Here is a 72,089-nt window from a genome sequence, read left to right on the forward strand (position 1 = left end):
CATATAACCCCTTACGTGTCGTTAGGGTTCACATTATGTCCTAAGGGGTCATATGACCCCTTAGGACACCATATGGTGTCATTATGGGTCGTATGGTGTCCTAAGTGGTCATTAGGTTCTTATGATCCCATAGGACACCATATGACCCCTTCAGACACCATATGATCCATAATGACAACATAAGGTGTTATAAGGGGTCATATTGTGTCTTAAGGGGTCATAACACACTATATGATCCATTAAGACACTATATGATCCCTAACAACACCTAAGGGGTCATATGGTGTCCTAAGGGTTCATAGGACACTATATGACCCCTTAAGGCACCATACAACCCATAACAAAACCATATTATGTTCTAAAGGGTCATATGGTGTCCTAAGGAGTCATAGCACACAATATGACCCCTGATGACACTATAACCCTTAACAACCCCATATTGTGTCCTAAGGGGTCATAGGACACCAGATGACCCCTTCAGACACCATGTGACCCCTTAGAACACCATATAGTGTCTTTATGGGTCATATGGTATCCTAAGGGGTCATATGGTGTCCTAATGGGTCATATAGTGTCCTATGACCCCTCAGGACACCATATAACCCCTTACATGTCATTAGGGTTCACATTGTATCCTAAGGGATCATATAGTGTCCTATGACCCCTTAGGACACTATATGACCCCTTAGGACACCATATGGTGTCATTATGGGTCGTATGGTTTCCTAAGGGGTCATATGGTGTCTTAAGGTGTAATAACACACCATATGACCTGTTAAGACACAATATGATCCCCAACGACACCTAAGGGGTCATATGGTCTCATATGACACACCATATGACCCCTTAGGATACCATACGATCCATAACGACACCATATTGTGTCCTAAGGGGTCATAGGACACCATATGACCCCTTACAACACCGTGTGACCCCTTAGAACACCATATAGTATCGTTATGGGTCATATGGTGTCCTAAGGGGTCCTATGGTGTCCTAACAGGTCATATAGTGTCCTATGACCCCTTAGGATACCATATAACCCCTTACATGTTGTGAGGGTTCACATTGTGTCCTAAGGGGTCATATAGTGTCCCATGAACCCTTAGGACACTATATGACCCCTTAGGACACCATATGGTGTCATTATGGGTCGTATGGTGTTCTAAGGGGCCATATGGTGTCTTAAGGGGTCATAACACATCATATGACCCATTAAGACAAAATATGATCCCTAATGACACCTAAAGGGTCATATGGTGTCCTATGACCCCATAGGACACCATATGACTCCTTAGGACACAATATGACCCATAACAACACCATATTGTGTCCTAAGGGGTCATATGGTGTCCTAAGGGGTCATAGGACACCATATGACCCCTTACAACACCATACAACCCATAACGACATCATATTATCTCCTAAGGGGTCATATGGTTTCCTAAGGGCTCAGAGGACACAATATGACCCCTTAGGACACCATGTGACCCCTTAGAACACCATATAGTGTCATTATGGATCATATGGTGTCCTAAGGGGTCATATGGTGTCCTAACAGGTCATATAGTGTCATATGACCCCTTAGGACACCATATAACCCCTTACATTTCTTTAGGGTTCACATTGTGTCCTAAGGGGTCATATGATGTCCTATATCCCCTTAGGACACTATATAACCCCTTAAGACACCATATGGTGTCCTAAGCGGTCATTCGGTGTCTTATGATCCCATAGGACACCATATGACCCCTTAGGACACCATATGACCCATAATGACAATATAAGGTGTCATAAGGGGTCATATTGTGTCTTCGGGGGTCATAACACACCATATGACCCATTAAGACACAATATGATCCCTAACGACACCTAAGGGGTCATATGGTGTCCTATGACCCCATACGACACCATATGACCCCTTAGGACACCATAAAACCTCTAACAAAACCATATTGTGTTCTAAGGGGTCATATGGTGTCCTAAGGGGTCATAGGACACAAGATGACCCCTGACGACACTATGAGCCTTAACAACTCCATATTGTGTCCTAAGGGGTCATATGGTGTCCTAAGGGGTCATAGGACACCAGATGACCCCTTAGGATACCATGTGACCCCTTAGAACACTATATAGTGTCATTATGGGTCATATGGTGTCCTAACAGGTCATATGGTGTCCTAATGGGTCATATAATGTCCTATGACCCCTTAGGACACCATATAACCTATTACATGTCGTTAGGGTTTACATTGTGTCCTAAGGGGTCATATGGTGTCCTATGACCCCTTAGGATACTATATGAGCCCTTAGGACACCATATGGTGTCGTAAGGGGTCATATGGTGTCGTAAGGGGTCATATGGTGTCTTAAGGGGTCATAACACACCATATGACCCATTAAGACACAATATGATCCCTAACGACACGTAAGGGGTCATATGGTGTCCTATGACCACATAGGACACCATATGACCCCTTAGGACACCATATGACCCATAACGACACCATATTGTGTCCTAAGGGGTCATATGGTGTCCTAAGGGGTCATAGGACACCATATGACCCCTTACAACACCATACAACCCATAACAACACCATATTGTGTCCTAAGGGGTCATATGACACAATATGAACCCTTACGACACCATGTGACCCCTTAGAACATGATATAGTGTCGTTATGGGTCATATGGTGTCCTAAGGGGTCATATGGTTGTTGGTATTTTGATGATGTTTAGTTATGATTGTCATTGATGGACACACACTTATTTTATGTATGAATTATTCTCAACCAGTATTTGTTCTAACCATTATTGCATGTATAATCTTTGTTTGTTGAAGACTATCGGTATTGTGTAGAAAATGCTTACTGGTCTTCGTATGACCGAAGACCCTAAGTGGTATGAAGATCTCAAGCTAAACAAAGACCCCAAGCGATAGTTAATCTTTTGATTGGAACATTATGTTCTAGTTTTCCAGTCTTCACTTGTTAATAGGTGATCGATATATTTAGTTAGCCGGTATACATGTAATGTGTGATGAGTTATCATCCACCGACACTATGGTGGTGTTTATGTGTCATGTTACCAAATGTGTCTAGATGCACTATACCTAGGAAATTGTAGTCTAATCTTATTGGACCGACATGAAATGAAGTTCCTATATAATGACATCATGTCTAGTTATTTTGATATAGAAGAGAAGTTGATATGTGCGAGTCTTTGAGAGAAGATTAGGTCTGATCGAGAAAAGGTATCTCATGACTGAGATTGAGAGTGCAAAACATAGAAGACTGAAGTAATTATTGAATGCATTAACAAGGAGTTGTAAAGGATCTAATCAAGCATTCTGTGCTACTATCTAGATCATTCACTTGTTGATTACTAATATCTTTGACAAGTCTGAAACCCTTAATCGGGTTGGCCCAACCAAGCCTATTGTAAATCCTCTAAGAAGGTGGTTCACAGTTGTGAATCTGAAATCCTTTAACAGGGTAGTCTCTAACAAGACTTATCTCCTAACAGAGATCTAGATTCCTAACAGGATCTATTCTGGTGAAGAACACTGTAAGACCTTAACCGGTCTAGTTACTATTCTACAAATAATTGACTTGTGAGGTTTACTCACCGTGGTTTTTCCCATTTGGGTTTCCACATCAAAACATCTTGTGTTATGGTGATTTTACTTCTATGGGTGAATGCTTTATTTTCTATTTGGCTTGTTTATGTTCTAATCAGTTTATTATTTAACCTGCTACACCGGTTTGCAATTAAACTGCTTAAGTGTTTGTTTAAGTTATTGGGTATACTAATTCACCCCCCCTCTTAGTATTCATCAATTGGTATCAGATCCAACCTTTCTATAAGTCTAACCACTTGGAAGGAGATATGGGGGAATATAGCATGAGGGAACTCACTCACCATTGGCTGAATCTGAGAGAGCCTATGATGAACTCAAGATCAATTTTAAAGCCTCTTTAGCCAAGAGAAGAGAGCTTGCTGAGCAGTTGATGGAACTTACTGAAAACAACTCTTCTGATGAAGCAGACATGGATGCCCTAGTTGGAGAAGTGGAGAAATTAAATGAATCCAAAACTAACCTGAGGAGGTAGTTGTAAGGATTGACTATCAGGATGAGTCAGGAACTAGAAAACAAAAGAAAACCTAAAGATTTGGTAAAGGACAAGGAGCATGAGATCTCTAAATTGAAGCAAGAAGTCGGTACCATTACTGCCTATCTGCAGGAGGGTAAAGAAGAGAAAGAAGAAATGCAAGCTGAACTGAATGTAGCTATCTCTCAAAATGAAACCTTGATGGAGACCAATGATGCTCTTTCCAAGGAATTTGATGAGACAAAAGAGATACTTGCTAAGTTCAACCAAAGTGCTGCTAAGTTAGAACAAAAGCTGGAATCGGCAAAGCCATCAAAGGATACCACTGGACTTGGTTTCTCTGGATACGAGGAAGGTGAGACCTCTGGAACCAAGAGTGATGCACTAAAGAAAAAATCAGTACCTAAGAACAACAATAGAAGTAAAGGTAAGGAAAATTTTAAACCTATTTGCTTTAACTGTCTTAAGGAAGGACATACTACCAATGTATGTAGGAACAAGCCTTACAATAACTTTCCTTATTTTCAAAACAATGTGGCTAGACCTAGTAGATTTAATGGTCATTGTTATGCATGCAACAAGTCTGGGCATAGAGATTTTCAATGCAGGTCAGTTATGAACAACTATAGGAGTTATCCACCAAGATCCAATGGAGTTGTCCCAGAACCTCCTATGACCCGGAACCCAAACTGGTACAGAACCCATGACCACCGGTCAAATGGTTATGAAGCGAAAACTAGTTAGAGAGCAACCTGTCTAATTTATCATTGTAGAGGTCACACTGCTACAACATACAAAAGGAAGAATGGAAATGTGAACACCGGACCATGGAGAACACCTGGAATGGTATGCTATCACTGCAAAAAACTGGGACACAGTGCCAGAGCATGTAGACTGAGAAAGAATCCATTGGGAGAAATACTGATCAACACTGAAGGGAAGATTGATGTTGAAACTGTTCAGGTGGATATGGACAAAATCTGAAAAAATAAATCTGAAGAGAAGCCACATGATGTACCAGTTTCCGCACCAAGTGTGGAAATCCTTGAACTAGCAAATTGGGATTCAAAAAGATTAGGGGGAACATATCGGTATAAACATTTTGAAACCCTTGGAGTATATCAGTAAAGCACCTTTATCGGTATTTGTTACCTTTCAACTGACAAAATAATTGAAGTAGTAAAAAGGTAAAATTAGGGTTTGAACCCTAATAGTGATGCATTTATTATGGTAGGTGGGAGCATGATTAAAAGTGACTTTTGTCATCATTTCTACTTACCTATTTTCAGAGAAGGTTTTTTTTAGCCTGAGAAGCGCAACCAGAGTGATTCATCTTGCACTCGAAAGAATACAGAAAGGAATCTTGCACAAGATCTTGCAGCCACTTCGTGCTATCAGTGTGAAAGTCAAAGTGGTAATCAAGCGTCTAGAAAAGTGTGTTTTTCTCGACATCGGAAAACCCTAAGTTCGGAGAGTAAAGGTATTTATCATTGAAACATTCTTATCAATTGGAATCCATTTGATATGGAATCTGCATCTAATATCCCCTCTAGTTCTACTGAACCTGAGAATACACCTGAGCTTCTTAAGATGAGATATAATGCCCTATCTCAAATTCCCATTGGATTCATTGTCAAAGGCGATGTTTCAAGATATATTGATTGCAAACTAGAAGACCTAGGGTCCCTAGTAATTCACTCCCAATTGAGTCTGTTCTATGGAGACGATAAAAAGATTAAACCTGAATATAACATAATAGAGAAGAATAAATTGCATAATTCAGTATACTTTCTCAAAGAATTTATAGAGGAACACATCAAGATCATCCTTAGTAGGGTTCACAATGACAAGATGTACCTTGAATGAACCCATGACATTACACCACAGGCAATTCATGCCGTGACCGGATTTTGCAATGTTGGGGAAGTCCCCGTTCTTTGAAAGACCCCCAAAACCAAAGTAATAGAGCCCACCGGTTCTATGAGTGACCAACGAGCAATGACGATCAACACCATTAGAGATGATTTGGTGAAATATGCATGTATGGTAATTGGGTATAGAATATTCTATGCTAGTAGAATAAATTCTGTTCCTTCAGCTGCAGTGCATGCTGCTTACAGGATGATAAAGGAAAATGCAGAATGTGACTTATGTACCTATATGCATAAACAACTCATAGAGAACCCGAAGTCGATCAAATTGGACAAAACTGAGAGGTTTAAGTTTGGTCAACTACTTGCTGGTTTATTTTTCTATTTTCAAGGATATTTTTCTAGAGTTGGTGATGTTCAATGGTCAACTGACCTACCGGTTTCCAGAAAAATAAAGGAGAGTCTGCAAGTAGTAGGAACTATATATCTAGAGACTCTAAACAAGTATTTTGATGAATTCAAACTAAAGATGAACCAGAGAATGAGAATATCTGGTGATTTAGTTAAGAAATATGAAGATGACATATGTTTCACCATCAAAATAGATCACTGCATAATGGAAGTGGTCGAACCCAAAAATGATGTAGTTGGGCCTATGGGCTATGAAGTAGTAAATGATATATTGACAAGGTATGCCTCTACCCTACTAGCTTCACCATTGGAACCCAAGAAGAAGAGGACCGATACTTATTTAGAGAGGATCAAACCTACTGAGGTACCAAAGCAGATAAAGGGTAAAGCGGTGCCATCAACATCAGCACCAATTACATCTGTTGCTAGTCCTAAAGTGACCACAAGGTCACCTGCTAAAAAGAAACCAGAGGCTATTCTGGCAAAGGTATTCAAACGGAAGAGGAAAACCAGGAGTAACTCACCAGATCCAGAAGACTCTGAACCGGAGGTAGAAGTAAAGAAGACAAGGCAATCTACCAAGAAGAAGAAGTCAACCGATAATGTACCAGCAACCTTTGTACTGGTAAATATAGATATTTCTTCTTACAAACCTATGACACATTGTCAAAGGACCATAAAGAATATTGGAAGAAAAGTTCTTGATGATTTAAAAGACTATTTTGATGATTTCAATGATAGTGAAAAGGAGGATGTTGAACAAGAACTTATTAAGTATCTATGTATTAATGATCGGTCACCTTCTGAAATTAAATCAGTTACTTCTAAATCTTTGTATGATTCTTTGGACAAAAAATGGCACATTGCCATTGAAAAAGAGTAAGAGATAAGGGAGAAAGGTTTTGCTCAATACTTTCCAGATGCCTCTAATTCATAATTGTTTGAAATCATTGACAAGAACAAAGGCATTTCTTCATGCGAAGAAGGAGACTTTAGCTACTCGAAAGGAAATATTCTGAAGTGGAAAAAGACAACCATTTGAAGGTTAAAACTATTTTCAACATGCAAAAAGTACACGAAGCTAATTGGTTGGTTGAGCAAGAGCCAAACCTGTCCACAGCCAAACTGGATGTAGTCTTTGACAGTATGGGTGAAAGAATAGCAGAACAAAATGACCCCATTAATGTTGATGCACTAGATATGGATGATACCACTCCAGATAAGGAGGAAGCTAAAAAAGAAAGAGTAGAGAAAGAAAAGGAAGAGAAAGCAGAAAAAGAGAAACTTGAAAAAGAGAAAGCGGAGAAAGAAAAACAAGAGAAAGAGCAAGTGGAGAAAGCATGACAAGAGAAGAAGAAGGAAGCAGAAGAGAAGAAGAAGAAAGAAGAAAAGAAGAAGAAGGAAGAAGAAGAGAAGAAGAAAAAAGAAGAAGAGAAGAAGAGGAAGAAAGAAGAGGAAAAGAAGAAGAAGGAAGAAGAGAAGAAGAGGAAGGAAGAAGAGGAAAAGAAGAAGAAGGAAGAAGAGGAGAAGAGGAAAGAAACAATGAAGAAAAAGGAAGAGGAGAAAAAGAGAGAGGAAGAGAGGAAGAAACAAGAGGAGAAAGTGAATGCTGCCAAGGTAGCCCAAGAAAAAGAAGAAGAGGAGAAGAGAAGAGAAGCAAAGGTCAAGGCCAAAGAAGGAGAATAGATTCCTAAGGCAACCGGAGATCAAGCCAAGCAGGTTGATTCCACCAGTTCCACTGATTTGACTCTTGCCTGTCTGACCCAATCGGTTGATGAGACTGAGCTACTGCGAAGCATTCAATTAGTGCAGAAGAGATTGGAAGAATTGAGGAAAAAGAAAGAGCAGGATGTCATCCAGTTTGCTGTTGACACCCTCTCCAATCTAATCCTCGGTACTAACCTCCCTAGTACTGATTCCTCGTTGGCTAAGCTCAAATTTCTTTGCACAGTAGTCGATTACCAAGTAAAATGTTTGGAAGATGTTGCCCAGGCCACAACAAAGAAAAGCCCTGACAAGGCACTCGCAATTGCCTTAGTAGAGCACATGAATGAAGACTGGGCAAAATTGCTTAAACAAAAAGGTGATATAAGTTCAGCTATGGGTGAAGGTCACCTACTCTTGAGTAAAATCTACCAACCTCATCTATTTTGTGAAGATGCTTGAAACAAAAGACACTATTACAAACGGAGTTACAGAAGTACATCGGCAACTTCAAACTACCTTATGATCTGCTCACAACTTATGGACACACTGTTCATCATTATCAACATCAGATTGCAAAGCTTGACTCATAGATCTGCAATCAAACTCAAGATCTGTAGGAGCTTCAGTTGCTCCTATTGCCAAAATTGTAGGTTCTTCAGAAGTGCTTCCTGAACTTAGAGGCTATCACTGTGGCACAGATGCTAAGCACCATAGATGCGATGGAAGAATTAGCCTTCTAGATGAAGACCAAGAGTTAAATTGCTGCCTCGCTTCTTGAGTCATGGTCTTTAGACATGAAGAATTTCATGCAAAACTTTAAATCTCTTTTTGAGTAGTTTTATTCTTTATTGTCATGAACACATACTCTGTTTTTATATTATGCCAATGGCAATATTTTGCATTACTTTTTCATTGTTGGCAAAGGGGGAGTAGTGTATCTTAAAATTTTGGCGAGTATTCAAATTCCTACACATACTTGTAAGTTTTTGCAAAGGGAGTAGTGTATATGCTTAGGGGGAGTAATTTTGCTTATGGCATCTATTTTTGTTTTTGCAAAAGGACTTGGATGTCAAAATTTTTCCTAAGTGTTGCCATCAATGCCAAAGGGGGAGATTCTTGGTATTTTGATGATGTTTAGTTGTGATTGTCATTGATGGACACACACTTATTTGATGTATGAATTAGTCTCAACTAGTAGCTATTCTAACTGTTATTGTATGTATAGTCTTTGTTTGTTGAAGACTATCAGTATTATGTAGAAAATGCTTACCGGTCTTAGTATGATCAAAGACCCCAAGTGGTATGAAGATCTCAAGCTGAACGAAGACCCCGAGTGACAGTTAATCTTTTGATCAGAACACTATGTTCTAGTTTTCCAGTCTTCACTTGTTAACCAGTGATTGGTATATTTAGTTAACCAGTATACATGTAATGTGTGATGAGTTATCATCCACCGACACTATGGCGGTGTTTCTGTGCCATGTTACCAAATGTGTCTAGATGCACTGTACCTTGGAAATTGTAGTCTAATCTTATTGGACTGACATGAAATCAAGTTCCTATATAAGGACATCATGTCTAGGGTTTTTGATATAGAAAATAAGTTGATATGTGCGAGCCTTTGAGAGAAGATTAGGTCTGATCAAGAAAAGGTATCTCGTGACTGAGATTGAGAGTGCAAAACATAGAAGACTGAAGTAATGCTTGAATGCATTAACAAGGAGTTGTCAAGGATCTAATCAAGCATTCTGTGCTACTATCTAGATCATTCAATTGTTGATTACTAATATCTTTGACAATTCTGAAACCCTTAACCGGGTAGGCCCAGCCAAGCCTATTGTAAATCCTCTAACAAGGTAGTTCACAGTTGTGAATCTGAAATCCTTTAATAGGGTAGTCTCTAACAAGACTTATCTCCTAACAGAGATTTGGATTCCTAACCAGATCTGTTCTAGTGAAGAACATTGTAAGACCTTACCAGTCCGACCTTAACCGGTCTGGTTACTATTCTATAGATAGTTGACTTGTGAGTTTTACTCACCATGGTTTTTCCCATTTGGGTTTCCATGTCAAAACATCTTGTTTTATAGTGATTGTACTTCTGTGGGTGAATGCTTTATTTTCTATTTGGCTTGTTTATGTTCTAATCAATTTATTGTTTAACTTGCTACACTGGTCTACAGTTAAACTGCTTAAGTGTTTGTTTAAGTTATTGGGTATACTAATTCAGCCCCCCTCTTAGTATTCATCAATGGTGTCCTAATGGGTCATATAATGTCCTATGACCCCTTAAGATACCATATAACCCCTTATGTGTCCTTAGGGTTCACATTGTGTCCTAAGGGGTCATATGGTGTCCTATTACCCCTTAGGACACTATATGACTACTTAGGACACCATGTAGTGTCATTATGGGTCGTATGGTGTCCTAAGCAGTCATTAGGTGTCTTATGATCCCTTAGGACACCATATGACCCATAATCAGAACATAAGGTGTCTTAAGGGGTCATATTGTGTCTTAAGGGGTCATAACATACCATATGACCCGTTAAGACACAATATGATCCCTAACAACACCTAAGGGGTCATATGGTGTCCTAAGGGGTCATAGGACACAATATGACCCCTTACGAAACCATGTGACCCCTTAGATCACCATATAGTGTCATTATGGGTCATATGGTATCCTAAGGGGTCATATGGTGTCCTAGCGAGTCATATAGTGTCATATGATCCCTTAGGACACCATATAACCCCTTACATGTTGTTAGGGTTCACATTGTGTCCTAAGGGGTCATATGGTGTCCTATGACCCCTTAGGACACTATATGACTGCTTAGACACCATATGGTGTTATATGGGGTTGTATGGTGTCCTAAGTGGTCACTAGGTGTCTTATGATCCCATAGGACACCATATCACCCCTTAGGACACCATATGACCCATAATCACAACATAAGGTGTCCTAAGGGGTCATATTGTGTCTTAAGGGGTCATAACACACCATATGATTCGTTAAGACACAATATGATCCCTAACAACACCTAAGGGGTCATATGGTGTCCTATGACCCTATAGGACACCATATGACCCCTTACGACACCATACGACACATAACGACACCATATTATGCTATAAGGGGTCATATGGTGTCCTAAGGGGTCATAGGACACAATATGACCCCTTAGGACACCATGTGACCCCTTAGAACACCATATAGTGTCCTTATGGGTCATATGGCGTCCTAAGGGTTCATATGGTGTCTGAACGGGTCATATATTGTCCTATGACCCCTTAGGATACCATATAACCCCTTACGTGTCATTAGGGTTCACATTGTGTCCTAATGAGTCATATGGTATCCTAAGGGGTCATATTGTGTCCTATGACCCCTTATAGGAAGAGGATATGAAGATATTGAGGGAGTATCATTTTTACATCAGTGATGATCTCTCACACTCTATAGAGTTTGTGCAAGGTTGTTTTCAGATATTCTACAATGATTTGGCTTGTCGAGGCATATCATTCCCTCAACATATCGTATGGTCAGATAATTGTGCATGGCAATTTAAGAACTCTTAGATGTTTTATTGGTTGAGTAGGATGCATAAGTTGGCTACTATTCAACATATGTGGAATTTCTCTAAGGCTGGGCATGGAAAAGGGGAGGATGATGGTGCAAGAGCATGTATTAAAAGAGCTTTAGCATGAGAAGAGTTAAAGTACAAAGGGAATGCAAACTTAAAAGATGAAAAATCAATTGTTTAGTGGTGCAATGGTACAATTGATCCAAGTTATCAAGGTAAGTCTCCAGTTCGTAGATTTTTTTGGTTGGTAGATCATACTAACATTACAAAATTAGAATATTGTTGTACATTGAGAGGATCGAGTGAGCTACACTCTTTCAAAATCTCTAATGTGGGTTCATGGAATATCCATACATGACAAATGGAATGTTATTATTCTTCATGTAGATATGGTGCCTATAATGAGTGTGAGTCAAAGGAGTGGGTGGATGAATGGTGTATGAGGCCTCTAATCCCACTTGAGACATATCGACCTCTAAGTGCACTAAAACTAACACAAATGGAAGCATCAGTTGAATTTGACCATGTGTCAGATTTAGTCCAACTAGGTAAATTATCCACATGCACTTTTTTGTACTTTAATATTTTACTCTACTTGTTTGCTAAATTCTTCTCACTTTATCATTGCAGGGCATGTTTATGCAGTTATTGCAGCTGAAGACAATGAAGAAGGAACAAATTATTACCTGTGTCATTGTGTGGACGCAAAAAATAAATTGGATGGCCCTATGGTAGATGGAGAAAATATTGAGTACCCCATAGGATTAGTAGTTGTTACTGGTACATGGCTTAGAAGGTACCCAGTGAAGAAGTCTAACTTGTGGTTGTTCGAGGACTTCGAGACACATAGGAAGATTCTTCATTATTCTAACCTTGTAGCTTCAAATGTTCATTTGATTAGATATGGGGGTAGACCACTAAACAAGAACCTATGGAAGGTTCGTGAGTCTGACCATGAGGCCATACTAGACACGATAAAGAGTAGAGCAGATCCAGATGGTTCATTGGATTACATGTAAATGTAAGAAATTGTAATATCAATCTTATTTGAAAATATGTACATGACTTGTATTTTTGACCACTCGAGGCATTGTAATATAAAAAATTATGTTTTTGTCTTGTTTTGTGTGATTTTATTTAAATAATGTAATTTTGGACCATTAGAGATCACATGGGATCATTTCGTGAAGTTTTAGGCTAATATGGTAAAAGATGTAAAAATTGCTCATTTGTTGTCACTCAGAATGTGAAAAATTGTCAAAATTCGGCAAGTGACATGCAAGAATCATTCATCTAATCCTATAGGATTGTGTTATAGGACTATAAAAAATCCTCTCTCAGTTTAGGTAGACTAGGATCCAATTGCTCATGGCGACACTTTCTCAGTTGCAACAAAAAGCGTCAGATGGGTTCAATGAAAAGTTGCAGAATGCCCCATCTTTCAATCTTCTTGTCGCGGCACCGAACCGTCAATTTGTATGCATCGAGGTGGCTATTTTTATGATAATAATGCCTTCTTTTTGCTCTCCAACTTGTCCAATCGTTGCAGGCCACACCCTAGCAGCGAAATCACCTAAGTGCTCAAGTTGCTCAAAGTTGTCAATATTCGGCATCGCGTTTCTCGGTGCCCATTGATCATAAGATTGAGCCATCTAATCCTACGAGGTCATGTTATGGCACTCTAAAAATGCCTCTCTCAGTTTTAGTAGACTCGGATCCAGTTCCTCATGATGACACTTTCTCGGTTGCGACAAAAAGCGTCAAATGAGTTCAATGAAAAGTTACACAATGCCCCATCTTTCAATCTGCTCATTGCGACACCAAACCATTAGCTTGTACATGTCGGGGTGGCTATTTTTATGTTAGTAATGCCTTCTTTTTTCTCTCCAACTTGCTCGATCGTTGCGGGCCACACCTTATCAGTGAAATCGCCTAAGTGCTCAAGTTGCTCAAAGTAGTCAATATTTGGCATCGCATTTCTCAGCGCCTATTAATCATAAGAACAAGAAATTTGATCCTATGGGGTCATGTTATGGCACTCTAAAAAATCCTCTCTCGGTTTTGGTATACTCGTATCCAGTTGCACATGGTGACACTTTCTCAGTTGCGACAAAAAGTGTCAGATGAGTTCAATGAAAAGTTGCACAATGCCCCATCTTTCAGTCCGCTCATCGTGGCACCAAACCATCAACTTGTATGCATCAGGGTGGTTGGGTTTACGCTAGGAATTCCTTCTTTTTTCTCTCCAACTCGCCCGATCGTTGCAGACCACACCCTAATAGTGAAATCGCCTAAGTGCTCAAGCTGCTCAAAGTTGTCAATATTCGACATCGCATTTCTCAGTGCCTGTTAATCATAAGAATGAGTCATCTGATCCTACGGGGTCATGCTATGGCACTCTAAAAAATACTCTCTCAGTTTCAGTAGAATCGGATCCAGTTGCTCGTGGCGACGCTTTCTCGGTTGCAACAAAAAGCATCAAATGAGTTCAATGTAAAGTTGCACAATGCCCCATCTTTCAATCCGCTCGTCATAGAATCATACCGTCAGCTCATACACATTGGGGTGCCTACGTTTATGCTAGGAATGCCTTCTTTTTTCTCTCCAACTCACCTGATTGTTTTGGGCCACACCGTGGCAGTGAAATTGCCTAAGTGCTCAAGTTGCTCAAAGTTGTCAATATTTGGCATCGTGTTTCTTAGCGCTTGTTAATCATAAAAATGAGCCATCTGATCCTACAGGCTCATGTTATGGCACTCTAAAAAAGCCTCTCTCAGTTTCAGTGGACTCAGATCCAGTTGCTCGTGGCAACTCTTTCTCGGTTGCAACAAAAAGCGTCAGATGAGTTCAATGAAAAGTTGCACAATGCCCCATCTTTCAATCCGCTCGTCGAGGCACCAAACCATTAGCTTGTACATGTCAGGGTGGCTAGGTTTATGCTAGGAATGCCTTCTTTTTTCTCTCCAACTCTCCTAATCGTTGCAGGCCACACCCTGGCAATGAAATCACCTAAGTGCTTAAGTTGCTCAAAGTTGTCAATATTCGTCAATGCGTTTCTTGGCACCCATTAATGAAAAGAATGAGCCTTCTGATCCTATGGGGTTGTGTTATGGCACTCTAAAAAATCCTCTCTTAGTTTCAGTAGACTTGGATCCAGTTGCTCATGGCGACACTTTCTCGGTTGTGACAAAAAGCATCAGATGAGTTCAATGAAAAGTTACACAATGCCCCATCTTTCAATCCGCTCATCGCGACACCAAACCGTCAGCTTGTACGAGTCAATTTTGTTGGGTTTATTCTAGGAATGCCTTATTTTTTCTCTCCAACATGCCCGATCGTTGTGGGCTACACCTTGGTAGCGAAATCCCCTAAGTGCTCAAGTTGCACAAAGTTGTCAATATTCGACATCATGTTTCTTAGTGCCCATTAATCATAAGAACGAGCTGTCTAATCCTATAGGGTCGTGTTATGGCACTCTAAAAAATCCTCTCTTGGTTTTGGTAGACTTGGATCTAGTTGCTTGTGGCGATGCTTGCTCGGTTGCGACAAAAAGCATCAGATGAGTTCAATCAGAAGTTGCACAATGCCCCATATTTCAATCCACTCATCATGACACTAAACCATTGGCTCATAAGCATTAGGGTGCCCAGGTTTATGCTAGGAATGCCTTCTTTTTTCTCTCCAACATGCCCGATCATTGCGGGCCACACCCTGGCAGCGAAATCACCTAAGTGCTCAAGTTTCTCAAAGTTGTCAATATTCGACATCGCATTTCTTGGTGCCCATTCATGATAAGAATGAGCCATCTGATCCTACAGGGTTGTTTTATGGCACTCTAAAAAAGCCTCTCTCAGTTTCCACAAACTCAGATCTAGTTGCTCGTGGCGATGCTTTCTCAGTTGCGACAAAAAGTGTTAGATGAGTTCAATGAAAAGTTCCACAATGCCCTATCTTTCAATCCACTTGTACGCGTCAGGTTTCTCAGGTTTATGCTTGGAATGCCTTCTTTTTTCTCTCCAACTCGCTTGATCGTTGCAGGCCACACCGTGGCAACGAAATCGCCTAAGTGCTCAAGTTGCTCAAAGTTGTCAATACTCAACATCATGTTTCTTAGCGCCCGTTAATCATAAGAATGAGCCGTCTGATTGTATGGGGTTGTGTTATGGCACTCTAAAAAAGCCTCTCTCGATTTTGGTAGACTCATATCAAGTTTCTTGTGGTGACACTTTCTCGGTTGCGACAAAAAACATTAGATGAGTTCAATGAAAAGTTGCACAATGCCACATCTTTCAATCCGCTCGTCATGACACCAAACCATCATCTCGTATGGGTCGAGGTGGCCAGGTTTATGTGAGGAATTCCTTATTTTTTCTCTCCAACTCCCCCGATCATTGCAGACCACACCACAGTAGAAAAATCACTTAAGTGCATGCATTAGATGAATAGAAGTTTATGGGCTATGTAATTTTTTTAGAATGGGTATTGGTACAATGGTGTCTTACATTGTCTAATTTTGGTTCTTTCCATGTTTCCTTTATATAGTCTTATTTCAACTATAACTATTGAATTTGTGTTGATCTCCATAAGCTTGTGTCTTGGACTACAAACACGTATTTAGGTTCAAAGCTTAAGTAACAATAAACTTTGTGCAATTATTCATTTAATCATTTGTACTGCAATTATGGATAATCATGATAAATGATTTGCATTAACAAAAATGCTACAAATCCATGCAATATTGTATATCATTAAAACTATCAAATATATCCAATACAGATAAATAGGCTTGCCAAAAGCCATATGGACATAGAATTTCATGTATTCATAAAACAAAACATATGTTAAAAATTGCTATAAAGGCATACAACATGATATCCAATAAAGTCAAACAGGGGCTTGCCAAAAGCCATATGGACATAGAATGTCACATATTCGTAATGCAAAACATATGTTCAAAATTGTCATATAGGCATACAACATGGTATCCAATAAAGTCAAATAGGAGCTTGCCAAAAGCCATATGGACATAGAATGTCACATATTCATAAAACAAAACATATGTCCAAAATTTCCATATAGGCACACAACATAGGACCCTATTCTATTCATTTCCCTCTAGGGTAAGGAAACAGATCACGAGATATCTTTGCCTGTCGAGGGGATGGAGATGTATATGATGCAGGTGTCTTTTGAGTATGTCCACTCGACCTCCTCTCTAGACTTTTTTGTAACTCCACCTGATATGATGAAAAGAATGATGTTAGCATATACAAAAATTGAATTTTAGAATGACATATAATAGAATAGTCACTTACCGCATACAAATAATCATGATGTTTATCCACAACAGGTGCATGTTCATGATCTAGAGTGACAAGCCCCTCCTGTAAGCATCACAATATAAATTAAACTAAATACAAGTGTCATTAAAATTTTCAATAACATATTATTAAGATAACAAATATAATGCTAAATTTACTAAATTTACAAATATGTCTCATACTTTTGTTAAAGTAGTTGAACTTGCTACTATTGTAGCAACACCGTGCTCCATTGACGTGTGGACAACAGGAGGAGTCTCTGATGTCAACATCTGAAAATTAAACAAAGTATATTGATTAATCACCAAAACTATCTATATTATTTAATAACAACATTAAAGATAAATTGTTTACATGGGTGAAAGATTGTCGATGAAATACACTGTGAGGTGTTGATGTTGAAGCTCTAGCATCAAACTATTTGACATCCAAAATGAGTAATTAGAAAATCATTCACATATGGTTCAACTATCTACATATAATAATTATATTTCTTCACTCGCTGTATACTTGTGGAGTCGACAAAGTCATGAAAAAGGGTGTTGTAGGAATGTTGCTAGTATTGTGAACACTTTGAACCTAATTTTTTATCATAATAATTTACTAATTTAGATATATTCTCAAATTTACATATAAGATTTAATAAAAAGAATGAAATTAACTTGTAATGAAATTCACTTGGGTATCAATGCCAAATGTTTCGTTCAACAAGGATTCTGTCATGACAATGTTCTCTGTAGCAAACTCTGCTCATGCATGTGCATTCTCAGAAGTATTAGGATCATAAGTGCAAAGAGAACCACAAGATTGAAAAAAATGAGTTGGAACTTGATGCCTAGAATAATCACCATCATCAATCGCATCACCCTCTACTAGAGGCCTAGCATACTATATAAGGGTCTGAGTGAGTGAGCTAATGGAGTCTAGAGTTTCGACCTCAATACTCTCCATCACAATGGAAGGAAAAATAACATGCTCCACCATAGGTCTGGCCAAGGGTCTTGGTGGGAGATTTGGGTCATGCTATGCACCCTCTCTATCATGTGAGGAACCCCCACCTCTACCTTGGAAATCTAGAAAATCAAAATAGTTTGGGATCTCATTAAGGACAAACTCACAACATAGTTTTCTCAAAAAGTATTTGGGTACCTCATGATTATTGCATGGGGGCTGATCAAATACCATCCACCACCTATCCTAAAAATTGTTCTTAATCCCTTCATGATGACACCAATGAATAGGGAATCTCCTACATCCAGGGTGTAAAGATTGATTCGTTTGGGGGTCCATAAAAAGAGTACACAAGTCAAATTTATTAATTTTCTTTTTGTTCACTGCCACATATGATAAATTGTTAGCATAAAATTGCTTTTGTTCTTCCTTCTTACTGGACCAAAAATTTATTTGCCTACTCACAGATTGTATGTGAGATACAATAGATTGCAAAGAACTGGCAAGGCTTGTCCTATGGGAGTTTGTTCTAGTGGGATCTTTTAGCCTTGTGATTAAACCTTCAAGTTCTTTTTGGCTATTTTCTGTTTGACCTAATAGGTTTTCTTGTGTACCTATGGGATGTCTAGGGATCGTAGGAGGTTCTTGATGTGCTTCTTCTTCAATATGGCCTTCATGAGGAGGTGATTGAGTGTTTTCAACATTTTCTTATCTAATCTCATTTCCTAATAATGAAAATAAATTTAAATCAATAAACCTAGTTTAATCTTCAAATTAATAAAAAAGTGACAATAAGAAAACAAAAATACACACCTCTTTGAGCTCTTCGATGGCGTGGAGGCATTTTGATGAGAGATGGACAACTTAGTGCCCAATATCAAGCTTTTACAAAGGGCGAGCGCAAGAAAATGGCACCCCAAATCACCAAAACATGGGTTTGGGAATGCAGAATGAATCCAAAGTGCAGACATGAGTTTTTTTAAAGTTTGAAATGCTCATAAGGCATGCGCCTTATGAGCATTTTTCATTTTTTTTGAAGTGTGGCACCTTTTTCGTACCACAAATTTGTGCATATAACCTCTATGATAGGTGAGATGAAATTATTTCTAGGATTGTAAATTACACAGATTAACAAAGGCATTTCATCTCTCAATCTAAGTATGTGAAGGAATTGTTGAAGTAGTTTGGGTTAAAGATGATTCCAAACCTATTGGAACTCCTATGGTGACATGATGCAAGATGAAAAAATGTAATGAATCTTCGAAGGCTAACTAGACCTTGTACAGATCTATGATTGGTGGATTTGTATATTTGACTCAGGCTAGACTTGACATTATGAATGTTGTATGTCTTGTTGCAATATTTCAAGTTGTTCCTAAGGAAAGTCATGTTACTGTTGTAAAGATGATATTCAGATATTTGAAAGGGACAATTAATTATGGTCTGTGGTATCCACAGGATGATGATTTCACTTTAAATGCTTATACTAATGCTTATTGGGTAGGTGTTGTTGATGACCAGAAGAGAACTACTGGTGGAGCATTATTTCTAGGAAAGAAGTTGGTTGCTTGGACAAGTAAGAAACAAGATGCTATTTCTTTATCTACTGCAGAAGCTAAATACATTGTTGCTGATAGCAACTGTACTTAGGTTGTTTGGATGAAACAAATGCTGAAGGATATTAGAGTTGTTTATGATGAGCCTACTGTTATTTATTGTGATAATTCTAGTGCTATCAATATTTTTAAGAATCTGATGTTGCATTCTAAGACAAAGCATATATCAATTAAGTTTCATTGTCTAAGAGAGAAAGTCAGTGATAAGGAAGTGAGATTGGAGTATGTACCTACAAAGGAACAAATTACAGATATCTTTACTAAGCCTTTGCATGTAGAGGCATTTGTATATCTGAGAGAGAAGTTAGGGGTAGTTTCCCCTCCTGCTATGATCTAGATGCATTGACTTGCATTGATCCGATGGACTTAATTGCCTTATTATATTATCCGAATTGATGAGTTGATGCTACTGCTTTGGGTGAGTAGTTAGTGTGTGATTCAATTGTTTAGATGTGTGATTTTTCTCTTAGGGGGAGAGATTGTCCTTCTAAAGGGGGAGAGACTAATGATTGATATGTCTTTGGCATTGTTGTCAAAGGGGGAGTTAATCCTTAGGATCTTAGCGGGAGATTGTTGGTTGTTGATTTATTTATTTGCAATGATTTTTTTTCACATTCATATGTTGCCATCAATGCCAAAGGGGGAGATTGTTGGATATTAGAGTTGTTGGAATGTGTTGTTGTCATTGATGTCAACATATTCCTATGTTGTAGAGAACTAGTTTGCTGCAGAGAGTTGTTTTAGTGATCTGTTGCAGATGCGTTGATGCAGTTTAATGGGTTTTGAGATACTTATCTCTAGTTAATTCAGTATGAGTTTCATGATGCTATGTGATGATTTTATTGAGTTATGTGATCCAGTGTGATGGCTAGTTTTTTGGTACTCTATGTTACAAAAATACCACAACTCTTACTGGTATTTGATCCATATTTCTCTGGAATGATTATATCTTGAGTTGCAGATTTTGGAGAGTGTTTGGGATGTTGATGTGTGTCCTTTGATCAAATGGTTCATGATTTGGAACTTCACAAGCATATCTTTCAATTTGTCAGTTGGTGTTCTTGAGCTCCAGTGATATAGTAATGATGAATCTTGTTATTTGAGTTATTGCGTTGATTGCGGTAGAATTCACATTTCTTGTTGATGTTCTCTGATCATGTGTTATGCGTTTTGGTGGTCTACATTGATCATGGTGTGCATTATCAAATATTTTATTGATCTGGTGGTATTCTTCATGTTATGCGACATATTCGGTGGTGTAGCATTTTGCGGATGATCTTGGTGAATTATTTGATGGTGTAGCATGTTCAAGGATTTGATTTGGGTCCATGCTATGTCCTTTCCAACATTGTATTGGTCCAGTTATGGATTTATGTATCATGTGATGTAATTTTGTAATTAGGTCTTATGTGTTGAGCCGAACTTAAGGTTAAGGTTGATGATCTACATAAATAAGTATTGTAAACATGTTAGTTGTATGTCTGCAAGTGTCTACAATTTGTATGAGAGTATTGCATGTGCAAAAAAGTGAATCTATCATTCAGAAGTGTGGAGAAGAGAAGAGAAGAGTTGTTGTGCAGACAGTGTGCTTAATGAGAACTATAATTAGGTATTTGGAGATGCTATTCTTGTAGTTCATGTAATCTAGATTCTTGTCTGATCTTTGTAAGGTAACGAGCCTTCCTCTGGGTTGTAGCCCTTCTTTTTTTGACCAGTGAGCTCTAGGCAATGTACCTGAATGCATGTGCATTTCCCATTGTAATATTTACATATACTATTACAAAGTATCATCATATTGTGGGTAGGTTCCAACCGTGGTTTTTCCCTTAACCAAGTTTTCCACATAGAAAATCTACATGTTATGTGTGTTGTTGATGTAGTGTTTATCTTTCCTATTGATGTTCCTAATCAGATCTAGAGGTGTTGTTAATTTGGTTGAGCTTGGTGAAAATTGATTCACCCCCCCTCTCCATTTTCCTACATTATTGGTGCCCTACTATAAACAAGTAGTCCTTTTACTGTCACAGCCCAAGACCAATAATAAGAGTATATGTCAACCATCCCAAGGAAATAAAGAAAGTTGTAGGTCAAGATCTTGTTGCAGTCCTCCACAACAGTCATAGGTAGATGCAATTTAGAAAAGTATATTGATATTATTCACTATGAAAAGAATAGCATTATATTGGATCCTAGCCATAAACAAATGAAAGGGAATAGTGAGATAATCATAAATATTACTAAGTTTAGTTGGTAAGGTTTAAAGAAACTAATCTAGTTTGTATGATCACAATCTTGGCACAGATAATGATGTAGATTATTGATAAGGATATCACACCTCAAGATTACAATGTTGTAGTTACAGAGATATTGAGAATAATGAGAATCATTGTAAAGTCCTCAAATCTTCATTTCCATGAACCAATAGCCGTCCGATTAGTGTGGAAATTCAAGATTAGAGATCATAGGTATCTTTACATGAAGAGAATTATCTGACAAAATTCACTATCTTGAGGAGGATTAGAAGAGTAGTCACAAGAATTAGTGACAGGAAAAGCATTATTAGAAGCCTTCTTTGGCATTAGCCCTAGATCACAATCAAGGAAGACATCAAGTCGATGCCAAGATTATTCCAAATAAAACCTGTTATAGTCATTATATGCAGTCATTAGGAAAAATAGTAGTCATAAAGCTTCAAGAGCTAAGAGACAAGGTGTCAAGACTGGAAAACACAATCCATAGAGAGAAGACATCACAAAGATGCATCCAAAACAATCAAGAAGATGCCCTAATACAAGTTTTTCACAAGTGGGCATCACGGGATTCAAGTTACAAAACAATGAGCTCATAAACTTATTGAGGGTAATCATAAATATGACAAAGCACAGTTTGGATAGGGCGTGAAACCAAAGTAATCAAAGAGAGTCAATTACCTATGACAAAGATAAGATCATTGTCAAGGGTCTTATTCATCCAAAGCAAAAGGGTTATGAAAAGGTAGAATAATGATAGTCTTGAAGCATCAAAAGCCCAACCTCTCTTTGCTGTCAAAAGGTCCGAGATAGTCCATGGATAAGACAACCATTACAAAATAAAGAATGAAGATAGATATTTCAAAATGATAGAGTGTTCAAACAATGCCCTTAAAGTAGTCCTCCAAAGAAATCATAGTAGAGAAGGGCATCAAAGATATAACAATGAAGATTGATCAGTCATAGAAAACCACCAAATACATAAAAGGAAAGATCACATGACTGTCAACATATAGAGAGAATCATAGAACATTTAATGAAAACATACCAATGAAGAGCCAAGTTGCAGAGATGGAAGGCATATGGACAATCAAAAATTAGTTTGAGTGTAACCCAAATGAAGGATGAACAATGACAACTTGTGGTGTTGAAAGGGATAAAAACAACCATAGTTGTAACATGACTCAAAATCAAGACATACTGTAAGTAAATATTAAGAACAATGACAATATTTTGTCTTGTCATGAAGTCCAAAGACTACTACAATTATCTCTTCAATGAGAAATGCACAATTTATCAATCAAGCAAAAGAGTTTTTTTTGACAGCCAAGATAATGATTAAGAGACGCTACAATAGATCAAAATCAATAAAGGTATTACAACTAAATAAAATATTCTATAATGAGAACATAGTCTTGTGTAATGGGAACATGGTCACATAGCTTTATGCACACTATACAAGACAAAGTTAAGCAATATACAGTCACGGGAAGAATACATCATCAAAAGATAAGAATAGTTCTTTTGAAAGTAGCATAGAAGACAAATTTTTCATAGCAAAAACCCTCACAACAATCAAAGCAAGGATCACAAAAGAAAAATCTTAATGAGAATAAATAAGGTTTATAGTTCCAGAATCAAATCAAGGAGACCTAGTGAGCAGTAGTGCTCAATGAGTTCATAGTTACTATTTGAAGGAGTCACAGTCATGGTTTTTATCACATTAGTAGGAATACACAGGTCTATGTTGGCATTTTGAGTTTGTTGGCATTTTTGCATAGAGATTGCATTAATGATATGTTTTCATTGATGTCAATTGTACTGGTAATGGTATGCATGTTATTGCTGATATTGTTGTTTTTGATATTGGATAGTAACCAGTTAGAAGAGATTTGTGGAAGATTTTGTAAACTGGTATGTAAAGTTTGTGAGTTGAGCTAGTAAATCGGTGTAAAGGGTTCAACCTTTCTATGCAATTTAACCGGTAAACCCAATTAGCTATTAAACCCTAGCCGATCAAGTTTGTTGGTTTATTACCTGATGAGCGGTAATGATGGAGACATGTGTGATCATTGTATGAGGATAAGTTCAAATTGTTTTGGTGCATAAGTTTATTGTCTAGGGAAGGAGCAAAGTGGACTGCATCTAATTCACAACGCGTGATGAGTTACAAAGTTCGACGAAGCGACGATCATGGAGTGGTTAGAATTTTTTTGAAGAATGCGAAGATATTGTCATGATTTCTAATGGTCAAGATTGTACCAACTTGTTTGTAATCTCGATGATGAGAATTAAGTTTTTGTTGTGTTACCGACCTAATTGGTTTTTATTTAAGGTCGATGAAGTTGTTTGTAAAGGTTGTTGGCAAGATTGGCAGAAACCTATTGAGTGCATAGTTGCCTAACTAGTGAATGGATCTACACTTTGAGGGAAGGTAGATTGAAGCTTAAAAGGATCTGATCAAGTAAATGTAGTGCTAGTCAGACAGATCAAGAAAACCTATTGTTTTCTAACAGTTACAACAGAATTGAAATCCCTTAAGCGGGTAAGCTCTCACAAGATTGGTTACTCATTAAATCCTCTAACAAGGTGGTCCATTAGCTTGGATTCTTAAATCCTCCAGTGAGGTTTCTCCTAACAGGGTATTTTGATTTTTGTGAGAGTTGAGAAACACAACACCAAAGGAGCCTAAAGATCTTCTGCAAGTTGAATAACCTGTTACAAGGAGAAGCAAGAAAGAAAAAATAACTAAAAGAAAAAACACAAAAAATAATGGTCAAAAGATGAGAGCTCAGTATTCACAAAATGTGTAATGTGATAATGATACAAGGAAAAGAAAATTAACCTCTAATAGGTCAAGAAACCCTAAAAGGGAAAAACTAGGCTTGCACATAATAATTAATAAAAGAATTTATTATTATGCACCTAATGTTATCTTAAGTGTAAAAAGAGATAATAGGGAACTTAAAGAATTAAACAAATATTGTTTAATTAATCAAGTAAAGACCCAATTACTCTAACACCCCCCTTAAGCTAGACTTAGTGAGAAGCTAAAAACTAGAACAGCTACTGAAATCAGGAAAGATGGGTCCCGACAACAAGGCCTGATCAAGTACCCAAATACAATGAAATCTCTATGAAATGAAGACAAAGGAGAAAACCCAGTGGGAAAAAACTCCTCTCCAAAAAGAGATAAAAGATCATGCTAAAAGAAGAAGAGGGAAGGAAGGCCTCATAAAGACCCCCCAAGGACAAATTCCTTCACCCCAAGCATAGAGCGCAACTGAAGATAGCGTGACAATGCAAAAGGTTTCGTGAAGATGTTTGCAACCTGCTCGATAGTGGGAATGTACTCCAGAATGAGAGAACCATCCTGAATCAATTGGCAGATGAAATGCATGTGAAGCTCAATGTGCTTCATCCGTTGATGCTCTACTGGGTTGCGGGAAATATGAATAGCACTCTGATTGTCACACCAAAGAACAATGTGACTATCAGGAAGAAAATCAAACTCAGTCATGAACTATCAAAGCCATAAGATCTCCTGACTGGCAAGCACAATAGCTCGGTACTCAGCCTCTGTAGATGATAATTCATGAGTAGTTTGCTTCTTACAAGACCATGTGATAGGACTAGAGCCAAGACATAAAACAAAGCCAGAAGTAGACTTTCAATCAATGACATCACTAGCCCAATCTAAGTTAGTGTAGCCAACAATGTAAGGTTCCCTTCATGTGTAGTGAATGCCATGAGAAATAGAGCCTTGAATGTACTGCAAAATGCGTTTGGCAGCTTGCTAATGACTCTCGTGAGGATCATGGGAGAATCGAGACACAAGGCCAACCGCAAAGGAAAGATTAGGATGGGTGTGAGTCAGGTACAACAAACTGCCAACCAACTGCCTGTAAAGTGTAGAATCTACTGAAGGAGTGGGACAAGTAGGAATCAAAACAACCCCTGACTGAAAAGGAGTGGGAGAAGGCTTGCAATCAAGCATACCAAAGCACCAAAGCATGTCAAGAGAATACTTCTGCTGGTAAATGTAGATCCCATTAGAAGACTGAATCACCTGAAGACCAAGGAAATAGTGCAGAAGACCAAGGTTTGTCATCTCAAACTGGTCCATCAAGGCTCATTGAATATGCTCAATCATAGACGATGAGCTACCTGTGATGAGGAGATCATCAACATAGAGCACAAGAATCAGGATCTCACCCTCAAGAAGCTGAATATACACTGTGTGATCTGAATGATTGTGGGTGAAACTAGTGGAGAGCAAGAAAGAATCCATCTTCTCATACCAAGCCTGAGAGGCCTGTTTAAGACCATACAATGGACGCCTAAGTCTGCAAACCAAAGAACTATCCTGCACAAATCCTTGAGGCTGATCCATGTAGATTTCTTCCTGTAGGTCCCCATGCAAGAAGGCACTCTTCACGTCCATCTGAAAATAAGGCCATCCTCGAGAAGCTGCAAGAGAGAGTACAAAGTGAATAGATTTCATCTTGGCGATAGGGGCAAAGGTCTTGGAGTAATCAATACCCTCAACCTATGAGAAACCCTTTGCAACAAGACATGATTTGTACTTATCATTGGAACCATCAACAACATACTTAGTGCGATACAACCAATGGAACCTAACCATCTTTTTTCCCTTGGGAAGAGGACAAAGATTCCAAATATGATTCCTCATTAAAGAGGAATACTCCTCCATAGAAAAATCCCACTCAGGGTGTCCTATAGCCTCTGAAAAATTCTGAGGATCATCTAAAATGGCATGACTTAAAAGACTAGAACCCACAATATGAGAATGGGTGCGACGAGTATCTGAGGGATCACCAGCCATAGAACCTACCGCCTCAACAGTAAAGTGAGCCCACTTGGGCATCTGAGGTGGAGCAGGTGGAGGTGGGGATGGTGGATCATCAACACCATCATCAGAATAATCCTCAAATTAATCCTGAAGAGATGTAGTGGAAGGAATAGGTAGAGGAGTAGACACTGGAGTCAGGGTATCTACTGTGGGAAGGCGCTCATCAAACTGAACATCCTGTCGAAACAAGACCTCTCTAGAATCAGGATCAAACAACCTGTATGCCTTAACATCCTCACAGTAGCCAACAAAAATGAGGGGTCGACTCTTTCACTCCATGGCTTTCCTCTGAGCATTAGGAATAAAAGCCCATGCCTCATAGCCAAACACTCAGAAAAAAGAAACATCAGGCTTGTCATGATACTAAGCCTCCTCAGAAGTCATATGTCGAAGCACCTTGTGAGGCATCCGATTTTGAATATAGTTGGCACAATTGATTGGGTCAGCCCAAAAAGAGGAATCCATGGACTTGAACTAAATCATGTGATTCATCATCTCCTGTAAAGTTTTGTTCTTGCGCTCAGCGACACCATTCTGTTGTGGGGTGTAGGGAACAGTAAATTGATGCTGCAAACCATGCTCAGTGCAAAAATATTTGAAAGCCTGATTCACATACTCCCCCTCATTCTCTGTACATATCCACCAAATAGAACAACCAGATTGCTTCTCTACAAATGTCTTGAAGATTCGAAATGAATCAAAGACATCAGACTTGAACTTAAGAAAATACACCCATGTGCGTCTGGAGAAGTCATCAATAAAAGTGAGTACATACTTGGTCCCAAAAAAGGAGTGAGAAATGACATGAGATCACTATGAATCAACTCCAAGGGTGCCAAAGCACAAGAGGCTCTTCCCTTTGGAAAGGGATCTTTGTGATGCTTGCCAGGTACACAACCATGACAAACACCATCAGTGCAGGAAATCTGTGGGAGCCCAAGAACAAGTGCCTGTGTACTCATTTGCTGAAGATATTTGTAATTGACATGACCCAAGCGCTCATGCTAAAGCTCTCATTGAATCTGCATGTGCTATAAGAGATGAACCTGCACCTGCAGAGGGCTCAAATCCATCAAATCTGTACAGATGAGATGTAGTATCAACACTCCCATTAGCCACAACCAAATCAAAGTCATGGAGGTCCCAAATAACCACATCATGTGGTGAGAACTCAACTGTCTTACCAGAGCTAGAATGGAAAATCTGATAAATGGACAGGAGGTTCATCGAGATGTCAGGGACAACCAGAACATCCTGCAGAGTACCCCCATCCAAAGAGACAAAACCTGAACCCAAGATTGAAAGTTGAACTGAGTCACCCACTACAATCTGTGAAGTACCACAAGAGGCAAGAGAGGTAACCAAATGTTGAGTGTGAGTCATATGGTGAGAAGCACCAGAATCAAGTATCCATGTGGACCCATAGGTCGAAGCTCGAGCACTGAGAGCACGACCTTTTCTCATGGAAGGAGATGATGCCTTAGGTGAGGAGATGTGATGCTACTGCATGGCTTCCTCTAAAGCCTCTAAGTGTTTCCAACACCTGGAAATGAGATGTCCTTCCTTGCCACAAAAACTACAAGTGTCTCCTGATTTCTTCTTAGTCTTGGAGGAAGACTCACCAGACTGTGAAGATTTCCCATGTTTCAAAGGAAATGGTGGTTTAGAGTCAGACTTAGGGGGAGGCTTGGAGGAATGCTCACTGCCAGCATAATTCTTCTTTGGCTTCAGTTTCTGCTTTTGCTTCTCCTTAGATGACTGAGCAACCAATGCTTTGTTCTTGGATCCTAAGAGCATATCTAGCTAAGAAAGATGAGACTTCTCACAAGACAAATGCTCACAAAAAATATCAAAGGTAGGCATGGTGAAACGAGAACCCAAGCCATCCATGGTGGAATAGAAAGAAGAGGCAAAAAATTGAAAATGACCCCAAAGCTTTGAAAGAATCAAGTGAATGCACTCTGTGTCTGTCTTGGTCTTGCCATATTCCTTGAAGAACAGATCTAGTAGTCTTGAACTTGTTCAAAAAATCCTCGATGGTGGGAAATGAATCAGGTGACAAGGAAACCAACTCCACCTCAATTAGTAATGCTTGAATCTCATTAACCCTCCTGAAGAGAGACTCAAAATTCAACCACATAGCGCAAGGAGTGACAAACTCATCAAGGTGAAACAAGAGACTGTCGGAGACATGCAAAGAGAAAACCCATGGCTTCATCCATCTTTTTTATGTGCTAAAGAAGCTCATAAGGATGCTGCAAGAGAGGCTGAACTTTATCCAAACAAGACCAAAACCCTCATTCCCAGAGAAGCCTCATGATGCAGGGCTTCTAGGTGTGATAGTTGTGTGAAGTCAACTCAACTTAAGGATCTACCATGAAAAAACTCTGCACCTGCACCTACTTGTTGGTTTTTTTAATTATGTGATCATTCAAAATAGACAAAAGATGTAGAAGGGTTTGTTTGTTTTGAGAGTTTTGGTGTTCTTGATTTCTGATATAAATGACAGAAAGTGAGAAAAAAAAACACCCCCCACAATAGATAAACCCAAACCCTAGTACATACTGATGAGAAGGAAGTAGTGCATAAGCAAAAAAAATTCAAACTAAAATCTCATGTACCTAATAAAACTTATGAGGAATAAGATCACATCTTTGAATAGAGCATTCTGAGAGCTTTCCAATGCCTATTTGTTTTTGAAAAACGGAGTCCGTTTTCCCATTCTACGACCCCAAAAGTGTAGAAAAGAGTTCCAACTTTGATTGAAAAAGTACAATCAAACAATAGATTCGGAAAAAAAATCCAACACCACGAGGTTTGGCTTGGAACCAGCTTTCTGACGCCTATTCATTTTCCAAAATACGACTCCGAATGCTCACGATATGGTAAAAAAATGAACCTCCCATCAAAAAGGCAAGAGGGTGGTGGTCTAGTGGAGGAGCCAGGAGGTGGTGGCGCACAGGCGACACTCCGATGATGCTTTGAGGAGGAGTGGCGAGGCTGTAGAGGAGGTGGCTGGGCGTAGGGAGAGGCCTGGTGGTGGCAGCGACGGTGCAAGCTGGTAGGTTGTCGGAGCGCCGACGAGGGCCGACGGGGCCAACAGGGGGCCAGCGGGGGCCGACGGGGCCGACAAGGGGCTGGCTAGAGCTGGAGGGTGGGGCCGACAAGGGCTAGCGGGGGTTGAACTAACAGGTCCGATCTACCATATGGCAGCCAAATTGTCAAGGTACTGAACCCTCCAAAAAATGCCAACTCCAAAAATTTTTGTAAACCCTTTTTTTTCTTCTCGCCTTTTGATTTTTTGATTTAAAAAAAAAAAATCATCCTGCATGCTGTAAAAAGATTTGAATTTTTTTCTCGAACTATGTGCCAGGGCTGTACGCCTTGGTACTGAATAAAAAAATGCCCCCAGATGCTCAAGAGTCAAAACTAGATAAGTTTTATATGACTATAGGGGTTTTGGGCCTTCTAAGCATGATGGTGAGGTCCGTTTAGGCCCAAAGTGCTCAGAAAAAAGGTCTATCCCTAAGTACAAAAAAACACTTCCTGAAACCCCAGATCTGCTTCCAATGCAAAAATTCTCAAAATAAGAATAGATAGCTATAGATCTGAAGCTCTGATACCATGTGAGAGTTGAGAAACACAACACCACAGGAGCCTAAAGATCTTTTGCAAGGAGAAGAAAGGAAGCAAAAATAACTAAAAGAAAAAACATTGAAAAATGTGCTCAAAAGATGAGAGCTCAATATTCACAAAATGTGTAATGTGATAATGATACAAGGAAAAGAAAGTTAACCTCTAATAGATCAAGAAACCCTAAAAGGGAAAAACTAGGCTTGCACAATAATAGTTAATAAAATAATTAATTATTATGCACCTAATGTTAGCTTAAGTTTAAAAAGAGATAATAGGGAACTTAAAGAATTAAACAAATTTTGTTTCATTAATCAAGTAAAGACCTAATTACTCTAACACTTTTCATCAAGGCATATTTGTAAATCCCTTAACCGGGTGATTCCTAACTGGAATTAGTTCTTAATAGGACTTATTGTAAAGCTTTAATAAGCTTGGCTCCTAATAGGGTGAACTTCAAAAGTGCTCAGATAGCTATCCTTGTGAGTCTCATCTCACTGTGGTTTTTACCTATTTGGGTTTTCCACGTATAAACATTTGTGTCAAGTGGTGAATGTTTTTGTGGTTATGATCTTATTTATTGATTTGATTAACTTCTGATAAGGCATGATAACTAGAAGCATTGAGAGATGAATATGTTGAGTTATGATTAAGCATTGTTTATGTTTACAAGATTAAAGTTGTTTACTGTTATGTTGTTATAACAGTGATGTCAAGTATTCTTATGAATATTGATCTTGACTAAGATATGTTTACTTTGTGTGATTGAATTTGAGTTTGGGAACTTTGTATCTATTTTTTCAGTATACCGATTCACCCCCCCTCTCAGTATTCTACCGGATACTTATTCTTTCATCATACCATCAATTGGTATCAGAGCATCTCAGGTCCTCTTAATCTAAAAGCCTAACAACTTGAGGAAAAGATCTTGTAGGTCATGATGAAGAAAGAAGGTCCAAAGTTCCACAAAGATAACTATAGAATATGGAGTAAAAGAATTAAGATTTACATTAAGAGTCTTGGTAGTCAGTATTGAGATCATATAGGAAGTAAGTATATTATACCTACTAGAATCTTGACTGATGATCAGAAGAAAGAACAACAAGAAATCTACCAAACATTAGAGGCTATTATCAGTTCTCTGTCTGATGCTGAATATGTAGATGTTCATGGTCTTGAAACTGCACATGAAGTATGACAAAAAATTGAAGAGATTTATAGTAGTCATGAACATGTTAAGATTGCCAAAGAGGAGAGTTTCAAAGGAAAGTTTGATGACATGAGAATGTCTGAAGGTGAGAATATCCAACAGTATGGTCAAAGGATTAAAGAGATAGTTGGTGAGATAAAGAGAGTAGGAGGGAAAGTGGAAGATGCCGCAGTAATCAGTAAGGTATTGAGAACCCTGCTATCGACCTATGCTATTCGAGTTGCAACTATTTAGGAGCTGAAATCAATTGACAAGACAAAGGTAACTCTTGACTCTATTACTGGAAAACTTACTGCTTTTGAACTAAATGGCTATGATGGTAGTGTATAGAAATTAGAATTTGCATTCAGAGCATTTGTCTCTAACCTGTCTATGAGAAGAAGTAGAGATACCGACCATAGCTATGAATCTAGATCCAATAGAGATGCTGATGATGAAGATAGCTTAGTGGAACTTGAAGCATTGTTGGAAAAATGTCTGCTTAGAGGAACTGGTAAATACAGAGGTAAGCTACCTTTAAAATGTTTTGCATGCAACAAGATTGGTCATATAGTAGCTAATTGCCCTAATGGTGAAAATAATTACAAGAGAGAAAAATTTAAGAAGTATAAGGGTAAAGGCAAGAGAGATTGTCTTGTAGCTATTGACAGTGGTGTTATTGATGAATAATTTGATGATGATGCTAGTGAAGATATTGTGTTTGTAGCTATTAAGGAAGAAATATCAGATCAAAAGGCACTAGTATCCAGGATGGATAACTCTGATGATTGGATCATTGATAGTGGTTGTTCACATCACATGACTGGTGATCAGAGCAAATTTCTTTCCCTGAAGGAATTTGATGGCGGTGTTGTCAGATTTGGCAATGACTCACCCTATATGGTTAAAGGTAAGAGAGTTATTTCTCTTAATGGGGAGAGCAGTGCTGATGATGTCTAATGGGTTGAAGGCCTAAAGCACAATCTTTTAAGTGTGGCACAGCTTAATGATAGAGGATATCCACTAGAGTTTAGAAATGGTATGTGCAAAATCTTTGACAACAAAGGTGAATTGATTGCAATCGGGAAACAAACCAAAGGTAATCTATTTCATCGCAATCCTAAAGTTAGCAACTGTTTGATTGCAAAAATAGATGATAGCTAGCTTTGGCATAGGAGATTTTGTCACATAAATTTTGACAATATTGTTAAAGTAAGCAAGTCTAAGATAGTAAGAGGTTTGCCTCAGCTAGACAAACTGGTTAATGCTCTTTGTATAGAATGTCAGCTAGGAAAGATGACTTATTCAAATTTCAAGAGAAAGTCCTTCTCAACAGAGAACTTGTTAGATTTGGTTCATACAGATCTATGTGGATGAATAAGAACAAGAAGCATTCAAGGTGATAGACATTTCACGATCTTCACTTATGACTATTCAAGGATGATGTGGGTCTTGAAGGATACGAATGAAGCTTTTGGTAAATTCAAGGCATTCAGAGCCTTAGCTGAGAAAGAGAGTGGCAAAAAGATAAAATGTCTGAGAGCAGATCAAGGTGGTGAATTCACTTCTATGGAGTTCACTAAGTATTGTGCCAATAATGGTATCAAGCAACAACTTTCTACACCAAGGTCACCACAACAGAATGGTATAGCAGAGAGAAACAATCAGTCAGTGGTTGAAGCTGCTAGGACTATGTTGATACAAGGAGGTGTAGCAAAAACATTTTGGAAAGAAGCTGTAAGTACAACTGTCTACACAATGAACCGAGTTCTGGTGAAAAGAGGTAAGGACAAGACCCCTTATGAATACTGGTATGGGCGATCACTTGATGTTATCTATTTTAAAATATTTTGAAGAAAATGTTTTATTAAAAGAGGTGATTACATAAGCAAGTTTGAAGCTTAAAGTGATGAACGAAAATTTCTTGGCTATTCCACCAAGAGTAAGGCCTATAAATGCTTCAACAACCAGACACAAAAAATTGTTGAGAGTGCTGATGTTTGTGTAGATGAATGTCCTGAAGTTTCAGATGTAACTAGTTTTGAGAAGAAGGATGAAGATCCCTACATTTTGCTTTTGGAACCTGAAACTATTAAATCGGAAACTGGTAAAGCAAATCCTGATGTACTTGTTCAACTAGAACAAATAAATTCAGAGGAAGATGATAATGAAGAAGTTGAACTTGAAGAGAATGATCATGTTATTCCTAGGTATGTGAGACTGAATCACTGTCCTAAACAGATAATTGGGGATAAGGATGTCAGTGTACTAGCTAGAAGGAGAATAAGAGATAACTCTTGCATGATCTCCACCTTTGAACCTAGAAGTGCTAAGGAGGCATTTGGTGATGATTATTGGGTGAAAGCTATGGAGGAGTTGGATCAAATTGAGAAGAACAACACTTGGATGCTGGTACCCCTACCGGTAAACAAGAATGTTATAGGTACTAAATGGGTGTTCAAAAACAAGTTAAATGAAGATGGTGTTGTAGTTCACAACAAGGCAAGATTAGTATACAAAGGTTATGCGCAAGAAGAAGGAGAAGATTATGGAGAAAATTTTGCACCAGTAGTAAGACTGGAAGGTGTCAGAAAATTACTTGCATTTGTAGCTTATAAGAAGTTCAAGGTATACCAGATGGATGTTAAGTCTGCATTTTTAAATGGGATACTGGAAGAAGAGGTCTATATAGAGCAGCTTGATAGTTATGCATTGACAGGAAAGGAAGACATGGTATGCAACTTGCATAAAGCTTTGTATGGATTAAAGTAGGAACCCTAAGCATGGTATGAATGACTTCATACTCATCTGATGAAGATAGGCTTTTCTAGAACCAGTGATGACAACAACATTTATCTCAAGTCTGAAGAGATGAAATATTGGTCAGTGAAGTATTTGTTGATGACATTATATTTGGAGGTAATGATGACATGAGGGAAATAATATATTTGATAGGCTTACATATACAATAGATGAAGAATGGTATTTTCATTACTCAATCCAAGTATGTGAAAGAGGTTTTGAAGACTTTCGATATGAGTGACTATAAACCAGTTGGAACCTCAATGGTTATAGGTTGTAAGTTGTCCAAGGAAGATGCATCTAAGTCTGTAGATGAAAAGGAATACATGTCAATGATTGGCAAATTACATTATGTTCATAGTCGACCAGATATTTTCCATGAAGTTGGTATTGTTGCTAGATTTTAGAAAAATCCAAAGGAGGCACATTTGATGGCAACCAAGAGAATTTTTAGATATCTAAAAGGTACTATTGACTATGGGTTATGGTAACCATATGGTGGAAATTTTGATTTGAAAGCATATAGAGATGTTGATTGGGAAAGAAATATTGATCACTGGAAGAGTACTACCGGTGGAGCATTCTTTCTAGGAGGAAGGCTAGTCTCATGGAGTAGTAAAAAGCAGAGTTGTACTTCATAATCTACTGCTGAAGCTAAGTATGTAGTAGCTTATATGAATTGCACACAAGCTATGTGGATGAGGCACATTTTAGAAGGTTTGAAGATGGAAATCTCAGAACCAATAAAGATTTTGTGTGATAATACAAGTGCATTAAACATTACTAAAAATCCCATTTTGCATGCAAGGACTAAGCACATTGAATTGAAATATCACTTCTTGAGGGAAAAAGTTCAAAGTAAAGATGTTATCTTGGAGCATGTTTCTACTGAGGAGCAACTTGCAGATATCTTTACCAAACCTTTGCCTAAGACCACTTTTGAGTATCTTAGAAGCCAATTGGGGGTTGTCCCTCTTCATGAAGTTAGCTGAGCATGATGCTGATTACATCAGTCCATGAACCACTTGAAGAATTTTACATGGATTGATGAAGAAGTGGATGTATTCCATAGGGGGAGCATCCAATTGCAGAATGATGTTGATGCACAGTGAGAGGAGAATTACATGTTTTAATTTCACTTTGGCATTGCTGTCAAAGGGGGAGAAGAATTATGTGATTGGGGAGAAGAATTATGTGTCTGATTAGATGAGCCAACGACAGGCTAAAGACCGATAGAGCAAGGTGAATACTTGGTAATGTAAACCAGGATTCCTATTCACCAATCTCAACAACAATTGGAGGCGTTGATATTTTTATTGCCATCAATGCCAAAGGGGTAGATTGTTGGCATTTTTGCATAGAGATTGCATTAATGATATGTTGTCATTGATGTCAATTGAACCGGTAATGGTATTCATGTTATTGTTGATATTGTTGTTTTTGATATTGGGTAGTAACTAGTAAGAAGATATTTGTGGAAGATGTTGTAAACCGGTATGAAAAGTTTGTGAGTTGAACTGGTAAACCAATGTAAAGGGTTAAACCTTTCTATGCAATGTAACTAGTAAACCCTATCAGCTGTTAAACCCTAATCGATCAAGTTTGTTGGTTTATTATCTGATGAGCGGTAATGATGGAGACACGTGTGATCATTGTATGAGGATAAGTTCAAATTGTTTTGGTGCATTTTTTTATTGTCTAGGGAAGGAGCAAAGTGGATTGCATCCAATGCATAACACGTGATGAGTTACAAAGTTTGATGAAGCAGTGATCATAAAGTAGTTGGAATTTTCTTGAAGAATGTGAAGAGATTTTCATGATTTCTAATGGTCAAGATTGTACCGACTTGTTTGTAATCTTGATGATGAGAATTAGTTTTTTGTTGTGTTACCGACCTAATTGATTTGTATTTAAGGTCGATGAAGTTGTTTGTAAAGGTTGTTGGCAAGATTGGCAGAAGCCTATTGAGTGCATAGTTCCCTAACCAGTGAATGGATCTGTACTTTGAGTGAAGGCATATTGAAGCTTAAAAGGATCTGATCAAGCAAATGTAGTGCTACTCAGACAGATAAAGAAAACTCGTTGTTTTCTAATAATTACAACAGAAGTGAAATCCCTTAACCGGGTAAGCTCTAACAAGCTTGGTTACTCATTAAATCCTCTAACAAGGTGGTCCATTAGCTTGGATTATTTAATCCTCCAACAAGGTTACTCCTAATAGGGTATTGTGCTTTACATCAAGGCATATTTGTAAATCCCTTAACCGGGTGATTCCTAACTGAATTAGTTCTTAACAGGACTTATTGTAAAGCTTTAAAAGCCTTGGCTCCTAATAGGGTAAACTTCAGAAGAGTTCAAGTAACTATCCTTGTGAGTCTCATCTCACCGTGGTTTTTACCTATTTGGGTTTTCCACGTATAAACATTTGTGTCAAGTGGTGAATGTTTTGGTGGTTATGATCTTATTTGTTGATTTGATTAACTTCTAATAAGGCATGATAACTAGAAGCATTGAGAGATGAATATGTTGAGTTATGATTAAGCATTGTTAATGTTTACAAGATTAAAGTTGTTTACTATTAAGTTGTCATAACAGTCAAACCGGTTGATGTCAAGTATTCTTACGAATACTGATCTTGACTGATGATATGTTTACTTTGTGTGATTGAATTTGAGTTTGAGAACTTTGTATCAGTTTTTCAGTATACTAATTCACCCCCCCCCCCTCTCAGTGTTCTATCGGATGCTTATTCTTTCATCATACCATCAGTCTAAAATAGAGTAATCTACATATGGCAAGTTATATAGCAATTCAAGCTTTTGAAGGTTCCCTATGCCTAATGAAAGCTTGAGTTGAAATCAAGTTAAATCATTAAATTTTGAGATTATACTTTCTTTCTTGGAATTGATGTAAGTCTCAATAACAAATCAAGAGGGCTAGTTACAATAAGCAAGGTGGAGTTAGAAGATCATGAGAAGGTGGAATTTTTAGTTAGAGTCCCAAAAAGAAGAGTTTGAGAGAAAATGTAGCAGTTTATGGTCAGTTTGACTCCTCTCATGGGTCAACCATTTCTCAAGGAGGATTTTGAGGCAATTAATATTCAGTTTAGAGTAGTTTGGACTCCCCTTTTCTCTCCTTTTTGCTCAAATTCGACCCTCAAGAATATATCATGAAAAGTTGGTGATGATTCCAAGGAGAAGACCACCAGTTGAAGATTAGTTCTACAAATACATCAATTAGTTAGCTTTCAACTCCTTTTCTATAAGGCTTCTTCTTCTTCTCTTCATTCTAAGTTAGTTCCTTTTTCTCCCTACCTTTTGCTATCAACAACAAGGCATGAAGATATTGTAGCTCATTATGAAGCATTTTTCAGTTTGTATCAGCAACTCTTTCAGTATTCAATAAAATATAGCAATTTTTCCCCCTTAATACTTCGTGTGTTGTGTTGAATGAAGGATTTGATCAAATTTTTTTAGTTTATATGCAAATCATTTGATCTTGTCTCTTTCAATTAACATTAATTCAAGAAGATGGGTGATTAATATAGGTTATAGATTGTGTTATGATGATCTTAGTAGTTTGAAGTTGAGAAAAATACTTTGTTTTCCTTCAGGAAAGCTCCAAAATCAGCCCCTTTATATGAAATATTAATGTATTACATCCTTAGTTGAGCTGTGATAAACAAAGCTTCTTTTATTGAGATGTTTTGTGAGTTAGTACAATTGATTAGGCTTCTCAAATATTTGGTGTATCACCTTCTAGGATAGGTCTTTTCATTTCAAGCATTCTTCCTATCCCTTTTCCTAGTCAAGGCTGGCTTGGAGGAGATTCATCAAAGAGAACCAACTCACTTTGGAGGTTGATTTCCACCATAGGCAACCCATAGGCCTAGGAATCATCCCATGTCTCACAAGATTGCTGAGCTTTCAGTGTAAGCATCATGGGTGCAATCTTGGTGATAACAATTATGTCTTCTCCTTCTTCCATTTTCAAATTCTCATATCTACACTTAGTCATTAGCTTCTTTGATAATTTCACTATGTGGTTCTCTTCATAGATATATTTCAAAATTTTCCAAACTCCATAAGTAGTATTCAATGAAATAACCTTCGTCAATTCAATCTTTGATAAATCACTAAAGATAGCATACCTTTCCTTTTCATTTTCTTTATAAGCTTTAATTTCATATGGAGTGGTAAGACCATTTACCGATTGAGCATACAGAGTTTCCACAACTTTCCAAGTGTTGTATCCCAAAGAGATCAGATAGAATCTCATCTTCACTTTCCAAAAACTATAATCAGATCCTTCAAAGATAATAATAGTTAGTTTATGTGCCATCGGATTAGGATCTACCTCAAGAGGTTAAGCTCTTTTTTGAGGAACCTGTTCTCTGATACCAATTATTGAATATCTGTGCAACTGAGAGGGTGGGGGGAGGGTGTGAATCAGTTGATAACTTAAATCTAATTTCTTAATTTGTTTTACACATTTGGAGTAACCAATAGATTAAATAAGTGTAGATATAACATGAAAACACATACACAACACAAATCACACCAGATATAATATGGAAAACCCAAGAATGGGAAAACCATGGAGAATGTTAGTTCTCAGTATAAAACACCAACTAAGGTGACAGCGGTTAAGGTGATTTTTACAAAGGGTCGCTCACTGCCAGAATGCTCATTGCAGGTGGCCTCACTACCGAGAAAAAGGCTCACTACCGAAGAAAGAAAGACAGAAAAGAAAAATACACCACTATAACACAATCTGCAAAATCAGACTACTTTCGGTGCCTCAATACCAACACACTTCACACATTAAAAATCAGATCCTTCCTTAACAATCTCACATATCTTCAATAACAATGCTATACTTTTTAATGCTAACAAAATATAGTCTTCTAAGTCAGCCAAGACAAAGATCGAAAATAGGTCAACACTAAATATTCCACTAATAAAACATACCACAACACACATCATTGGTTAGATCAACACGTTACATTCATTAAAAATTCAGGATCCAAATCATGACTCACATGCTACATCAATTCTGCTACACATCCTTTAATTTTGGACTTAATTCAGACCCAAAAATCATCGCCCAATACAATAAAAAAGAAGAGTGGAACTAAGATATAACATAACAAAAATATCTGGATCACCAAAAACATGACTAGTTCATGTTGCAACACAACTTTTGGAGCACCAAATATTTTGGGGACACATCTTCCGGATCACCAACACCAAGAACACATGTTGACACTAATGACAACCATTATGTTGACATCAAAGACAACCAATCATAATCATTGACATCACATTTGCAACAATTGAACCTTACCTAGACCCTAACTTTATAATTAAGCCTTTACTCTAACCCTACCCCTAATCCTAGTATAAGTCTTACCCTAATCAAACACTAATATTAACCCTAATAAAAAATTAAATAGTAATTGAACCTTAACCCTAACCTCAGTTAAAGTGTAATCGTAAGTGAATTTTTTTTATTAAGATAAATGGGTTTAACAGGGACCCGAAACCCAAATCTAAACAAAAAGTTAAGAAAAATGAAACAGTCGCTAACCAGTCCAAAACCAACAACAAAACAGCCACTGAAATAGGGCAGAGCCCACACAAAACAACAACCAACAAAAAACCTAAACTAAGAACAACACAAAAAGAGAAAACTAAACCAGAAAGTGCATAAGCTTAGAGTTCTTTTGGATCATATTCTTGTTGATATCCTCAAGGTCTTCTATGATAAATCTCGTTGAGCTCCTCTCTTGATTCCTGCTCTTTGTTATGGTAAAGGGGCCTATAGTAACCTATGATCCTGTTCCTTGCGAGCTTACTTCCTGAATTTTCTTCTTCTGTTTAGTATTTAATGGTGGGACACTGGAGATAGGATGGGTTCTATGGATAGCCATCATCTCATTGACCTTTCTGAGGCCCTTAGTGCTACTACTCATGGCTTCCTTGCTAATCTCGACCAATTTCCTCAGGTTTCCCTTAATCTCCTCCAAGTTCTTTTCTAACTGCTCTATCCTGGACTTGTGATCCTTTTTCTTGACTTCAACATCTTCAGTAAGCTTAAGAGTCATTCGAAGAAGCATATCGGTTTGTTTAGCATGGGATTATCAGTGGAGGTATCAATAATACCCTTAATGCCTTCCTTCAACATGTTAATTTCATTGTTGACCAAGAGAAAGTATTTTTCCTAGCTATTGATAGAATTTGTCAAGAGCACCCCAAAATCCATGTCTTTTTTGTTATCTTTTGGGTCCACCTAGTTAACATTGAGGAGGATTTCAAGTTTAATTCCTTACTCTTCCCTTTCCCGAGCTTCCCCTGTTTTTCCCAATTTTGACTTTTTCAAATTTGGTGGGCCCAAACCCTGTGACTTAAGGGTAGGATTTTTAAATTTACTGACAACCAATCTAGGGTGTCTGTTTCTTCTATTGCTAGTAGTGCCAAGTGTGATACTCTGTGGGGGCCCTCTTCCTCAGAGGGACAATAGTTTGGGTCCTCCGGTACCTTGAGGTCCCATTAATCCTTATCTATACCACCCCCATCATCCTCAATCTTAGTATTAGACACAACTTGCACATCAGGGTTGGTCGGCGATTTGGGGGTTTTGACTACAGGGGAGGGTTTAACCCCGTGGGCTTTAGCATATTCCACAATAAGAATTATTAAACCCTCATGTAGAAAAGGGTTATCACTATTCTTGGTATGATTCACTAAACTATGATCTAGTGATGAAAGAAAATAAAAGGGCAACGAGATTCTTCTATCATGCCTAAAGTGGTTCAAGATCATAAAGTGATAAGAAAAGATACTAGCAAAGTGGTCATCCAGGGTTATGTACCTCATAATGACTTCAGCCATGTCCTCCCAAACATACAACAAGTATTTCCTATTATAGCCTCCATCTGCCATTTTTCGCACTTTATCTCTTTTGCTTTGCTTGTCGAGACTGAGAGGGCTTCCTCTGCATCTTTTCTCTCCCTGTAGAGCTTCTTGCAAAGCATCTAAAAACCCACGATCTCAGCAATGAAGGCCTCATCAATTTTTAATTCAGCCCTAAAATATGTAAGGATACCTTTGTGCCAGCCATTAACAAACCCTTTTGTCATTTTTGGGTCTTGGCCATGAAGTTTCTTGAGATAGGGCGCAAGACCACCATTTATAATCTCTGTCCAAAATTCCCTATTATTTTCCCCTTTGTCGTAGGAAGTAGGTTCCATCCTATTTTTATCCCCCCATTGAAAATGCTTCCTCTGCAAATTTGGATATGGCCACCAAACTCGAACCGGGAGGTAAAAAACTAGATGGTGAAGAAAACTCTAGAAACCCTAGTATTGAATCTTGTCCACAAATCCCACAAAAGGCCTTTACATACTTGGCAAGTTGTCATCATTAAAATGTGACAAATGGGAAATATTATCAGCGTCCTTTCTTGTCGGTTCACACAAGTGAATGGGGAAATTTTCTTTTGTATTCCACAACAATCTGTTCGCATACACCGTGCTTAGGTTCACCACATAGTCAACTGGCATATTACCTTCCTGATGAATGTTACCCCTAACCCCATATATAATTGTAATCATAATTTACTCCTAACCCTTATTGATCTCCAACCCATATTGTATCTTAAATTAAACCTAATACTAACTCTAATGTAATGATAATCACAATTAAAGACTAAACCAAACTGAACCCTAATATTAACCCTGAATATACCCTTACTGTAACTAAATCCTAATTGTTACCCTAATTGAACCCTAACCCAAATTGAATCTTATTAGAGCCCCAAGTATAACTATACCTTAATTGAACCCTAAAACTAACAATGAATCATAATTTAGTTGGAATGTTAATAACCCAAATTGGAAAGGCAACTTTAAAAGTGACTCGCTATTAATTGATGTCCAACTCAATGATCACAAAGTAAAAATGTGATGTCAGACTTAGAGGCATATTTGAATATACTACCATCTAGTACATGATAGAAATTGGGTAGATCACACTTAGTAAAAAGCTAAATGTTCAAGTGGCTCCAACTATTATAAGAGTTAAATTTTAATATAGTGGTCAAAACCGAAAGGAAGAACCAATACCTAGATTACCTATCCTGAATTGATACTAGAGAAGAACTTAAGAACTTTGACAAAGAAGGCTTAATAAGAACATACCTATTCCAGATTATAGAAATACCCAAAGAACTGTATTATGTCGCTGAACTCCTATCCACTAGATAATATCCCTCGAATATGAGCCAACATGATAAACACATAGTATTATAAAAGTGTTTGCCATTCATATTGATCAATGAGGCCTTATGCAAAAGAGAACGAGATGATATACTCTAAATATTAGTTTTCATGCATGAATGAGAACAAATCCTACGAGAAACACACAAAGGAATAGCAAGAGGATATTTCAAAGAGAATGTAACAACCCAAAAATTTTCCTTTCTAGTTTATGGTGGCCAACTATATACAAGGACTCAAAAAAATATACCAAACAATGTGATGTTTGTCAAAGAACATGGCAATTTATAGTACATGATGAAATACCTTTGTAGTTGGTTCCTACCCAAACTCCATTTGAAAAATGGGCTATTGACTTTATCAACCCGATCGACCCTTTGGCTAGAGAAACACAAATCATCAAAGGAAACATTTTATGAATAAGGCTATCAAGAAACTCTTAACCAATTTCATGATCATGCATGACCGAAATACCCCTACCACCCATAAGCTAACGGGTCAAGAAAACCTTTGAACAAAATCCTAGGAACTACCTTAACCAAAATGTGCAATGCCAACTAACAGACTAGGATATCAAAATACCCATAGTACTTTGGGAATACTAGACCACTTACAAGTGAGAAACTCCACATTCACCTTTTGAGCTAGGCTATGGTCTTGAAGCTACATTACCTATGAACTTAATTTTTAACAATCTATAAACAACACTTACGCTTTAGCTTATAAAAGATGAGTTTGTAAAGGAAGGACTTAAAAAATTTGAGAGATTGGAGGAATATTGCTAGATTACAGAAGGCCACCTTCTAATTGAAAGGAAACGACAAAAATACTAAGATGAACAAAATCTTAGAATGAAGAAGTTTAAACTTCAGGATAATTTACTCATGTATGACATCAATTTTAAAAATTAAGACAAACTCAATGTTTGTTGGCTTGTCACATACCAAATAAATGATATCTTAGAGTATGGAGCCATCAAGTTGAAGATATTAGATGGAACAATATTACAATGCTACATTAATGGCACTAGACTAAATCACTATCATCAAGATACTAGGTAACTTAATTGACTTGAGGACTAATCAAGGGTTTTTTCGAGTGGATGATGTTAACTAGAAAGTAGGCTATAGACACCGGTCCAGAGAGATAAGGGTGTAATTCAACAACAATGATACCAATATAGGTTAGAAATTCTTAAAGGGCTATGACCCTAGAAGAAGATATAAGTAGAGATAGAGTAGCTAGTAAAAAACAGGCCATAGATCAAGAAGGCTAAGAACTAAGGAATACTTGCTAAAGAAGATTTAAGGGATGTATGAGGCATACTAAGATATTAATACAAATAATTTATTTTTGTTCTCTAATATGGTGTATGATATTTCTTTTGACTAAATAGCTAACCTAGATCTTGAATTAATCTAATTGATCACGTCATTAGGATTGCTTGTAAGGTTAAGAGACTACAACTAGTAGAAATCCTTCAAGAATAGATTTTTGGTCTATCTTCTTCATATTTCCTACTAACAATTTCAATCATTTTCAGGTGAATAGGACACTTATACCTTAGCCAGGTTCTCATCTTTGACATGTTCCATAAAGCCACAATCGAAGCACATTCCATCAACATATCAATTTCAACTTCATGCACTTAAATTAACATTTAATATAATTCAACTAAATTTTTGTCTATGTGGGTATGGTTTCCTTATCTTCCTCTTCATTTTGGGTGTAATGAAGCCTATGAGGCTATGGTAATTCTTTAGGTAGATTATTGAAGGTGGACTATGTGACCAAAGTCTCTGGTCACACTTAATTTTCTCCCATTCTTGTTGAAGTAGATATTTCAAAATCTCTTCCTAGAGAAGACATTATATACGTTAATGATTGATCTTGGTGTCAATTGGAGGACTATGAGGGGATCTCATTTCTCTATATGCATTGCTTTCTACTAGACATTTGTCTTCTGAGTTCTCCCATAGTGATGATAGGTAGTCTTCCTCAACTTAGTGGAAGAACATTATTTGTGACCATCTTACCTTTTTTATTGATGTTGTTAAATCTTAGAATTATGTTGTTCCTAAGGATTGAAAACCACCATCTCCCATTTCTTCTAGTCTTGGTTTTGTTGAGATGTATTTGGATCTAAGGATATCTATTTCTTCAACTTATTCTACTCCTATCCATCCAGCTACTAATTTTCCTAAATGTGTTGTTTGCTAGTCCAAATCTTATATTGATAATAAATGTGTGATACTAGTTCTATTGTCTTTCCATTTGATGTTATTAATAATTCTACTATTTCTTTTCTAGTATTATTGATATCCCTATTACAGTTGATTATATTAATAAGGTTGTTGTCTCTATTGTTGTTATTCTAATTGTAATAATGGATCTACTTGAACATTTGTTCATCATAAGAAGGACCCCACTAACAAGTCTTCTCAGGGTAGGATGTTAAATAAGAAATCTCAAAGATTTGTATCTAAATAGGATGTAACCTTCTTGGATAGTTTCCTTGGTTTGTTGTTTCTGTTATTGATTTAATCCAATTGTGGTTTTGGATAGTTGGTGTTAGATATGGAATGGGTTGGGGCCCTTTCCCACTTACTTTAATAAAAAAATTAATTCAAAACACATTTAATGCATGATAAAACAATGACAAGATAATTAACCATAGTCTCAACCATTTTATTATATTAATAATGCAAGTAAAAGAACAAGATGTGACACACGATCACTTATGGCAACATCAACATGAAGGATGGAATCAAAGGTTGTGGATATTTGGCTTTACCTCCCAATTACGTTTCCCTACAAGTTTCTACTGCCTTTTCTACACACACACACACACACACACACACACACACACACAGGTTACTCTCTCACTGTCCTCCCATTTTCTTCCTTCTTTCTTCCTCAAGCCATACTCTCCTTCCTCCTCACATTTTTTCTTTTGTTCACTCCCCATGCCCTTCCTTACCCATTTTCCAAATGATTTCCTACCTTCTCTACCTTCCTCTCTTCTTCTCCTGTACAATTTCTTTCTTCTCATTTTTTCCCTCCATGATAGGGTTGCCACGCCTTATTAATGATGTGAGCTCACCTAGTATCCCTATTCATTATTGGTGAAAAATATGGATTGCCCATACTTACTCTTTAGTTTTTGTCTCCATCCATGTCCTCTACCACATTTTTCGTATTAGATCCTTGTCAAAATCCATGGCTTCAACTATTTTTTGTTTTTGTTCATTATTTTAATTGTTATTATTCATCGACCATATAAATTTCACCTAATGGTAATCAAGGAAAATGTGACACTTGTCCTTTCTTTCTTAAACCTCCCACAATCCCTTGCAAACTGGCATATTCCAGCTTCATCGAGTTACCTCATTTAAAATTATGATATATTAAAATATGAGACAAGTTGTACTAGTTGAACCCATTGAAAGTTTTATTTATAATTGGACCTCACATTCCATGAGCCTTAGAATAAGTTGATTTTGCAGCAAATACTTTTATGGTTTCACAAATCTACACTCAAAAGTCACATTAAATTAAAATTACCATTCTCCTAAATTTCTGGAGACCAAAAAGCAGGTTTCCTATAATTCATTTATATGTGAGTGACCACATAGGAAAATACTTCAAATTCTTGCAATGTGCTTCCATAATACCACTTAAACCTCGTGATCCCTTTGAATATTTAAAGCAAAACTTAGGAGTTGAATTCAAAGCCCAAATCATCCCATCATATTCTTAAGTATTCAAATATTATAAATATATTCACATTGCTTAAATTTGATATACACCCATCGAATCAAAAAGACAAGTGATATCTTCCACATAAACATTCAAGGAAATATATTTAACAGACCAAGGGAAGCTGGCTTGGAGATTTTTAGCTTAGAATTTAAAATAGAAACAATTCATTCCGTTGATATTTTCCATGAAAACATTTGAGTACATATGTTTGATAGACCCAGGGCGATCAGTATGCAACCATTGTTTGTTACAATAATTGGAATGCTTCAAAGATTGAGTATTGAACGAAATATTAAAACAAGTATAAATGAAAGCTTGCCAACCCTCTTCATCAAATTCCCTAGTAAACCGCTGATGCACTTCCAGTCTTCCAGATCACCCTTGCTAACAGATGGTCTTTGTGTTGCGCGGACCTTACCAAAGTCTGTCTTTGTAATCGGTAGACACAAGATCATTTTTAGCAGGCATTCAATGTGTCATAGATCTTTATTTGTTGAGGTAAAATTGTTTTTTTTTTTTTTATCTGTATCTCTATGATCAGCTGATACTTGATCTCGTGATCAAAAGGAGTTGTGATTTATTGAATGAATATAAAGTTTTATTAACTGTTGAGCAGTGATTTTTGTGTGTTTATTGTTATATAGCAATTTGTCTCTATTTATTATTTTTTTCAATTGATATCAGAACTATTTATTTTCTTCAAATTCTTTATAAACATTTTTGACAATGAAATATGTTATAAACTGATTTAGTACTACATTTGAACGTTTATTTTTTCTCATCATTTCTCTGAAATTTCCGTAGGAACTTATCTGTACAGAAATAGCAGAACCAGAGAAGCCATCTGTTCTGTAACCAATAAGGATTAAGCCATAGAAGTCGTATTTTCCATGGGTGACCAATGTTAAAAAATATAAATATATCATAGGGAACATTAAAAATGAAATCGAGGTTGTCATTATTCATTCAAGCAGGTATAAACAACGAACACCTATATTCACCCATTGATATGATGTCTACTCAAGTATTATATTTAGGCAGTATTATTGCTCATTAGCCAATTAACTCTCGAGTGGTAAATATTGTTGGTGCCTTTCTCGGAATAATTCCTAGAATAGTTTACAAGGGAATGCAGAGACAAAGAGCATCAAAGGTAGGGACGCGTGCTTACAAGTTTGGAAATGGGCAGATATATTAATTGAAATCTTGAATGAGAAACGTACCATTTGGCCAACTCATCTGCTCACCGCCAGAATACCTCAGTGTAACTGCCAAAACCTGGTTATAGTGGGTGACATTCAAGTGAACATGGCCTCCTCGCATAAACGAACGCGCTTCTCGGTCTGCACACTGCAAATCACCTAGCACGTTTCCACACGGCTTACCGAGTGCATTTATTGGATTTCCACCCTTTTGAGTGCTGCCCTCCTACCTTTTTAACCAGATTTCCATAACCATTCTTTCATTCCTCCGCTCCATTTTGCAAACAAAAGCACAAACACAGTCCCTCCATGCGACCCCAGCCTTAGATGTTGTTTGAAACTTGTATTAGTTTGATATGGTTTCGTAAGCCCCTGTCACTTACTAAAATCATATCAAAGCAATACAAGTTTCAAATAATATGTCAATTTAATCTTTACCAGCTTAAAATCGCCACACGTTTTTTCTCAAGCAAAACCATTAAACATATTAATGGTCATATTTTTGTTCAGGTTTCTCTTTGGGAGATGTATTAATGGTCATCCTTCCAAGGAACGGAAGGGTAGGAAGGATAGAAGAATGGTGACTATATTTTCATGTTTCTTACGTTTTTATTTTATTTTCTAGCATTCAATCTCTTATGTGATTATACGTTTTCTATTATCTATGACATTCTGGGTCAAGCATCAAAGGTATTGTCACCCCTTCCACTCCATTCTGCGAAAAACAAACGCAGGATTACAAATCAGTCCGCGGCCCAAATCGTGCAGACATACCCACATTGTCATGATCTAGATATTAATTAAATTTGATCTTTCCGTTAAATTGTGTTGCAAATATTAAAATCAATATTGGGTTCCAAAACAAAGATCTTAGTTGTCAATTGCAATCATATGTCAAAACAGTGAAAGATAAACAATAAATTTTACTATTATTTCTTCACCATCTTTGAAAGGAATTAGATGATTAGAATATAATTCCTACTCTCATTTTTTATAAGAAATTAAATACAAAATCAATGTAATATGTAATATAACTTTCACCTACTGGTCATCAAGAAAAATGTGACACTTGCTCTTCTTTCTTTCTTAAACCTCCCGCACTCCCTTGCAAACTGCCATATTCCAATTTCATCGAGTTACCTCATTTAAAAATGGAATTTCTAAAAATGTAAAGACCAAATACCTGCGTAGGGCATAGAAAGTGAGTGAGTTTGATGCACATAAACAAATAAATTGGATAGTGTGTTATAGCAGAATAAGAGGTGGCTACGTTGCACAAAACGAGTGGTATAAGCCAGCGTTGGAAAAGGAAGGTAACCAAGATCAGGTTTAAATTGTAACTATAGGTAGAGCAGAATCTTTAGGTGTGCATAAAAAGAAATAATAGAGATCTTTATAGACTTTATGTGTCATGTATGCTCAATGATTCTTTTTTCAAGACAGGTCAATTTAAAAAATCAATAAAATTATACAGTTTGTAGTACTCACTCTTAATTGTTTTTCTACTAATGAATTTTAAAAATAATTCACATGAAAAGAAAGACGGTAGAAGCCAAAAAAATATTTTATATTTTCAAGATTAAAACATGAACAATTTTTTGTGCTTAGTATTTATGTCTCTTAATCTTAACCACTTTGAAAAGATCTTAATATTTTACAAACTAGATTCAAATAATATAAGTCTTCTTCTAGTCACATATTTTAGAGTTTAAGAGTAATAATCTCAATTTGCTGGTCAAAATTTAATTCTATTTTATTTTAAGAAAAATATTACCATTTTTGTTCCTTAGGTAGAACCCAAAAAATATGTAAAAAAATTCCTGCTTAGTGTTAAATTGTCTCTTAATATTAACCGCTTCGAAGAAGCCTTAGTATATTAGAAACTATAATCAAAGTACTGTAAGTCTTTTTCTTGTCACGCATTTCAATTTTAAGTATAAGATGTTAGACACAAATATGTTGTGAGGGGGAGTGAACCAGTATATACCAATTTTATCTTAATTCAACATTTATCATCATTAATAACTTATCAAACCATCATAGGAACTACTAAGTGAAAGAAAGGCATACATAAACACAATAGAACATGAGATTTATGTGGAAACCTAGAAGGGAAAACCATGATGTTAATTTCTACTTTGATCTAGTACCCAAATTACAACATTTTATAGGCACCAACCCAGAGGGATTACAAACTTGGATGGAGACATAAATGCCCTTCATCTTAAGATCAAAATGATGTGTCACCAACGCCATTTACAATAAGGATTCAAGATACAAGGATAGATCAGACAAACCTTTAAAACATAGAATACATAATCAGTCAAATGTGATCTATTATAAAACACTTACTCAGTGTGTATATGACCTGGATATCAGCTCACACCCTTATACATAAATTGGTTAAACTACTTGTAAATTTTTTGCAATGGTTATCTCTACTTACTCATATCCAATATATTAGAATGAATATGATTGATATTATATATGCATCCAATATCAATTAAAACCTTATGTTGGCATAGAGCATAATTACAAATATATGCAAGCTGGACACAAGCAAATTCCTTAGTCAAACATGTATTTGACTAGGTCAAAAATCCAACATGATACTCCTAGAGTGGGGACCTACAATACATTACCCAACATGAACTCTATTGGTTCTAAATTACCTTCACATGCTTCCTTTGGCTAGTGCATGTAACAATACTCTAGCATGTTCATCAAGAACACCAAATGAGATAGTGAACAAGCACTATGAGCACTCTACGACCTTAACTTCCTTGATTCTCGAGCTCCACCTCTAAAAACTAAATATATTTGTTTTAATGTAAATAATTACTTATCCTCCAAACCAAAAGCCATGAAACATAACTATGGTAGCATGCAGTACAAAACAACATGCTAGAGCACCTACAATCTCTAAGAAACAGACCTCAGAAACACACTCTAGATACTTTTGCACCTTAAAAAATAACTATAACTAATAAATGATGAAAACATTAAGATTTTGCAAGAGATCTATCCAATATAACTTGATTCTATCTTTTGGATCATATATGCACTATTTATGACATGATAGAAGTGATTGAAATTATTATAATTTTTAAACACCTTGACATCTAGGAGAACATCATGATAATTGTAGACAACTAAAAATTATCCTCGCTTAATTAAATAAATATTTATTATTTATTTAATTATTTTACCATTATTTTTTGCATTAATTAAATAAATAGTTTATTTTTTAATTAATTCCTTACTCTTTACACATATTAATTAAGTAAATATTTTAATTCATTAAATTAGTTTCTTATCCTTTTCCACTATTAACTAAATAAATATTTTTATTATTTATCTACTTATCCTAACCCCAACATTTTCCTCTATTAATTAAATAAATACTTTCATTTAATTATTTATTTAATTAATTATCCTATTCCTTATAATCCTAGCCCTCCAACTTGTTCACATGGATCATAATTTAAATTTGTCTAGGCATGTGATAAGTGTCTCATTCCTCTTCATTACCCTTTTCTCTCTCTAACTCTTCATGTGAGACTCTTGCCTAATAATCAATCTTAGCCCTTCATTCAAATTAACCTCTTAATCTTATTCATTCTCACCTACCAACTAATCTCGTCCCTTCATTTTATTTGCACCTCTTAATCCTATTGATTCTCTTATAACAATGTAATCGTGATCATTCATATTTTAAGATTTTAATCTAAGCCCTTGATTCTCTTCGATATTTCTATAAAATAAGCTTCTTCCCTTTCATTTTCATCAATTAATCACTAGCAATTACTTCTATTATGCCAAAATTTCTCTAGAGGTTAGATCATTGCTTCCATTATCATTGCATCATTAGCTTACATAATCAAATTTCAATCCACCATGTCTCCATTTATTTATGCCATCATGTGTTAGTGCTTAATGCTAAGAGAAAATACATCATATTCACAAGATCTAGAAGATAGGAGGGAAATGGAGTGAAGCTTATCATGTATTTGAAGTTATATTTGGTTTATTCAATTTATTTTCATACTTGATTTAAAGCTCCATTTGTATTGTTGAATGATTTTGTATCTTCTAGGATTGTGGTTGGGCTAATTACGAGTTAACAATAGATTTAAAATTTAGCATACACAATAATAAAAATATTTGACATACATCTGAAAAATTACTATGCCACATGAACCTTTGACATCAATGTAAATAATAAGTTCAACAATCTCCCCCTTTATAATTTATGGTGAACATAAAAATGCCCCCCTTATGTAGTGTATTAGGCTTTGAAATTACTGAGCATCTAGGCCTCCTTTCTTTAATATAATTTCCAAAGAAATTTTCCTCCCTTTCTTTACCTTTGACATCAATGGAAAAGGGAAACATTGATTCTTCCTCTAAAACTCTTTCTCCCCTTTGCCAAAATTATCCATGTACTAAAATAATCTATAATCTCTACCAAACCACCAAGCCTTCTTACAATAGGCAGTAAACACTCCCCTTGAAGCTATACTTCCTCTTAATTCAAGAGGAAGGATATACCACTCCCAACTTCTGCTTGAGATATTGAAATGTTTTCTTTGGAAATGGGTTTGTGAAAATGTTAGTAATCTTCTCCTTTGTCTCAACAAAATCCATCTTCACTTCCTTTTTAGCAACATTCTCTCTTAGAAAATGATACTTAAATAAAATATATTTTTCCCTTGAAAGCATTACTATATTCTTTGAGATATTTATAGTTGTATGGTCCCAAATAATAGGAATGTGCTCATTAAAATCAATTTGCATCTCTTTCACATTTTTTTCTTATTTTTAGAACCTGAGTGCAATAGGAAACTTCTTGAATATATTCCACTTCCATTGTAGATGGGAATTTTAAATCCTATGTTTAGCTCAACCATGACACAAGAGTGTTACCAAGAAAGAAAGCTTCACCACGTGTAGTATTCCTATCATCATCACTTATAGCTCAATTTACATTTGTGTATGTTGTCAAACTAAAATTCTTTCTCTTAAGATAGCACAAGCCAAAATCCAAAGTAACTTTGAAATACTTGAGTATTATTTTTGCTACCTTTACATGATTTTTCTTAGGTGGTAACTTAATCCTTATTAACATTCCTACTATGTGCATTATATCCAGTCTAGAGGAAGTCACATGGAACAAACTATAAATTATTAACCTATATAGAGTCATATTTTCTAGAGAAGACTCATCATCTTTGCTCAATTTAAAACTAGTAACCATTGGGGTATTGACTGGTTTGCAATATTCCATCTTAAACTTTTTCAACATCTCTTTCACATGCTTGGTTTGTGACATGAATATTCCATTTTCTAACTAAGAGATTTGTAATTCAAGAAAGAATGATAGATCAACAAGCATTGATATTTCAAATTCTTTTTGTATTGCATCTCTAGATTCTTTGCACATTGTGCCACTACTCCCTCCAAAAATAATCTCATCAACAAAAAAACAACAAATAACAATTAATCAACTTCAATTTTGATATATAGGTTAGTGCTACCTCTTTTAAAGCCTTTTTATTTGAGATAATTATCCAATCTTGAATACCATGCTCTAGGGGCTTTGTCACATCCATAGAGGGATTTCTTCAATATTTAAACTAAATCCAGATTATTTGATAGCTAAAAACCTTATTGATAAAGAAAGGATACAAAGGAAACAATAGGTAGAGTTAAGCGAAGGAGAAGATAGTGGGCACAAAGGATGAAGGATAATGGGAAGTGAAGTAAGGAGAGAAGAAGGAGGTTTGGAGAGTTTGATGCAAATTAAGGTGGCAAGTGGAGGAGGAAGGATAGGATGAAGGAACAAAAAATAAAGAGAAGGGTAGACATGTCAAAGCATCTACAAAGGGTACTGGTAGATGATTTAGTGCCAAAAATGGAGGAAGGACAATTGGTGAAGAAATGGGATGTAGATGTAAGAAGGAGGTAGAAAGGATGGATAGAGAGGGAGGGGTTGGAGAGATACAAGGGATGAAGGTGAAAGGAGGTAGACAAAGAGTAGGGCAAAGAAGAAATTGAAGGAAATGTAACCAGCATAGGCTGGTTAGGATGTGTTAATGTCTTAATTTTTTCTTGGGGATGGGGTCCCCCATTGTGGCCTCACTAGTTCAAAGCTCCAGTCAAAATCGATTATCCCCCCAAAAAGAAAAAAACTAAACTTTATGATAGGAAGACTTTTTTTCCCAATGCCTTGGACCTTGCATGAAAGATAATCAAACAGCGAAAACAAGATAAAGAAGAAAACAACCCATTTTGTAAAATAGAGATTTGGGCATTGGACTCTTCGTCCTATGCAGAAAATAAAAGACCATTAGTAAGAGTATGAAATTATAACCATTATGACAAACTAATTATGAATGTATATGTCCTTGCACATCCTTCAAAAACAAGACCTACAATAGTATATAGAATATCTTAAAATGGAAGTATTGGAATGAAGTTAGAAATGGGCTATAGGTTAAACATTCAAGCACTCCTAGTCTTGAATGATATTGTTTCAAGAAATGATGCATGCACATACTCATACACTCTAAGAGAAAAATGTTAAAAGTATTTGCTTAGAATAAATGTTAAATTCATTTGCTCAACATTTGCCACGTCCAAAGACAACAAAATGTGGAAGCATGGCCAATGCACATGGATTGTTGAACAAATAGCATCATGTGCTACTTGCATGTATGCAAAATGTGTGAACGTAAATGCTAGGCACATGAGGCACAAATTATTATTTTCCAATTTTTAATAAAAAATTATAAAACCCCTTACAAAAATAGGATGGGCTGATAAGAAAAAAACAAAAACTAAGAGAAAAAATAGTTTAATGAAAAAATTGGCCTATACTTTAGAATATAATCGTTAGCACTGTTTGAAAAACATGGACTACTTGCAAAATAGTGATGTGAAAACATTACTCTCCACCTAAAGACGAGAACTAATAATGAGATCAATGTAAATGTGACCATTTTCATGCTACAATTGATATTTAAATAATGAAGTCAATGTAAGCATGAAGTCTTTGTATAAGAGGGATGAAGTCTATTAAGGTAATATCACTACGACCTCCATCCATTTCCATTTTCATTAAAATACCTATCCACATTCACATGTTTATATGCTCCTAGAAAACAAGAAGAGTACCAACACAAAACATGGATAAAAAAAATTTAGTAATTAAATGAATTAGGAGAGAGCTTGCTGCATGGCAACAACAATGACTGCACATTGTCCGCACTATTAAAAGGTCCTTGATAACGTTTATAGATGCTGAGATTCAATTAAAACAAGGCTGCCTGGCAAAAACATCTCTTGTGTTGAATGGACTAAATTCTCTAAGCCTGCTTATTAGTTCCTGCCTTTCAAGGAACTATTGCCGAGGGTTACTTTTAAATTTCTAATAGTTTTTTTTTGGTGCAACCAATCACCTTTCATATTAAAAAATTCATGAAATGCGGTTTTCAGATTTTTCAATGTTTAAATTGTTGAAACTAATCAATTTTTAATCAAAATGCGAGAATTTAATGTCTTCCTATTGACTGAAATTGTTTGAGCGATATGGTTGCCTTCACATGAACCAATAATTATGTTAAATGCTTGAAACTATTTATTGGTTAGTTTTCTGGTCATTGCAGGATTACAGAGGAGAGCAGATCGATAGGAACAGTTGGCCTGCAGGAAGAGAAGGTTTGAAAAATTATAGAAGCTGGTGCAGAGTTTACTGAATGGGTAGGACAATTGGCGATCAGAATTTAAAGTATGTTTGTTAATAGACATGCTAGTAGTTCCAAAAGCAGACAACGCTTAAGGCATTTGCATGCTGCTAGAAGGTGGACGATGCAGGGCTCGGCTGTCATTTTGGATTTTGCATGAGGTTGATATGACTGTCAGGGCAAGCTGCCAAAGGAATGCAGGTAATAATTAATGTAGGTGAGAAACCGCAATTCTTTATACCTTATTTCTGCCTTTTTAGTTCCTGCCATAGCATGGAACTATAGCCGAGCCTTTCAAATTAAATAGCAATTAAACTAGTTTTTCACAGCCAATCACCACACAATATTATCTAAAGATTTTTTCATTTTTGCGGTGTTTATAAAAAAATTGATCGAGATTTAACAGTCACTATTAAAAATTAAATTTTGGCAGACTTCGATTGCAGCATTCACCGTTATCAATACAACAAATTCATGAATTATGAGGATAAGACTGACTTGATTCCTTCTTATTGGATCTAAATTTGACGATAGCAGATAATCGGAGAGAAAACACAAATTTTTATAAGAGAGAACGCACAAATATTGAGGAGATTAAACATGAGCAGAGGTTTCGAGGGTGTTGCAGATTGTTAGTACCACTTGGACGACAACAAAAACCTGATTTGCATGGAATCTAGATTGCAAGTATAGGTGGGAAGTTGTTTAGATAGTTGGCAAAGAGGGTTTTATGTGTTTTGCATGTAGCCATTTGAATAGTTGGTGATCAGGTTGTTGCATTAAGGCACATTATTCATTTGGGTCATTTTCATGGTACAAAATTTTGTGCCTACTGCAAGAAAGGGAGGCGACTTATAGAACAACCAATATCATACAAGTATGAACATGATTTTGTACATGTCCTAAAAATGGAACATTGCTGAGATTCTGGTAAGAGGCAGTGTGGAAGATGTTTTCAAGGAATTTAAAGGATGATGAGCTACTTTGATCAAAGCCATCACTAGTGGTTTGTTTGTTTTTTCTAAAATTTCATTTCTTTTTCTTTTCTTGTTTTGTCTATTATTCTTGAATTTTGTTACAATGGAATGGTTTTTTTCAGTCTTAATGTGATTTGGGGTTTCAGTGTTTTCATTTTAATTTCAAGTTGTGTGACATGGAGAATATTTTTTTTTCAATTTTCTTTCAGTATTTCTTTGTTTAATACTATATCATTTTTAATTAAACAACAATTTCTATTGAACTTTTTCTTTTTTTTTGAGCTCTTGTAATTTTTTGTGTAAAATTTACTCTTATTAGCATTGGATGATAATCCATCCACATACTAATAACACCACAAAGAAGGATATGTTCAGTGAATTGTTTGCAATGGGGTTCCATTTGATCCTTGAGACACTAAATCAAAATCATGAGAAGCGCCAACCCAACAAAGTTTCAATGAAAATAATACATTAGGATTTGGCACGACAAGATAAGGTTAGTGTTCTTTACCCAAAATGTCTACCTAAAGCCTATAAATATTAGTAGTTTGTGTTAAAAAAATTTGTGAATTCCTCATTAAAAAAGTCATCCTAATTTTAGTTACAACAATAACTAAGTGGTCATTGGGTAACATTAAGTATTTGCAGTCATAATTTGTAGCCGCTCGTCAAGTCGGTGAAAAACCAATTCTGAATCCGATGTGTAGAGGAATGTCACATTAATTTTTGTTTACTTTTTCCCTCTCAATGCCAATTCAATCTGATTTGTACAGGCTTGCAGTCAAGACAATAAAAAAATCCTATCAGTTAATTAAACTCCACAGAGAGCATTTAAGAAACTTGAAGAATACTATTTGCCCCTTCAGCTAGTGCCAGCCAAAGATTTAAATTTTTTAACTGGACTATAACATTCAATTTTAAAATCAATATCGATGCCATGACTTCACAACAATTTACACTCCAAATTTACAAAGTCCAGGAACTTCAAATTTGTGTGATTATCTTGTGAAATGCGTGGTTTTTTCCTTCCTTCTAAATTTTTATTAGGGATGAGGGATTTTATTTTTGAAAATAATTCCTCTATTATTGATTAGGCTACAAAAAAAATTAGGGCTAGAAACTATCCATGTGCAATTTTTAATCTCTTATTATAGATTTATTTTTTATCATTTTCTTTACAAAAATTCACTCCTATTATTTTTTTGCCACCAGCCTATGAAATCAATTATTTTAAGGTTGACCTAAAGCCATGCAGGTCATTTTTAGGTTTGATTTATTTATTTATTTTTTGAAGGAGGTCCAGACTTGTGAGCACGACAGCCTAGCAAGGGCATGAAGCCCGGGGCACGATCCCGACCTCATCCCTTATAATGTTGGAGCCTTGCACTCAGCAAGACTTGATCTATGGTGGGCTCATTTGGAACCATTCAAATTCACTAGTAGACCAAGGGCCCATTGACAGTTTCATTTATTTTATTTTTTCAATATTTATTATTTTTTTAAATATAATTTATGTTATGATAATTTAACATTATATGTTTGTATTATTTAAGTAGATTCTATTAAATATCCACCAGATTCCATAATTCCATTAACTCTACACTAGTTTTTAGATCCGTGCCCACAAAATTGTAGTCATAATGAGTTGTAAATCACCAAGAAACTGTTTATTTTTACAAAAATCTATCCCAAAAAAGCTGAGAGATATCCCTTTTTAAGCATTTGGTGCATTGATATATGACAAATACATTTCTTGACATACTTTAAATAGATTTTAGTAAAGGTAGATATATAGTTTAATTTTACTTCTTTAATAATATGTACCAATATTTAAAAGAAAAACTTGTTAAAAAGATGGTTTACATTTTTATATATATTATTTAAAAAAAATATTATTTAAAATAAATTACTATTTAAAATTTTTATACTCACTTCCACTCTGTTGTGACTGTAGAATGCTTCCCAACATAATTAATTGAAGACTTTCCACGAAATATAAATTCTTATAACACATTGATGTTATAGTCCTTTGCAATTCAATTATTGCATTGCCAATGCACACATAACTTTTGCCTTTTTACCTAATGCACATGTTTATTAGCTATATATTTCCACAATGATGCCCAAGAAAAAGACAAGTCCCAAATAAAATTTTTCCAATGTTACCAATTGTAAAGAACCAAAATCGAGAGCAAGTATCCAATCTTAGCTTGGAAAGCTTCTTATAAGGGTGGTGCCTATATCTTTTAAGCCATTATTTTTAACACCTATCAAATCACCTAAATATGTGATTTGAAACAATTCCATTACAATGAATTTCAATCAAGAGCAAAGTATAATCAAACTTATATAGGGGTCTCTAGAGGTTACAGATGGCTCTAAGGTTATACTGAAACCTTACTGAAACCTTGGGGTCGAATTATGACTAAAACAAATTATTAAGAAGTAAAAAAAAATAGGGCTTGATAAGTGATAGAACGATCAGCTGTAGTAGGGTGTTAGATATAGAACCACTACCTACATAATGGTGATAGTTGTGGAAGTTCCAGAACACATATTGTGCTTGTCAATTTGTTTGGTAGTTTTACCCACAAGCTACTGTATTGCCCTGTCTTGTGTTGTGGTTTTAATAGGAAGAAGTAGACAGACAAGGTATCAGTTACAAAATAATGTCTCTTTTCATTCTTGACTTATGGGATTCTTTATTGAGCCTCTCTTGTTAAAGGGTTATATATGCATGCCTAAGGAGTACTTAATTGAGAGCAAGTAAAAATAGTTAAACAATTAATAAATTATGTGTAATTGTTTATTTTATATCTAATTGATGCTTTTTTCCTTAGTTGAGCATTTTAGGAAGGCCTGGAATAGAGAGTACAACTAAACATGTTGCAAAAGCATTGCAAGTTTTAGTGCAATATTGATATGCAATTGACATTCTTGAAACAAAGCCAAAACTGTTCTTTCACTATTTGGCAGGAACTTAGCTTCTCTGCAACACTTGTTGTATTTTGTATTGCATATAGTACTCATATTTCTCATGTCATTGTACATGCATATTATATGGGTTAGTGCATGAAGCTATGGATCAAAAAGTGGCCAAGAAGAAACTTGAGAAAAATTTAAAATAATACACTCACATTATGGATTGGATACCACTCAATAAACTCAAAAGGATAACACACTCATGTTATAATATCTACATTTAGTGTGAAAATAGAAAAATGCTATATATTCACCTTTATACTCTATATAATTTTAATATTTAAATAATACAACTAGGTAATAGTGTGCTAAAATTATAACTCTGAATATCGATTCTTACCCATTAGACTTAGATAGGTTTGATTTTTGTTATCCAATCATGAGGGTTAGATGCCTCTTATGACTTCCAAAAGTATATTTTAGATATTAAGTAGAATTTTTTCACTTTATCCTTATTTTTCTTACCAATTTTATAATGATAATTTTTAAAAGCACGACCAAATAAAACACCACCAAATTTGTGTTTCTATGAACGTAACATGAAAAGAAAGGGGATAGATACCAAAAAAATATGTTATCTTTTCAAGATTTATGTCTCTTAATCTTAACTACTATCAAAAAACCTTAGTATTTTAGAAACTAGATTCAAAGTACTATAAGTATTCATCTAGTATCATCTTTAAAATTTAAGCGTAAACATCTCAAATTTTTCATCAAAATTAAATTTAAGTTCATTTAAAAAATAAGGGTCCCTTGTTTCCATGCACTTACCTATGTAGTAAAGAGGGTAGACACCAAAAAAATATTTTATATTATGAATATGAAAATATGTTATATTTTTAAATGAAAAGTATGAAATTTTTTGTGTGCAAAACATTTCTCTTCTAAATTAACCACTTCCAAAAAAAACTTAGCATTTTAGAAACTATAATCAAAGTACTACAAGTTTTATTCTTGTCACATATTTAAATTTTAAGTGTATGCATCTCAAATTACTCATTCAAATTTAATTTTAGTTAATTTCCATTTGACCCACTTTTATACCTAATTTCAATCAAATTTCTTACCTACTTAACCTATTTTGATTTTTTTTCCCAAATTTATATATAATGCAAAAAATAAATAACATTTTATTAGTCAACCTATCATTATTCAAGAAAAAACTTCTCTTTGGTATCTCATGCATAGATTAGAAGTATACATGAAAAATAGCTCAAAAAATCTCCATACATATAATGTTAATCGAGCATAGATTGTTACTATGATAGATTTAATTTATAATCATGGTTATAAGATCTCTTTTGGATTTAAGAAGATAGATCCAATTTATAATCATGGTTATAAGATCTCTTTTAGATTTAAGAAACATTACATTACTTTTTTTATATAGGATAACTTACCATTGTACATTAACAAAAAAAAATGAGAAAAATGGCTACCAAAGAGTTTTTGCATGTAGTGGATTAGGCTTAAAAATTCATAGTAGTTTTATTTTGGATAAATTCGTAGTTAATTTAGAGAAATTAAATAAATTTGAGGTTATTATTGTTAGTGTAGAATATTCTATGACATATTCTCTCATGGATTTTTCCTTTTTAGGATATGAGCTTGGATAGGTGTGTTGTTTTCTCTTTTTCTTACAAGGAGTTGCATATCGCTTTTCAAGGCAGTGATTTCTCTTCCTTTCATTATAAATGTGTATATCTATCGTGAGTTAATACATTCAAGGTTACTTCATTTGTCTATCTCCTCATTGTATAATTTACATACTTTAAATTCTTAATAAATTGTAAGGTGTTCTATTATCCATCTATCATCACCCAACTAATAAAACTATTTTACCATTAGGATCTCAATTTTGACATATGTATTTATTTTTGGTATGCTTATCTTTACATAGTTTATATTAAAAAAAAATGGTTTGCATTTTATATAATACTTTTTTCTATGTATTTTGTGTGAAGAGATTTATAGAGAAAGAAAGACATGATCATCATGTTTGGTGATGGGTCATTCTATTGATGATCATCATGTTTGGTGATGGGTCATTCTATTGTTTGGTTGAGATAACCTTGGCATAATGGTTTATATACGATAAACTAGTTTTATTTGCTATCATTTTTCTCTATGCCCTTTATTGATTTTACAATTCATTTAAAAAAAATTCAATACTCAATTTATACTAACGGAGACTTAAACCAAATCCATGTAGGTATATTTAAGTTCACTCACTGGATGTAATTTTTATTTCTATAGGTCATGGGTATCCATTGCATAGCACGAAGCTTTCATAGAGGCTACAGACATGTCTTGTTCTTGTGATGACTTGAATTTTGATCACTCGACATTTTTGCCTACATTTATATCACTGAGTGAATTGATTCATTCGATAAGTATGTGGCGATTGAGAGACCACGAGGCTAGATTTCTCTAATGCATGTTTTTTTTCTCTATTGGTAGTGTGAAGGCTTCTATGGCACCTTTCACCCCATACAAGTCATGGAAATTCCTACAATAAAAGTAGGTGATTGTATTTAGAGGCATTCACACCTAATCTACAAGTAATTTTTCTTTGTGTTGAGTTAGTAGTTTCATATCCTAGCAAGGTGGTACATCAAGAAGTCTAGTGAAAACCCTTAGCTTTCCCTTGCACACTCAAACCCATTGCATGAAGCTTTGTGAATATTGTGAAGAGGTCTTGTGACTTTGGCTTGGTTGCTCATTGATTTTATTTCAACAAAGGAATTGATTTTTCTTTCTTTACTTTCAAAGGCAACCTTAAATTTTGTGTTTGTGCAATTAAAACAAGTAAATAGGAAAAATAAATTGTAAAATATTTGATTGGCTATTTATAACTAAGAGCCAAATTTGAAGTGTTTTTAGTCTATTAGATACAATTTCATAGTTGTAAATACCCAAATCTTTCTAGTATGTTTTCTCGTAAACAGTTTTTATCATTCTAATGTTGGTGCTTGTATAAACAAGATAATTGTAATAGATATGCAATTAAAAAAAATATCTTAATTAAAATTCCTTAAAATATATTTGATTCTCCTCATTACATGATGTTCAAAGATAATTTCATTATTTTAAGAATCTTACATCTCTTTATTCAAATACATTAACACCAAAAATGAAAACATTTCTCAAATTATTTCATGTACTCATTAAACATATTGATGTAATTACTAATTATTAAAAAATGCCATAAATATAAATATAACAATATCTTCATATACTCATTAAGCATATTGCTAGAATTGCTAATTAAATAATAAGTATACCAATTTCTTCATTAAACATATTACAATTCCTAGACAAATAATGTGATTAAGTTAAATGTTACAATTACCCTCACCGACTAGGAAAACATCCTTGATAACGTTTGAGCTCCCTTGCCGTAGCTTAAAAGCTGGTTACAGTAGGTGAGATTCAAGTGAAGCACGGCCGCCTGGCAAAATCGAATGCGCTTCTGTCTGCACATTCTAAATCACCAAGCACGTGTCTTGCATTTCTTGGAAGTTTCCAACCTTTCGACTGCCGCCCTGCCTTTATATCAAGATTTTCATGACCATTCTCCCATCCGTCCGCTCCTTTCTGCATAGAAAAGCACATACAGAATCCGCTGCCCAAATCGAGCTTCATTTTTGAGAAAGGAGACCTGCCCAAAGCGAAAATGACTCCCTCAAGGGAGCAGCGCAGCCGTAATACCCGCTGCGTCGTCTGCATAGTTTACCTCCTGCTAGTCATAGCTGCTCATGCAGCCCAAAGAATTCAGATTACGACGTCCACCCCTGCTTCCTGCGCCGTCGTTTCGTCTCAGTTTGCGGTGGTTATTACAGCGAGGAATCCCAAGGAAAAAATCACCATTAATCTGTCTAATGGTAAATAATAGATTAAGATATCATTTAAATATTGTATAGCTTTCATATGGTTTTACTAAGTTACACAGAGTCATAAAGTGCTTTTTACGAACGTGTTGATTCGTAAAAAGAAGCAAATTTTTGTAACCCATCTCTCCAATTAAAGTCTTTTTCAATATTTTTCAAATGGTCAAAATCAATGTTCAGAGGTTTAAGAAATATATATTTGTGCTTTGTGATTTAAAAATTGCATGTTTCTTATTCTTAAGAATAGGATGCAAGTTGAAAAACCTTTTCAAACAATTTTAGATATTACAATCTAAAATTAATGAGTTATCCTGGTCTTAATTCAAATTTTGGAGTACAATAGTATTTAACATTGGTTTAAATAGGAAATGGTTTATTTCTATACATTAAATTGTTGAATCTATAATTGTACTATTTTTTGTCGATGCTTCTTACTTTCTTGCTCTCCTACATATTTTGTTCTCTTTGACATCCACTCTCTTATGTGATTACGCTTTTTCTATTATCTATTGCATTCTTATTTTCTTTTTATTTATGTGTTTTGTATAATGATGATTTTTTGTCTTGATATCAAGATGATGTGGATGTTAATGACTATATTTACACGCTTATTACTTTCTTACTCTCCTACGCATTTTGTATGTTTTTTGACATCCAATCTCTTATGTGATTGTGCATTTTCTATTATCTATTGTATTATTATCCTCTTTTTTTATGTGTTTTGTATAGATTGTTGACACGCTAGATATTATTTATTTATAACTTTAGTGAAAATTCCTTGAAGAGACCTAGAGAGCCATCTATTGAGTTAAATGATACTAATTTTGGTGTTCATCCCTCATACTTGGGTTTCCATAGTTTAACTAATTCCCTATGTCCGTCAATCCTATATATCTCTTGTGTTGCATGAAGTACTTAATTCTCTAATCCCAAACATTTATATTTCACATTACATCTACTACTCAAATATAAACAAGTCATTGTACATACATATTATATGCTTGAGTACACCAATTTGATGGAGGAAAAAGTGGCCAAGAAGAAACTAGAGGAAAATTAAACATAATACACTGACATTATTTCTTGGACAAGGCTTAATAAGCTCAAACAATAACACAATCACATTATAATGTCTACATATTATGCACACATAGAAAAATTTCTATGCATTCACTTTTATACTACATATAATTTTAATATTTAAATATAATACAAGTAGGTTATAACATGCTCACATTATATCATCACTTATTGATTCTCACCCATTAGGCTCAAAATAGATTTGGTTTTGGTTATCCAAGTCTTAAGATTAGATGTCTATTATGAAGTCTCAAAAATAATTTTTACATAATATAAAATTTTGACTTCATCCTTATATATTACTCATTTTACAATAATAATAATTAAAATCACCAATTTTATTTATTATAAATTAATAAATATATTTATTTTGATTTAGTGACTATTTAGTGCCATTAGGGAGGATAGTGAGTGATTTTCATCGTAGTAGGATTTAAAATGATAACTAGAAATGTAACCGGTCAATTTTTGTAGGGTTGCCACTAAGTTTAGTAGTTGGTGACTCAATTACATTCCTCTGAACCCCCTTAGAGAAGAGTTATGGATCAATATTCCCACAATTAATCTTAGCCATCCCACCCACATTTTACCTTGCATTTTTCATTTCCCCTGTTCATGATATTCAACTGTTTATAAAAAAATAAAATAAAGGGAGTGATTATTGGAGGGGGAATTTGTTCTCAATGGTCTTGACATATGGAAAAAATCAAATGATTGTGATGCATGTCCATTTTCTAATGGTCGTCACTTAACAAATTTGTTTTTAAAATCATAGAATAGGAGGTTAGAACAACCCTTATAAATATTTAAATAGTCTTTGTATACACCTAAAAATTGTCTGAAGGTAATTAATTAAATAAGAAATTATTTAATTAATCCTCTTCCCCAATTTAATTGAATTCACTAAGCAATTTGATTAAATTTCCCCTTTCATCTACTTATTAATAAATCTAAGGATTCATTTAATAGGTTCATTTCATTTCATCCCCTTTAATTAATTAATTCAAATTAATTAATTCCCCCCATCAAATTCATTTCTTCTAAATCCCCTAATTAATTAAAACAAAATCATGACTTGTTGAGATTAATTATCCTTTTCATATTATTTGAAATTTGAAATTAAAATTCTCCTAAATTCTACCACTCCTAAACCTAACCATTCCTAAACCTAACCCATTCTACCTACCACCATGTCCCCTTTCATCCAAAATCTTCTAGAACCTTTGTGACACTTGTCACTAAGTGTTCCCTTTCATCTAACTCCTTCTAGAAGCCTCTTGACACTTGTCACCATAGAGATGACAGATGTTCCCTTTAATCCAACCCCCTTTGACATCCTCCTGCAATTTAACCATTGATATCTTCAGAACAATCTTGACCGTTGATTCTTGCCACATCACCCCTAGCCTTGGAAAATCCTATAAATAGACCTCATTTTGGAGCTCAAAGGGTCCCAATTTCATGTCCCAATTTCATATCATGATTGCATCCCATCTCATTTTCATCTTATGCATTGTTACTATAGGCATCTAGCTTATGGTTTATCAGTTTTAGCTTAAATACTAGCTTAGTCATGCTAGATCAATCATTCATGTAGCTTAATCATGCTATTCTTGCTAAGATCATGCATTTTAATCTTTCAAATCCTCCATCTAAGTGTAGTCAAGTCACTGGAATTTGCATACTAAGATCTGAGAGCATTTTTCATACTCACATTTACTAGGAGGCAATAAGTCAATTAGCTATGGTTTTGTCTTTCTTTGATTTAAATCTTCTAACCATGCTTGTAATGATTTATTGAGTGCATTGTGTTTGCAGGTACAGGTACACTTCACAGAGCACGACAGTCTTAATTAAAAAAATGATATTATTTGTATCATGCTACAAATAAAAGTAGTTTCATGGAGAATAAATGAAACATAAATAGATTTGTATACCATCTAAGTTTTTTTTGTTTTTTTTCAATATGTAGAAGACTAAGTTATATGGATAGTTTGTTTATTTAAAATTAACTCCAAATAAAAGGCTTTGAATGGGTGGTTACAATGAAAATTAGGCCAATATTTGTGCTAAACCAATTTCTTATTATTTAATATTTCAAAAAAATCTATGTTCAATATTCTAATGTGTAGATGTTTCCAACATTTGGCAGGAAAAAAAACATGTGAGTCATTCAAGGTGTGGTTTTAAACTTTGTGAACGAATTTCAAATTAATAACTCATTTTCCTTGTTCAATTTTCTCCTACAGAATGTAATGCAAACTATCTTGTAGAGTGCTAGGATTTGATGCTTAAAACTATTTTTTTCAAATTTTGAATTGAGTTTTTGAAACTAAAAATTTATGAAAAATTCTAGGTTAATTTATAGAATAATGTTCTTTTTCCTTTAATATCTTTAAATTAATATCTTTTTGGTTTAGCATTAAGTCTCATTTTTTCACTACTTAAGAGAGTAAATCATTGCTTTTCCCATGGACAACAAAATTAATATCACTTTTCTAATTGCAAATACTCCTAGCATCCAAGATAAGCTCCTTTTCACTTTACATAATATGAAGCTAAACCCCCAAGATATATCTATGACAAATACATTCTCATTTTATAAGACATCACACTAATTCATAAAAATAACAAAAAAGATAACATATCTACATCACATTTTATCTGTTTTCCAATACATAATATTTCATTTACATCATAAAATTGACAACTTATAAGGAAATTAATCATTTAACAACATGTTATACTATCAATCATTTTACTAAAATTCATAAAATAAGTATTCCTTTCCAAGATCCAATTTCAAGAAGGTAATAACATCAGTGCTAAATATTTTTACTTGATCAATCACAACATTCATATCTCTTAAAAAGCTTGTATATCTCCTACAAGGTTAACAACATTCATCTTTTCAAAACAACCAAGAACATGCAAGAATGGTTTCCTCTTAATAAGCACAACTTTTAACTTTCAATGCATCTTCCTTAATCTATAAACAATATTTATTTTATACAAGTCCTAGTAATCAAACCTCTCAAAATATTTTCTAACATTATCATGAAAAAAAACATTCCTCTAATTACCCATTTTATAGGGTCATGAATGCAATAAAAAACTTAGGCCCTCAACCAAAAACTTTCTTAATTCACACATTCCTTTTATACACAATAGATTATATTCATAAGTAAGCACTGGAAGGTTCTAATAAATACAAACTACATCACCAAGTAGTATCCTTATTAATTCATATATTCAAAGGTGGAGAGAGAGAGAGAGAGAGAGAGAGAGAGAGAGAGAGAGAGAGAGAGAGAGAGAGAGAGAGAGAGAGAGAGAGAGAGAGAGAGAGAGAGAGAGAGAGAGAGGCATGATCATATAGCAATACTTCATCTTTTATATACATAGCCTCATCAATAAGGAGTGATAGATACACTTTCATATAGATCGATAAACAGGATAATCAATATGTATAATACTATCTTTTGCCTCCAAGGAAACACTAGAAACCATAGGGCAACACAAATCCACATAGAATCCAATTAGCAATTACTTACATTAAGAGCATACACAAGAGATAGATACATATAATGATAGTGAACAACTATAATCCAACAAAAGATAGCACCAACAAACACAATCAAACAACTAAATAGGGTTTAAGGTCTTCATGACCTTTCCTCCAAGCATACATCCAAGAGAATGTGAATAGAGATAAAGACACAAGGGATAATTGATCACAACAAGAAATTATACAAAAATAAGGGCAATAACATTAACCAGAGATCCCAGTGTAGAAACTTGGGCTTTGATGCTAGTTTTAAGACTCTCTTAAGGAACCCCAAAGGATGATAGCAAACTAATCAATTGAACATAGAAATAAATCTTTTATAAAGAAATCACATAACATTATGTAGAGTCCTAAAATTGCACCCCTTGCAATTTTGATGGCATTTGGCTCTTCACCTTAGTGTTTGTACTCCTTGGCCTGATTGAAGACCTGATCATGCTCATATGAATCACAAATGCTAAAAATCTTGACTTTGCACTTGTTCTACACCTTGATCCTGACCCAAAATAGGGTAGGACTAGGGCGTGGCGCCTTGGTCCTCATGAGGACCAAGGCATGGTGCGATGGTCCTCCCTAAAAGGGGCCCAATTTAAACCCTTTTTTCCATTTCAAATTTGAGTACGATTTCCCTCTGTGTCAGCTCATGTCAGAAAACTAGTCAATTAACTTGACAAGCAAGTATATAAAGAGGATCTCCCCTCTCATTTGAAGAATATACAATATATCAATCACAAGAGAAGCATTGAAGCATTCAAGAGCAATTGAGAATTTTCAGTCTTCCTTCAAGCTTTGGAGCAACAATAAAGTCAAGATTCAAGCATTGAAGTGGAGATCAACATCCTATTTCATGAAACCCTAATTCCATGTGGAGGAAAGAAAAACTTCACAAGGAGGTATAATCACTTGATTTTTAGTCAATAATTCATCATCTCTCTCAAAAGGAGAACCTCCTCTTTCATTCATTTCAATTACATTTATCTCAATTTCATGGTTAATTCCAAAACCAAGGTTTGACCAAAGGCAAGCCCCTATTCCCAACCTACTTCCCTTTCTTTTTGTGTGCATGAAATAGGTGTGTAATTGTACTTCTGGAAATAAGCTTTACACACAAAGACAAAAACCCTTTGTGACGCGCGAAAAATTTGGATGACCAAGAGGCAGCACCATGGTCCCTTCTTTTTTGAGGAATTTTACAAGGAAGATTTGAATAAGCTTCTACTACTCAGATCTAGGTGCACGATAAAATCCTGAACTTGTAGCTCAGTATTTTCTTAGTTTAATCTTCAATTTTAGCAGTTAACCCTAAATCAACATTTCAACTTACAAAAGAGGGAAAATCACATAATAATTTATCAACCTACTTAGTATTAAGTCCTTATCTAATTGGTGATTGAATCTAGTGGATTCTCCCCCTCTTTTGAATGTAAAGGCAATCTCCCCTAAAAGCGAAAATTGATTTAGTGATTTCTCCTTCGATGTTGCAAATTGCCAAATCAAATTTTCCCCTTTACATTTTGGTGAACTCGACATGTCCTATGAAGTGATTTTTATTTTCATATTTGAGCGTGTATGCAATTTAAAATTCAAAATTTCATTTACAAGTTTGATTTCCTTGCAAATTTGAAAAATTTAGAGGTTAATTTCATTAAAACCTTAATTTAAAAAAAATAAAAATTAAGCTTGTGAATTGCATAATTTGGGTTAATTGTTTCAAATCTAAGTGTTATTTAGTTTCAAAATTCAAAATTTCACTTGCAAGTCAAAATTTCACATTCAATTTTTAAAATTAAGTGGTTAATTACAAAAACCCTAATTTTTAAAACTTAAAAAATTGATCTTGTGGGTTGCTTAAATTTTGAATTTCCCTCTTCAAATTTGTTGTTAATTTCAATTCAAATTTAAAATTGCAATCTTGGATCTAATTTTAAATTTAAATTTTAAAATTAAGTGGTTAATTAAAATTACTCTAATTTTTGAATTTAATTAGTTCCACATTTTTTTATTAATTACTCCAATTTTCTATTGGCAATTGACACTCATCTGGTGGATTATATTGCATGTATAATGGTTTAGGGTTTTCATTGATTGAAACTCTTCCTGGAAATCCCATCCGGTACTTGTGAATTTTGGTAACCGATCGACGAAGTGGTCTGGTAATCTATCACCTGTATTTTAGGATAAGCAAAGCACTTTTGGTCCAGAATCCTTGCGGTGATTGTGGTGGTGAGGTTTGTGCATTGAGTGATAGGGCCGACATGTAGAAATTATTTTGACATAATTTGGTTGATCCACATATGGTTTTGAGATGCAGTATTATCTGACACTCGGTTACACGTTACATTGCATAATATGGATGGTCGACTTGATGAATGTTTTATTTTTGATTGCGGATATATATGATTGATGTAGAAGATATTTTTGGTGTATGGTATTGCATTCTATGAGTGAGTAGTGATCAAGAATCATTTTTGGTATAGTTTCAAGTCCACATTCTTGATCCGGTAGCTGATGGTGAAGCATAATAGGCCAAAGTTATAGAGGTGTTACAGTGAGACTTTTTGCACTTAACCAAACTCATCCAGGCATTGCTTAATACTATTTTTTAGTTCAATAATTGTAGTCATCTTTGTAAAAGATCTATAAGTTAGTGAGACTTTCATATTATAATTTGAGCAGCTTTAGGTTGTAAGCCTGAATGCAGGTGCATTCCCCTTCATGTAATATTGTTTTACCACTGGCCATAGTGGAATAATATTGTGGGTTCAAATCCCACTGTGGTTTTTCCCTTTCCAAGTTTCCATGTAAAAATTCTGCTGTTATGATCTTGTGGTTGATTATCTTGTGTTTATGCATTTTACTTTCTTGCACTTCATTCCGACGGTCTGAGAATAATAAGTTTGAAAATTCATTTATCGATAGAACACTGATTCATCCCACCTCTCAGTGTTCCCTAATTTCATCAATTAGTATCAGATCCTACTTCCTCTGAGGAAGCCTAACCACTTGAGGAAGGTCTGGGAGACTGAATCAATATTCCGGTTTGCAGAGACAACTTTGTGTGGCACTTGAAGATATTAAATGCAACAAGAAATGAAATAAGTTTTTAAAATCAAAATTTGAATGCAACTGAAGAGTTCATTAATGATTTGAAAGATCAAGTCAACACTTCAAGAGACAAGAGGAAAGAGTTGATGGACAAGCTGAAGGAGAAAGAAGAAAAAAACATTGAAAATTAGGACAAAGCTAATGAATATGATAAGCTTGCTAGAGAGAATGTCGTATTAAAGAATGAGATGCAATCCATTGTGATGAAGTTGACTAAGGAGATTGAAGACCGACAGAAGAATGAAGAAATCTTGACTCAATCATTGAAAGACAAATGAGATGAATGCTTCAGGCTTACCTATGAGAATGATTAGTTGAAGCTTGAGTTGACACAATCAAGGATTAATGGTCAAGAAATTGAAGGACATATTGTTTCCCTAAGAGATGAACTTGCTACTGTAAATGTTATTCAATTTTCAATTTAAGATGCATGTTATATTCAATTTATTCTTCTTCTATATATTATTTCTTAATATAATAGATCTGATTATTGTCTGGTATGATGCAGATGGAGAAGGAGCATTTATCGATTTCAATGTTCTCATCATTATCGATTGATATATATATATATATACACACACACACACACACATATATATATACACACACACACACACACACACACACACACATATATATATATATATATGCTAATGAGGAGGATCAAGCAATATCTTGACCAGTCATGTCTAATGGACATGAGTGATCAAGATATTACTTGATCGCACCTCTTAGAATCATAATCGCATTTTACCTTATACCAATCGGCATGTATAAGTTACTAATAAGTGTGTATATCATAACAAGTGAGCTGATACTAACCGACGTATATGTTATTAACAAATGCACCAATACTAATCAGTATGCAGTCTTTAATAATCCTGATAACAATCGGTGTTTACATAGTTAACTTGTTTGATCGATAATAATTGGTGTGCAAATGATTAACAACGTAAACTGATACCAATCAGTATCTATGCTTAATGATTTGCAACCGATAATTTAGACATTGATTGGAATAAGTTAGGTTATATATCGAAGAATGATCATTAGATGAAGGAATGATAAATGAAGTCTTATCATAGTCTATTGATAAAATAGATGATTGAATGAGAGACTTCATTTATCTCTCATTCAATCATTTATCTTACTGAGGCTATCATGTATCAACACTCCCTCTT

The sequence above is a fragment of the Cryptomeria japonica genome, chromosome 7, assembly GCF_030272615.1.
Source record: "Cryptomeria japonica chromosome 7, Sugi_1.0, whole genome shotgun sequence".
Taxonomy (NCBI): Eukaryota; Viridiplantae; Streptophyta; class Pinopsida; order Cupressales; family Cupressaceae; genus Cryptomeria; species Cryptomeria japonica.